Raw genomic sequence first — 69939 nt, 5'->3', positions numbered from 1 at the left:
TAACAATCCCTTTGACAGAATCTCTAACGGATAAACTATTCCGTATGTTTTTTGTTAGTTAATGGAGGAATTTGTATGTTTTTTTTTAATAAATTGGGAAATTTAGAATGTTTTATAGTTCGTGGACTAACTTGAAATGTACCTTATAATTAGTGGATGTAAATTTACTTGAGCCTAGAATGAATACCAACACTGTAGGAAGTAGGTGGGTCTTTATGTAAGTCCTTCACATAAAGTAGTCAAGATCTCGATCACTTTGGCAAATCAAGATACGAAAGAAGGGGTGGGAGATGTGGTGAAGATATGTAAAATTCTGCTCGTGACAGGCTTCGGCATCGGCGACATGGCTAGATCTTAGATCTATGATCTTTCGATCTGTCTGTGTATACCAGATCTAGAGGATGGGGTGAGAGAGAGAGAGAGAGAGAGAGAGAGAGAGAGAGAGAGTTGGGGTGGGAGAGAACAGAAGCTGGGTAGTAGGGAATATAAGCCAAAATGGCAAATTTTTGTCTTTGATATGAGTATTTATATCAAGGGTATATGGTATTTTCAAGTAGAAAAATAGTTATAAAGGTTATAATTTTGAGTGCTGCTATTTACACACACATTTTCCTTTCACTACACACTTTTTTTTTTCTTTCTAATTTCTCAAAACACACCCTCTCAAAATATTTAAAATATCTTCATTTACACAAAAAAAAAAAAAAACTAAACCCAGCCAGTCCACCCACGATGTCGACCCATCCCCGACGCCAACTCTGGAAGTGGCCGACCTCCCTTCCTCTCCTTCCCTCTCTCTCTTCTCTCCCTATCTCTCTCTAGCTTCTCAACCCAACCCAGCCACACCAATCTGATCCCACCTCTGACATCGACTCCACCGTGCACAGTGGCGAGGCAGGGCGGGGCAAGGCTGGGCAGGTACATGAACATCCATTTGATCCCCATCAAAGTCTGCGTTGGGCGGTGGATCGGGGTAAGGAGAGGCTGGGCAATGCTGGCCTCTTTCTTAGTAAGGATAAATAGGGAGATAGAGAGAAGAAGAGAAAAAAAGGTGAGAGAAAGGTAGAGAAGAGACAGAGGGGAGGGAGGGGGAGAGACAAAGGAGAGAAGAGTGAAAAAGGCAGAGAAGAGAGAGAGGGAGAGAAAGAGAGAGAGAGAAAGAGAAAAAAAAAAGGGAGAGAGAAGGGGGAGGCTGACAGTTGGTTTGAACCGTCAGCGATAGGGCGACACTGACGATGGTGGGATCGGGGTGGGTGTGGACTTGGAGGAGGTGATGAGTGGTTTAGAGTGTGTAATGAGGGTATTATGTTCATTTGAGTTTGGGGTTAGAATTGTAATTTAATAAATGAGGGAGATGAGTGTGTGGTGAGAGAAAAATGAGTGTGCAAATAGCATCACTCATAATTTTCCCACGATCCAAGGCTAAACAAGTAAGTCAAGCATCAAAAGAGGCTATTTAGTGTAATTTCCCATATAATTTGTAGGTAATTATATGTAGAAAATTTTTTCACTAAATGGCTTCTTTTGGAGGCTGACTTACTAGCTTGTTTAACCCCAGGTGGCAAAATTCTATCTTTTCTAACCTTTTTGATATGTGAAATATCTACAATGCCATTCATATAAATATTTCATTAACAGTTGAAAATCCAAGCATATTCACCTTAGCCACTCTCTCTCTCTCTCTCTCTCTCTCTCTCTCTCTCTCTCTCTCTCTCTCTCTCTCCCACCCCATATCAGATCTGAATTCCAAATCTAAGTACATGGTAACACACCATATCCTACTTTTATGCTCTTATGATCTTGCTCAACGACATCGTCAGAGACTACAAATCGTTGCACATATGAGGTCCAAGGAGGAAGATAAAGAGATCGGTGCTAAGAAGGATGATGAATAGATCAGCGAGCTGCAGTGAAGATATGAGTTGTTGGGTCTAGTGGAGATGGTGTGTCTTTTGCTATGTTTGATGAGCTCTCTTTGATATATTAGCTCTCTTTGATGGTGTCAATCTTGAAGCGGAGATGATGGTTCATTGCTGTGTTCATAGATTAGTGGTGGTGGGTCTATTGTTGTTGTATCCATGTTCTTGCAGATCTGCCACGTTTTTCTTTGTTTTTTTTTTTTAAACTTATTTGTATTGAAGTGATTTAGATTTGGGTTCGTGTAATTTACACTCATTGAAGTAATAAAAGTTAGATTTGTTAGTGAAACTTGACTATTAACATTAATTTTTTTGGATTTCTACTGGAAAGTTAGATCAATTTCAACGAAAATGATGTGTTGCAGATTTGATTTTCTTATTTTTTGTTAAAGCGAACCTGAGTTTCATATATGAGTTTGTTCATCAAAAGATAAACTGGCTGCAACCTCTTTAAGGCCTTCTACTATAGTGATATCCAAATTTTGGTCACCAAAAAGTGCTGATACCCATTTCTCCCTCCAATGGTGCCGAGATTCATTTTGGGTCTCAGTATTTTATATTTATTTACACTACAAGAAAATAGGGCTTTGGCAATGATTGAAAGTCGTTGTCTAAAGCTAAAAATTCCTTGCCTAAAAAAATAGGCAACAAATTTCTTCCGTTGCTAGGATCGTTGCCCTAGGACCCTTGCCAATAACTATAGGCAACGATTTTGACAATCGTTGCAAAATTGGCAATGACTTTGCAACGAATACTTTGTTGCCTTTTTTGGCCTTGAAATCCAAATTCATGAAGCTATGCCCAACGATTTCCGCGTTGCCAATTATATTGTGCAACACCATTTCCGTTGCCTAATTTTTTTTATAGGCAATGACTTTGTTGTTGCCAAATTTGTTTTATAATAATAAATGTCTTTACCTGTATTAATAAGCAACGAAGACTACGTTGCTTATTATATTATGCAACACCATCATTGTTGCCTATTCAATCTATAGGCAACAACTCTATTGTTGCCTATCATTTTTTGTGACAATCCATATTGTTGCATATGATATAAAGGAACGATTATGTTGTTGCTCAAACTTGTAATATACAAAGACTATGGCATTGGCTAATCTTCTAAATTATTTATTTTAATTAATTTTTTATTTGTATAAATAATGCTATTATTTGAAAATATAGAATTTAGAGAACCATAAAAGCTTCCTAATATAATAAAACAAAAAATTACATGACTGTTACATTCAAACTTGGCTAATTAATCCCAAACATAATTTTCACAAAAAAATAACTCCAATCACATACTTTTCTATTAAAAAAGATGAACATAAATCTACTACACTAAATATAAATCTATTGACTATTCACTAGTGTCGGTGCCCACTCTCTTCCCGCGCCTCGTCATTTTGAGAATACACTCTACATCAAAACCAAAAAAAAAAAATTGAATTAGACAAAATCATCATAAAAAATAGCACCAACCAATTTGAATGACAGTGGTTAGTTCAATATCTAAAAATTCAGGGACTAAAAGGAGACATTGGTTAGTTCAATATCTAGATACTAAAAAAAGAAAATATGTGTGGTACCACAACCAACTAAAACAAACATGAAAGTATTTGCCATATAATATAAATGTTAAAGGCTAAAGGTCTAAATGCTCTCTTTACAAAGGTTAAAGGCTGAAAGCACACACGGTGAAGGCTAAAAGCATACCTCCTTAATTAGAGCTTCCTTTGTGGGTCCCTCAGCATTCATTGTAGGTGTTCTATCTGCTTTCCCTTCAGGTCTAAGCATCCAGTCCAAGCCAGCTTCCTTCCTTGCAATTTCCCCATCTTTTAAAGCACTAGTTCTTCTACCACCATCTATATAGAGCAAAAGAACAAGAATCAATATCATATCATTGAAAAAAAATCTCTTAAAAAAAGTATGGCATGCAACACATACCAAAAAATTCATCATCCTCTTAAAAAAAATAAACAATTTAAAAACAAAAGAAAAGAAAGATAAGCTTTACTTTATCAATCTGGTCTTGAGGTATGAACTTCAGTACTCCTGCAAGCATTATTTTTTCTACGAGTCTATGAAAAGATCAAAGTGTCCTGCAACCCCATAGAAATACCAAACTTCAGTATACTAATATTACAAGATTAGTTACTCTCCAAAGATAAGAATCAATAATGTCATTATATGTTCATGTTCCCAATGGTGTTCATTCTAGAAGAGATGATGAGAAGTAAAAGTTTAAAGCTATCTCCAAAAATTGTCCTTTACTGCAGCAAGACTCTCAAAGCAATACCCACAAGAACTCTCTATTTAATTCTTAACAATATTGATTAAGATTTTAAAGGAAAGATATATGCCCAACATAAAAGAGTTAATTAGTTATAAAACTGTATTCCAAATAATAGCAATCCCAAAACACAAGTCTAAACACACAGTTCATGAAATAAAACTGCATGTATCTCAATTAATTAGTTATATTACTGTATTCCAAATCCTGCGAGAATCAACTAAAAGAGTTCATTGAATAAACCACACAACAATAATTAACATATCCATGATGAAAAGTTGACATTGAATCCCTTTCCCTAATCCCTAATCCAAGTAGATAAATCCAATTTTCCTGTGATCTAAGGTCCAAATTTCTAATCCAATGAAAGCTAAAAAATATACAGCTACATACCTTTTCAAGGATTGCAGATTGATCTTGGCCCAAAAAAAGGGATTGCAGATTGATCATCCAGGGGAAAGTTGTGCAAGTGCTTTATCATTTGCTCCAAGCTCAGCTTCATCACAGGCCATCTCTTCCCTTGCATTCCATAAATGAGTACAAATAGCAACATAAAATTAATATAAGAACCTTTGTTTTTGTTCTTCCCTAGTGTTTTAAGGTAAGATTTTTGTTTTCAACTTCAACCCAATCTAAGGTCTAAGTCTAGCACAAACCCGCCCCCACCCTCAGAACCTAAGCTAAGAGTCTAAGACCATAAGGCTTACTAGCTAGACACTTGAATCTTTACACCAGCTAAAATCTTTACAAATAAAGAAAAAGATACAACTTTCACATTGATAACCAAACTCAAAATTAAGTAAAATTATAACCAAATCAGCAAGCAGCCCAACATTATAATCAAATCCTCAACTCGTCTGCAAAGGCTTAGCCCAAATAGAAATTGCAAAATTAAAACCCTGCACAAATCACAACCTAAAACTGAAACCTAAATATCAAAATAGAAATTTAAAAGCTCAAGTTAGGATTTCGTTTCCTCAACAGAAACAGAAATTCTAATAATCATTTGGAACCAAACCTGGAAAATCACAAACAAATTCTAATAATCATAATTAAAAAAACAAAAATTAAAAAACAAAAACCAGAAATTAGCCAAAAATTAAACACCCAATCGGAAGGGCAATGATGGTGGCTGGGGTTGGGTTTCGGTGGTGGCAGAGAGGAAGAGGAGAGACAGAGAGAGGAGAGAGAGGAGAAGGGCGGGGATGGGGGTAGGTCGTCGGGGCTTTGGGTTTCAGTGGGCAGGGGCAGCGGGGACGCGGGGGAGGGGGGCAGGGGGGAGAAAGGAGGGTCGGGGCCGGGCTACGTAGGGCAGGTCGAGGTAGGGCGAGGTAGGGCCGGCCAGGACTGGGCTGGGCTGAGGCGCGGAGGAGAGAACCAGGGGGAGGAGAGGGAGAGTGTGTTTGATTTACCGGAGAGAGAGAGTGTGGTTTGGAAACGAAGAGTGTTAGAAAAAAAGATTAGAGAGGGAGAAGGAAAAATTAGGTGGGAATTGAAAATTTTCGCTACAGGTCAGGCGGGTAATCCCAAAAAAATACAGGCTTACAAAAAAATAAAGAATGAAAATTAAAATAAAAAACTTGTTAATACAAAAATAAAATTGTTCTTTAATTTTTAAAAAAGTTTATTACGTCAACTTACTTGATCACCATTACCTAATTTCAACGATCGGAGCCGTGCATTTTTTATGTTCATAGTTAAAGATCATCCATGCAAAAAATCAGTCAAATCGGAATTCATCTACCCGTTTGATTATTATTAGAAAAACCACGATCGTTCATAAGTTCAACCACTGTTAACTAAATTCTACATCTCCGATTAGACCGATTTTTTGCATGGATGAGATTTGAGTGAGAAACTAAAATATGAACGGTTTAGATTGTTGGAATCACGATCAAGATTTGAGCTTCTAATATAAATACACTTACAAAGTATTATGCTATTAACTTTTTTATTGAAACAGTGTCGTTTCAATAATTGTGAATACCACAATATGATTCAGAGATCGGAGCCGTTCATTATCTACGGTTATACTCAAAGATCAATCCTGCAAAAAATCGGCCAAATTGAAATTCATCTACCCGTTCGATTATCATTAGAAAAATCACGATCGTTCATAAGTTCGACCACTGTTACCTAACTTCTACATCTCCGATTGGGCCGATTTTTTACAAGAATGATCTTTGAGTGGGGAACTAAAAAATGAATGGTTCAGATCATTGGAAACACGATCGAGATGTGAGCTTCTACATATATAAATACACTTGAAGAGTATTATGCTATTAACTTTTTCGTTGAAACCTTGTCGTTTCAATAATTGTAAAGACCACAACGTAATTTTAATGATCGGAGCTGTTAATTTTCTATATTTATATTCAAAGATCAATCCTGCAAAATATCGACCTAATTGGAATTCATCTACCCGTTCGATTATCATTAGAAAAATCATGATCGTTCATAAGTTCGACCACCGTTACCTAACTTCTACATTTCCGATTGGACCAATTTTTTGTAAGGATGATCTTTGAGTGGGGAACTAGAAAATGAACGGTTCAGATCATTGGAAACAAGATTGAGATGTGACCTTCTACATATAAATACGAATTATTTTTTCTTAGCCTATATTCTTGTAAATAGGCAACGAATTATTTTTTTCCTTGTTGATAACAGTAATGGGCAACAAACGACACTTTGCCTATTATTCTAAAGTTGTTTCCTATGTATCATTCAATATCTAATGTTCAATTGTTGCCCATGACCAACAATTAATTTTGCGGCGTTGCCTATTGTTCTGTTGTCATTCCAAGTTTTCTTGTAAATAGGATTTGTTGCTAATGAGTTTTTCAATACCAAATTCAGATTTGTTGCCTATGTGCAACTATTCCTTGCCTACTCCCAGAATAGGCAATGAATTTTAATTCCTTGCTTATTGTTCTGTTGCCTATTCTATGTTTTCATGTTTGTTGCCTATTACAGAGTAGTCATTTCTAAAATTTATAGAAAACAAATCCACTTTCTTGCCTAAACCCTTGAACATTCATTGCATATACGCATAGGCAACGACAAAAAACGTCGTTGCCTATTTTATATTCAATATGGCACCAAAATTTTCCGCCAAATGAATAGGCAACCACTTGAAAACAATAGGCAACGACCTCATTGTTGTGAAACTTCCCACCTCTTTCCCACCAAATTATAGGCAACCCCCTTTTTATTTCCTTACCTATTCTCATAATCTGCAACCAAAACATCGTTGCTTATGCTATAGAGATCGTTGCCTATTAATTATCCTAGATCAAGTACACGATCGTTGCGCATGTAAAAAACTTCGTTGCCTATTCTTGTAATAGGCAACGAATTTTAAGGCGTTGCCTATTGTTCCGTTGTCTAATCCTGAATTTCTTGTAGTGTTAAGTGATATTTAATTTATAATTTATAACTTAAATATTTATAAAAATTAAATATTGGTTTTATTTTAATGAGATTTTTAAAATAAGGTCAATATTGAATATATTTGAATTTGGTATTAAAGATCGATGTTTGTGAAGAAAACCCATGGAGGTTGCATGATATATATAGAGTTTTTGAGAATATAGCCTTTGGGATTTTTTGGCTATTTTTTTCAAAATTTTATAGATTTTTTAATGATTAAAAAAAATATTGATTGAGCGATTTGGGCCGTTGGTAGCAGCTACATCTCCTTCTCTCTCCTGTTGTGGGTGGGCCAGGGATTTTTGGGTCTCAACCCATTTTGGGTCTCAGTGTAACCGAGAGTTTTAGGTAATTTTGGGTCACATATTTCAACCCATAGTGTGCATAAGTGACCCATTTGGTACCCAAAATGGGCTTTGGCTCCAATTTTCTGGTTGCATAGTGGAAGGCCTAAATGGTGTTGTAGCACTTTTCTGTTGACCCTGAGTTTTTTTTTTTGTCAAACTCTGAGGGGAATATTTGTCCGAAAATGGCTAAAGAGCTATGAAATATAAAACTTTTCCCGCCAAGACTATAAAAGTAAGTCCCTCGTTACACTACAAGAAAAAACGGTTTGGGAGAGGAACAAAATTCGTCGCCCAAAGTAGAGTTTCGTCGCCCAAACGTTTGGGCGACGAAATGAGTTCGTTGAGCATTTCGACGCCCAAAAGGTGACGCCCAAGAGTTTGGGCGACGAACCCGTAAATTTTGTCGCCCAAAGACACCTAGGGCAACAGATTTTTTTCGTCTCCTAAAACATAAAATTCGTCGCCCAAATCTTGTTTAGGCGACGAACAATTTCGTCGCCCAAAGATATCTTGGGCGACGAATAAATATCTCCGTCGCCCAAAGCATGTTTGAGCGACGAAATTATCCGTCGCCTAAACAAGATTTGGGAGAGGAATAACTAATTTCCTCGCCGGACGTGCTTTGGACGACGAATATTCTTGTTCCTTGCCCAAACAAGGTTTAAGCGACGGATAATTTCGTTGCCCAAACAGTTTTTGGGCGAGGAATAAGGGTGTTCGTCGCCTAAACCCTCTTTGGGCGACGGCCAATTTCGTCGCCCAACCATATTTTGGGCGAAAAACAAGGAGATTCGTCGCCCAAACCTTCTTTAGGCGACGAACTTGTTCGTCGCCCAAAGCACTTTTATTTAAAATTTTTTTTTTATTTAAATTATATATATGAATTTAATATTTAAAAAAAAAATCTTTATTCAAAAACTATATAAAACAAAATTAATAAATTTATATATCCAAAATATCCATACAAAGTAGAAACAATTTAATTAATACTGTATACAAATATAATTAATACATACATACAAATAACTAATGGCCCCCTAGGTCAGTAGCATCATCGACACCGGTGGAGGAGTCTGGCATGCACTGGTCAATGTTGGGCGGCAGCACAAACCCAGGTACAATCCTGGCCAACTGGCCAAACATCTGCTGCACCTTACTCGTCTGCTCCGCATATGCCGCTCTCGATTCTTCTAGCTGACCCTTCAACAGCTGCATTTCAGTGGTCAGGTTAACTAATTCTGCATATGGCTGAGATGATGACCCGGCGCTGAGATCACGAACCCGACCCGCTCCCATTCCGCGTATCTCCCTACCACGCCTAACACCCAGTGTTTCCGTCATAATACGAAGACCGGCATCGCGATCGGGGACTGAGATCGACTCCAACGGAGTGTCCAGAGGGTACTGGCTGGCCACCTCCTCCAAATAACTCGCCTTCTTGGCGAGCATCTCAGCCTTCAAAATATTATACACAAGTTAGGAATTAGAAAATCAAATACAAATATTTAAAATTGTGAAATAAAACTAAAATATAAAAAACTAACGTGCTTCGCCTTGCCCTTATCGTTGCTGGGTCGGGCATAAACATCCCCGTAGTTGTCGACCTCTGGAAATTGCGAACCAGCCTGAAAAAGAATGTAATGTTGACAAAAACTCAAACAATACTAAGGAATATATATATATTAAATTAAATAATAGCGCAGCTGACGATACGACTCCACCCGGTATGAGAAGGGCATGGAACCACCATGATGATCAATCCTTGCGGGCGCTTTCCGGTTCTGAAGATTGGCATTCGACTTCCTCTGTTAAATATTAAGCAAATTGTAAATGCACATATTAGTGCATACACAATAAAGGAATAACATAAGAAAAAAATAATTTTGAAGTCCTAAAATGATATAACATACCAAAAATTCCGGACCCTGAAAATGAGTGCACAACCACTGCCACTGATCAAGCCGACCTGCCATCTCCGGAGGAGGGCTGGCCAATGCCTCAGCTGCCGATCCAAACATGTTATATTCTCTGTGCAGCTCGTGCTTCCATTGTGTGTAAACTTTTCTCAATAACTTCTCCATATACCTAGCTACATCCGGATCCTCCATCTGAATGTCATAGTTTACCTGAAAAAAATGCAATTATCAAATTGTTAGGAATGATCAAATTAATCATTTTGTATTAATCGAAATATACTCACAGAAATAGAGCCTATAATGCTCCTCTTGATGGCGTCATCAACCTTTTCCCAACTGGGGAAAAGCATGGGGCATTCACCACGGATAATCGATCCGACAAAGGAAACGAAAGTACTATGGACCTCCTTGCTCGGTCGTAGGTGATCTTGCTCAAGAACGATTCGAATCCTCTCGTTCATCGTGCGAGTGATTTGGGACGCCTTTAACCCTCTACTTATCCCCTTCGTGGTTTTGGTACCTAGAAAAGCAAATATAACATATTAATTTCACAGTAATCTTATAACATCTAAATAAAATTAAACATAAACACAAGTGATGTGAAAACATTTTTCTTACTCTCTAATGATGAGGCAGTACGAGTGGATAATGCAACATTATCATATGCACCATAACGGTGACCACGTCGGGCCCTCCGTGCCGACTGAATCGCAGACCCAGTACTAGATGAGAGATCTGGGGGTATCGCCGGGGTCGATTCGCCTTGGGCTATGAGGTCGGGCTGTACTGCAGGGGCGGGCTGGGCTGGGCTGCAAGGGTGGACATGGATGCTGAACTGGACCTCCGAGATCCACCCCTGTTCGAGATCAAACTCATCTGCACAATTCAATAAATATTTATGTTAGTAAAAAAGAAAACTACAGTAATAACTTACTAATCTGAATCATTATTATCACTTACTAATATGAATAACCATTATCAATTACTAATCTGAATCACCACTATAAATACTCATTTCATCATCATCATCATCGATACCATCAACATCATCATCTTCATATTCATCTTCATCATCATCATCATCGATGAAATCATTAACATCAATTCGGGGAAGTGGCCCAAGATCAATTGATAAGGCATCGATCTCAATTGGAGGAACGTCATGTATCTCGACTTATTGTATGATAACATCATTGTTGTATGGATTGGGTATAGTCGAAGATGAATCCTCTTGATAGGCCACGTCATCCTGATTTTCTTTTTCTAAAATATCCCATATACTTCGATTCTGAATCATCTGAGCTACTTTCCAACCCACACCCGCATTAGGGTCATCCAGATAACATACTGGTTTTGCCATTGTGGCAAGAATAAATGGATCATTCTCATACCATCGAGTGTTTGTGTTCACAGATATTAAGTCGTAATCGAGTTTAATACTGTTGTTCCTATCGGGTCTGTATTAAACCAATGACACTTAAATAACACAACTTGAAAGCGATGCGAGTATAAGACTTGATGTACACTCGTCAGCTTGCCGTAGAAATCAACCGTGCCAGTCTCCAAGTTCTCTACACAAACCCCGCTATTTTGAGTGCTCAAGATGACATCTCGTTCTACAGTTAAAAACTTGACTCCATTCACATTACATCCGGAAAACGTTTCAACCCATTGAATACCACTCGCCAAACTCATTAAATCCTTGTATAACGGCGAATTATCATCAGTCAGCTTTTCCATCTGTTAAAAGACAATGGAATTAATATATTACAAAAAATTTACAAACATATGAACGAACTGATCATTATTGTCAGTAATTACTTACATGTTCCTTAAACCATTTAGGAAACAATTCCCGATGTTTTTTTCTGTACATGTTCCATGTCCCATCTTGGATAGTCGCGCTTCATTAGTTCCTCATGCTCAATGCGTAAAGAGTCAACTTCTTCGCAATTGTTGAGTATGAACCAATGAGCCACCTCCATATCGTGTTTCGAGAATTCAACAGCTGATTTAGGGGCTTCGCAAAATGGTCGTGTAATTTGAGAAAAGACATAAAGTGTCTCATTTTTTTCACCACCGTCGTCGTTGCGTTGGGGGCGATTGAATGACGTCTCAACACTGTTGAGATACATTGCACAGTATGTGATGGATTCATTTGCAATGTATACCTCTGCTATGGAGCCTTCAGGGAGTGCCCGGTTTCGGACGTACCTTTTGTAATTACCCAACATTCTGCAAATGTACGTACATAGTGAGAAAACTTTTATGAGTAACATAGAGCTGAACTTGGAGAATAGTAATGAAAAAGTTTAGGAATTGTTACCTTTCTATTGGGTACATCCACCGATAACTGACCGGCGCAGCAAGAATTGCCTCTTGCGGTAAATGTATCATCAAATGAATCATTATATCAAAAAAGGCCGGTGGAAATATTTGTTCAAATTTGCATAGGATGTACACAATCTCATCTTTCAATTTTGACATGTCCGACACGCGCAACGTCTTAGCGCAGATATGCTGAAAGAACCTCGACAACCCAACAATCGGTTCAACCACATCTTCGGGCAAAAATTTTCGAATACCCACCGGAAGCAGACGTTGCAATAAAACATGACAATCATGACTTTTCAAGCCCAAAATTTTTCCAGAGTCGATTTTCACATTTCGAGAGATATTGGCCGCGTATCCATCTGGAAATTTGACTGATGCAAGAAACTTTAAGAATTCTTTCTTATCCCTAGGCTTCACGGTATAAAATGGATGTTTCTTTATCATTTTATCACCCTTCTTCGTTAACCACAAATGTTTCATGATGCCCATTTTTTGCAAATCTTGTCGAGCCTTAATTGTGTCCTTTGATTTTCCCTCAATGCCCAAAATTGTCCCCACCAAACTTTCGCACACGTTCTTCTCAATATGCATTACATCGAGATTGTGCCTGATTTTCAACTTGGACCAATACTCCAACTCGAAGAATATCGACTTGTTCGTCCAATTTAGATGTGCAGGTGACCTTGGCATATTTCGTTCTTTGTTAGAGGGATGTTTACCAATCCGGCCAAATTCTAAGTTATTCAACTACCTCAAGATGTCATCACCAGATAATTCTTTAGGTTTCACGCTCATCTCCTTTTTTCCGTCAAAGGCCTTCTTATTGTGACGCCATTTATGATCCCCCGGCAACCATCTTCGGTGGCCCATATAACATACTTTACCACTGTGCCAAGCAGAAGTTATTTCTTTATTACAAGTAGGACATGCCATATAACCCTTAGTGCTCCAGCCTGATAGATTCCCATAAGCTGGGAAATCATTTATTGTCCACATGACTGCCGCACGCAAGGAAAACATTGTTTCGGTGGACTTATCATATGTCGGCACACCATTTTGCCACAATTCTTTCAGCTCATCAATCAACGGCCCAAATATACATCGATCTCCTTGCCAGGGGATTGCGGTCCTGGAATTAATAGCGTCATAATTTATAGGAAATTATAAATTCGTCGCCCAAAACCACTTTGGGTGACGAAATGTGAAGTTCCTCGCCCAAACCATTATTACAAAACGATCATTCCTACATTCGAGCTTCGATACAAAATATTTACATCTCTAATTGACCTAATTTTCTGCAAGATTAATATTTGAGTGAGAAACTAATAAATGAACGGTTCGGATCATTGAAAACACGATCGACATATGAGGTTGTACATATACATGAACAGTTTTTGCACTTGAAGAATAAAATTCTATTAACTCTTTCGTTAAAACCTTGTAGCTTCAATAATTGTGAAGACCACAACGTGATTATCACAATCAGAGCCATTCATCATATATGTTCATACTCAAAGATCAACCCTGGAAAAAATCGGCTCAATCGGAGTTCATCTACCCGTTCGATGATTATTATAAGAATCAAGATCGTTCATACATCCTAAATGCCAAACCTAACTTCTACATCTCCAATTGAGATAATTTTTTGCATGGATGATCTTTGAGTGGGGCACTAAGGAATGATCGGTTCGGATCGTTAAAAACACAATACAAAAATGATCTTCTACATACAAATACACTTGAAGAGTATAATTCTATAGTTTTTTCGTTGAAACTTTGTCGATTCAAGAATTGTGAAGACTATAATGTAATTTCAACGATCGGAGTCGTTCATTTTATTCGTTTATACTCAAACATCATTCCTGCAAAAAATCGCCCAAATCGGAATTCATCTACTCCATTGATTAGTATTAGCAATTTCTTGATCGTTCATACATTCGAGTACCGTTACATAACTTTTACATCTCCAATAATCCTAATTTTTTGCAATGCTGATCTTTCAATGAGGAATTAAAAATTGAACGGTTCAGATCGTTGGAAACACGATCGTATTGTATGATTAACATACATATAATTGTACCCAAAAAAAAAAAGGGAATGACCCTTTGGGTGACGAACGAATTCCTCGCCCAAACTATATTTGGGCGACGAACCAGATTTCGTCACCTAAAGTACACATTTCTCGCCCAAAATGAGTTTGGGCGACGAAATAGTTTGTCACCCAAAGTATGTTTGGGCGACACATTTGCGTTTTCCTCGCCCAAAGGAACTTTGGGCGACGAACATATATATCCTTCGCCCAATGTATTTCTCAATTAATTTTTTGTTGCGTGAGTTGAGGTGACGAGATCCGTTCGTCGCCCAAAGTAACTTTAGGCGAGGAACGTGTTATTCGTCGCCCAAACGTCCTCTGGGCGACGGACATGTTCGTCGCCCAAACCTGAATGACATTGAGCGACAAATTCTCTTGTTCGTCACCCCAAGTTACTTTGGGCGACGAATATATGTTCGTCGCCCAAAGTCTCGTCGCCCAAATATGTTTTTCTTGTAGTGTTAAAAAAGGTTATTTTATAAAATTGCCCTTATTCGGCCAAATGCCCATAACAAGGAAGTGAGCCCCGTTCTTGAAAATTTTCTTCATTATTTAAGGAAAAAAAGAACAATGTTAGTGTTACAGCTCAAGTGGGAAAACACAATTTTTACTCAGTTTTTTATTTTTTTTTTGCCCTAATTTTACTCAGTTTTAAATATAAAAAAAGAACTATGTATTGTGACCTTTAGACTAGATATTGTGACATATATGTTACTTCCTCGAAAGGAAAATAAATCACATTTGTATGCATTTATCTAAATAATAATTCGGAACCTATAAGTATAACCTAGCTATTTATGTTTGTGATGCATTCCACGTGTAAAATAGGATAATTAAGGAATGATGATAAAAAATGACAAAGACAACTCATTGAGTTAATTTGACGATAATGTAAATCGAAGGTTATATATATAGTCCTATAGATATCTCAATAGAAACTGATGGCGACTTTGAAAAATTAGGTACATAGTAACATATATAGTCAAAGATGCTAATGAATGATGATGATGGCCTGCCATACAATTTGTGTCAGGTCGATAGGTGCCGATCTAGCAAAACATTATTTGGTGTAACCGATACACCGCTATGTGGTGTAACCAATCCAATGTGTAAGAGTATTATTAGACGGTATATTTATATTATTAGGGTATAGTATTAATAACATTCACCTATATTATGATATGTTGGATTGGTTACGCTATGTGGCGGTGTATCGGTTATACTACGTGACAGTGTATCAATTACACTACATGGCGGTGTATCGGTTATACAGAATAATTTCTCTCAATATAGAGACAGAAGTGAGATGAAATAGAGAGATAGAGAGAAAAAAAAAAAGGAAAGGAGGAAGAGAGGGATGCCGGCCTGTGCCAATGGTGGTGAGAGGAAGGGGAGGGTGGTGGGTGGGTGAGTTTGCGATGGTGGGTTGTCCATGGTGGAGGAGGTTTGAGTGTTTTCCTTTATTTTTTGTAATTTTTATTGAAATTTGAATTTTATTTAATTTTTAAATATATCAAAGTTTTAAAATATTTAATTAATTTTTATACACAAGTGGACACCACATCAGCACTGTAACGATAATTTTGCTTCATCCGAATCATCCCAAATAAACACAAATTGCAAATTAAAGTTTGGAAAGAAAAAAATAAATAAAAGAAAGTCCATAAAAATAGAAAAAGCAGAGGCAGGACCAAGGAGTAAAATTTCGTTTTTTAGGGGTATGGAAATTTTAACATCATACCAAATTAATTTCGAAAAATTTCGCCGAAATTTTTCGAAATCCTCGAAATTTCGGCGAAATTTCGATGTAGAGGCCGGAGAGAAAGAGGGGAGGCGGAGACCGGAGGGAGAGGGGAGGCAGAGCAGCGTCGCCGGAGAGAGAGAAGAGATCGGAGAAGGAGTTGCAGAGCCGCGCCGTCGTCGGTTGGAGGGAGAGAAGAAATCCGAGGAGGGAGAGAAGGAAGAGAAGGAGATCAGGGGAGGGAGTGGAGGAAGAGAAGGAGATCAGGGGGAGGGAGAAGAACTTCTTGGCTGCATGAAGTTTCTGATCTGTGTTGGCTGGGAGTTTGCGGCTCGGAGAAAGATGAATGAAAGAAGGAAGAATAAAGTGAAAGTGGAAGCCAGGAAGGAAAGAAAAGAAAAGTTGAAAGTCAATGACATCATGACATGACATGACTCACGGGAAGGGAAGGGAAGAAGTGGAACACGGGAAGGAAAGAAAAAAAGGATAAAAGGAAAGAAAAAAAAAAGAGAAAATGAAAGAAAAGAAAAAAAAAAGAAAAAAAAAAGAAAAAAAAAAAGAAAAAAAGAGAAAAAAAAAAAGTTTGAGGTCTTTGAGCAATTAGAAAGAAAAAAAAGATTTAGGATTTTGTTTGATTCTTTTGGAATTTCGTGTGGTTATCTTTAAACCCTAAATCATAATACATTTCTATATAAAAAATAATTAAAAATATTCTAAGGGGCATAAATCTTAATATTCTATATCATATCCTAAAGAATGTAGAGTATATAAGGTTTAATGTAATATCATGACATATAAATTATAAAGTATAGAGTTTAGTGTATAGATTATAGATTATAGAGTATAAAAAATATACTAATTTTATTTATTCATTATATTAATTTTATTTAACAGTATTTGTCTCCAGCGCACATTATATTCATCACATATCACATGAAACTTACCATATAATTTGGTTTTTTCAATGTTTTTTATCAATGTAGTACATAATATGTTAAATAAACATATGATAAAGTTTCATTCAAAATTTTCGTATTTTAATAGTAATTTTCGTCATTTCTGTCTAATTTTTGTCAAAATTTAAAAATCTTCAAATTTTCGTCGAAATCCAAAATTTTATAAATTATCAGCTGAAAAAAAGGAAACTATTATATCTGACAACATAAATAAAAGAAAGTCCATAAAAATAGAAAAAGCAGAGGCAGGACAAATTATCACCTGGAAAAAGGAAACTATTACATCTGACAACATAAATAAAAGTGTTACACAGGTAGCTAGGACTAGACACGTGCTCTTCCAAAAGTATGAAACTGTTAAGGTTGTTGTTCGACGTCCACCAGGCATTAGGCAGTACCAGGCAACCCTGAGTGCCCTAAACATTACATGGTACTGATGATAAAATAAAAAAAGTGAAAAATGAAAATAAAAAACCAAAAAGAAAATGAAAAAGAAAAATGTAAATTAATGGATGGATGGTGATACAGTGGAAAACCTGGGCCATAGAGTGAAAGGTGAGGAAAACCCTTGACCCACAGGAATAATACATGTATCTAACAATCTTACTGTACTAGAGAAGATAAAATCAAACACAAATACAAACCCTTTTTCAGGGTTTCCATTTCTTCATATTGCACTCATCTTTTTATCCCTTTTGGTACCCTAAACACACCCACCCTCTTAAAGAAAACTTGTCTACCCCTGATCTTAACCAAGACTAAGGAGAGAGAGAGGAGAGAGACAGAGAGAGAGAGGGAGGAGAGAGGGGGATTGTTTGATTTAGAAAGGGAAAGAGTAGCTAGCTAGTCTGAGAAATGGGAAGAGGGAGAGTTGAGCTGAAGAGGATAGAGAATAAAATCAACAGGCAAGTGACTTTTGCCAAGAGAAGAAATGGGTTGCTCAAGAAAGCTTATGAGCTCTCTGTCCTCTGTGATGCTGAGGTTGCCCTCATTATTTTCTCTAGCCGTGGCAAGCTCTATGAGTTCTGTAGCAGTTTATGGTATATCCCTCTCTCTATCTCTCAGTATATCTATATACATATTATTGTATTTATATATATATATATACATATTTTCAATTTTAAGGAGGCAAAATCTGTGCTTTTTGTACATATAGTTTTTTTGTCATATGCCAGTGGTTTTTATGAGCAAGAAGATGTGTTTCCATTTCCTTTCTTTTTCTTGAATCATTCAGTTTAGATTTTGATTTGCTACAAGTGAAAAAAGGGGTTTCTTTGGTCCTCTCTTGATTAAAGATCTAACATTTGCTTCTTCCTTTTTCAAAATAATGTTTTTAGATCACTCTTTTCTCCTCTTTTATTTTATGTACTTGAGTAAAACATTACCACATACTTAGCTTCAAACTTATTTCAATCAAATTTACTGATTTTTAAGTGATGGGTCACATTCTTTCCATCATGAGTTCAGATATTTGATCTTTGATTTTTATACTTATTCAGTTTTGAGGAAAAAAAGTTCCCTTGTTTAAGGGTTTTGTAAAATTTGGATTTATTAAGTTGTGATTTTGTTTAGCATATTGATTAGATACGTGTAGAATTTCCCAAATCGTTTTCTAATCAATTTAGTATTTTTTTTATCTCTCTAGTAATTTGCTACTTATAAAATATGATTTTAGCTTTATTTAAACAACTATTTTGTATTCTTTTGGAGACATATTTGGTTAATCGATTGTTGTTTTTCTAGCTTCTTTCCATTAATTTTAATATATTTCTTCTTTCCCTTAATTTTGATATATTTCTTATTTCCTTGAGAACTCAACAAGATCATAGAAACTTTGGTTCATGATGCTTTCATAAAAGAAAACAAAATTAACAAGAAATTAGTTAGACTATTTGATCTTTTTTCTACTCCAGTTATTCTAGTGAAATTGTCATTTTTCAAAGTAAGGACTAAGGACAGACCAATAATAATAATAGCGGCTCACTGTTATGATTCGCTGCCAGTTGATTTGATGTTTGATTGAGTGTTTGCTGCATGCAGTACTTTATTGTGCAATTAAAATATTTATTTTCAGTAGGTCAAAGATTAAAGGCTGCCTAGCTCATTACTTCTAAGTTCTGATCAATGATTTTGGTCTCTGATACTAAACAATAGTAACTAAAGTTCATTGATTTAAAATTATTCTGGTTCAGCTATCTTTTAATAATACTTTTTTCCAATGATTACTACTTGTCCTATACAGGAATGTGGTTTTGTATTTTTATCATCCCTTAGAAGCTGTAGGTCCGAGACTGAGGTTTATCTAAGGGAAACAACATTTAAGAATTATCTTAGCACAAAAATCCTAAGGATAAGTCTTACATTTATATATATCCCCACTAATTTTTCTCATGCTACTTACTTAGAGGAAGCTCATTGTGAGTAAACGTATCAAATTGTGATTTATTTATCTCAATTTATAAGGAGAAATGTCAACTCCATATTCATAAGGTGCCAAAGCTCACTGTGAGTGAACATGTCAAATTATGATTTATCTATCTCAATTTATATATGTTGAAACCTTATTCATAACTTATGTGTCAAATTATGAACTAAAAATTGCTCGCTTTAGTTAACTTATGTGTTTATGTTAGTTGTAAAACTCTCGATCTATTGTATCTATGTGTGCTAAAGAAGTATACGTAGATGATATGATGGATTAATGAAAATCATTTCATTCATTGCAACTTCTTTGCTCTCTTTAAATTATACATGATATCTGAACCTTAGTCTCACAGCATTTTGAAGATTTATCGTTAGATTTTCTAGAGTTTTGTCGTATTTTATTTGGAAACAAACTCTAGGCAAATTAATGGCTAGCTTCATAAAATTTGATTTATCGATCTCCTCTCAAACTTGCATGACATTTGTAATCTGACTCCCGTATATTAAGAGTTTAGGTGATAAAGTTAATTTGTTGATTTAGCAATAACCTTTTAAAGCTTAAACTATTAGGATATACGCGTGGATCGATCAATACTTGTTTTATATTCTAATGCTCCTCTTCACATGTAAATGCAAGTATAGGGAATTAGGGATAGGGATCCGAGCTCATGATCTCCTACATGCTTTTGAACCATGATAAAAACTTGTTTGGTTTGCCACTATTCTCAAGAATTGAAGTTGTTGGCTATAAAAAAAGGAAAAAAAGAATTGAAGTTGTTAGGATGTGAGCCAATGATTGTTTTAAATTTCTAACAAAGGCAGAAACCCTAATGTAAAATATAAAATTTCTCTCTATATGTAATTCGATTTGAATAACTTGACCCAAAAGCCTAAATAGTTCGGTATATTATAGCATATGGCCGGTGAGCCAAGTCAGTATGAAATTCAAGATACAACCATTGTTAAATATCCCACATCATTAGGATACAGTTGGGTTGTACAGTACGTGTATAAACCTTAGGCAATTCTCCTTTTTTAAGGGCGAGTTAGGCCTATGAGGCTTTATCACGGTATCAGAGTCCATGATTTTAGAGCATATTATATAGTTAATTAGGTAAATATGTTCCTTTTTCTTTTTTGGAGTCTAGAATGTGATAGATCTTATGGCTTCAATGATCTAGCTAGTATTGGAATTAATACTTGTTAATTAGCATGGTAATGAATATTCTAAAAGAAGTTTAATTTGGATATTCAATTTGTTTGATGATTAAATGTAGTCTTATAATTGTTTTTAGTTCAATTGTTGACCATGACCTTGTTGTATCTTAGCATGGTGAAAACGCTTGAAAAATACCAAAGGTGCAGTTACGGTTCCCTGGAAGACAACCGACCTGCCAACGATACTCAGGTTTTAGCTCAGCTCAACATCCATCATATTATGAAAAAATCCAACATATATTGATACATTCACACACACTTCAACTATAAAAAGTTATGAAATCTAACATAATCAGCTCATTCATTATATATATTGGTTGGTGTACATGTTAAATTTCATGTAAACTTGTATTTTTATTCACTATATATATATAGCCAGTCATGCTGTATTTTACTTTGTTGGGAATTAAGTAGTCTAGAATGAAGAATGGTTGAGCTTATAATGGAGAAATTATATTGCCATTTAATTTGTCCACAAGCAGAACAGCTATCAGGAATATTTGAAGCTGAAAGCAAGAGTGGAGGTCCTCCAACAATCTCAGAGGTAATAATATTGCAATATTGTGTTAGAACTAGAGTTTGAGTTGATTTACATACAGTCAACTATATATATATATATGTTGTAAAACTAATTAGTCGGTTAGCAAGTTAATAAGAAATTAACCATGCTTTTGGACCCACCACATAACTGATCTCATAATCCGAACAGTCTATTTTTTAGGCTCTACTTCAAAAATTATCATTACAAAAAATTAATTAAATTAGAAATCATTGAACCATCCATTTATAATCCTGATGAATATTGTATATGCATGCTGCAGAAACCTTCTTGGTGAAGATTTGGGGCCTCTGAACACAAAGGAGCTTGAGCAGCTTGAGTATCAACTAGAGTCATCCTTGAAGCAAATTAGGTCAACTAAGGTGTGTAATGTATATTTGATAAAGTTTGTTGGTTTACTATTATATATTCTTGAAAATTTAAACTATTAGGATGTGAATCAACAATCATTTTAATTATATTCTAGCACTCCCTTTACAAGTGGATCTCTCTCCATCATTAGAGCCCAACATATGCAAATCTAACATAGGATGTGATTGCAGGATTCAATCCTAAAAAAAAAAAAAAAAAAAAAAAAAAAAAAAAGAAGAATGTAATGACATGTCACATATTTCCCCACAATATATAATAATCAATTTCAGCTAATGTCTTCTTTTAAATATAAGTGGCTGAATGATGAATCAATGCCAATCTAACGTGATCTAACTGATTAAGCACACTTAATTAAATATAAGCCTAGCTGACAGCTAATTAATTAAGCACACTTACACTCTACCATGATCTAACTGATCCTTATAGCTTGACTAGTTTTTGTTGTTGACCTGCACTAGTAATTTATATCTTTTCAATATTAAAGCAATGAAAACATCGATCAAATAAATAAAATTATTTATGTATAAAACTTAACATGCATGCACACACTGTACATATGTAAAAATTAATGTTAGACATGGGTGTATTAGGTTGTCTTCTTCTGATGAACGGAATCACATTTACAATTTTTTCTTTTAATTTTCAATTTTGATAGCTCACTTGTGATGTATAATTTGCTTATATTTGTATTTTCTTTTTGTCCACATGCATGTAATTCAGACTCAGTTTATGCTTGACCAGCTTTCTGATCTTCAAAACAAGGTAAGTAGGCGCTGATCCACAAAGCATGCCTTTGCCTCAATTTAATTTTAACGTATTTAATACATTATAAAATGGCTGGCTGGCTGGCCTTTTATTATATAATGTTGGGCATATATGCAGGAACAAATGCTAGTTGAAACTAACAAAGCCTTGAGAAGGAAGGTACGTAACAAACAAAGCCATTGTACAATGACCATGCATCTTGAATCAGCAGTTATATATATATGTATATGTTTTCCTATGAAACTAACTAACATTTCATATGGAGCTTCAAGTGCAAACGTTCACACGCACGAATCTGAGAGAGCCTTGGAACGGTTGAACGTTCAATGATGAATGTTCACTGATGAGCTAGCGTTCTAATGCTCTCTCAAATCCATGCGGGTGAATTAATGTTGAAAATTTTCGATTAAACACCTATGGTTTTTGTTTATCGATTGGTCCCATGTGTCCAAGTCATGAATTCCCTGTCTACCAATATCTGTATTTAACACGTACATGCATGCATGCAGCTGGAAGAAACTAGTGTGCAGCAGCATGAGCAGCAGCAAGCTCCACTTGGACTGCCATGGGAAGCTGGCCGCCATGGCCACAACATGCAGCATGGTCGCTTTCCTCATCCCCAATCAGAAGGCTTCTTTCAGCCTTTGCATAATCATATTGGGTACGTATATATACCTTAAATTAATTTGAATTCACCATTTGACCCTCTAGCTCATCAAAATGTCTCATTGCACTCACTGGGTATATACAGATACACTCCATTGGGTTCAGATGATCAAATGAATGTTGGACTCCATCCAGGCCAAAACCATGTTAATGGGTTCATTCCTGGGTGGATGCTTTGACTTTGGAATTGCAGAATAATCGATCAATCCATCAAGATGTATGTACGTACGTGGCAAATAAAGTATTGAACATGTAACGATGATCATGTACGTTCAAGTTCAGCTTCCTGCTTTAAATTTTTGTTGTGATATCAACTCACCATCTATTAATTCTATGCAACTTGTAATTAATTGTCACTCAAACAATAAGTATATATATGTTTGTAAGTTGTATTGACATTGATCAAAACCTCTATGCATATTGTGTGAACCCTATTATCATAAAATTGTAATATAGCTTTTGAAATTAGTTTTAATTCTTGCATATTGTAACTTGATTAACATAAAATAAAAAATAAAAAAACACTTTGGGCAGCAAGGCTTGCTGGTTTGTGTTGAGGACATAAAACATTACTTGTGAGCCCAAATCCTGAGAAAATTAAAAGTATTCCCCAATGGTCATATCCAGTATCCACTCATAACTGTAGAATAGTGGGCCAGGAAAATAATATCAGGCCCAACATATGTGAGGGAAAGCTCATATGTTAGTGGAATGTGACCAAGAAAAATAATTATGGAAAGTTTTCAGGCAGGTCCACCAGTCAACCTCATATTATATTCAACACCTTTATTAAGTCCCAAATTCTAATGGTGGGAACCACAATTTGTCACAGAGCAATAATCCAGAACTATTTGGTTGCTTAAAATGGATTGAATCATTGAAGAAACTAGAAACTTAGAGAATTCTAATTAAAAATGTGTGTGCGCGTGCTACCATGCTTAGTTAGGTTTAGGAGACAACTTATTTGGTCTAGTTTCATTGTTAAAAGACATTTGCCTTTTTGGAAATCCCAATATTTTTTTATTCCAAAAACATCAAATCCGACATACAATTAAGTTAATCCCTGAATTAGCAAAATTTTCTCTGTAGTCAAATTAATGTAACAAAAAAGTTGATCCAATGAACATGTGTCTACACCATTACTACGAAAATTGACCCTATGTCTCAGTTGTCCTTTTCTAATAACTTTAATAAGGATACTTACGTGATATCTACTCAAGAAATAAGAATTACATGGACATATTAGCTGATTTTGAATCGTTTATTAAGAAATATTAGCTATATCCTTCTTTCTATATTTTATGGACTTTGGACTGAAAAATCCCTAATACTTATTTAATTCACTCCAAAAAAACCATACAGAGGATTTTCACTCTTAAAAGACAAAAAATAGGCCGATTGCTCAAAGCTTTACGCCCAGCGAGGTGCAATTACACTTATATATTCCTTAAAAAAAACTCAAAATTCTAAAGTTTAACTTCATGAATCCCCTAAAACATACTAAATAATACCTAAAAGCACTCAAATAAGTCCTAACAACCAAAAAAAATTATTAAAAAAAAAATGTAGAAAATAGGGAAAAAAAAAAAGAATTTTTGCAATTGGCAGCCTAATTTACGTGGATGGATCCGCTTTACACGCAAGAATTGTCCTTTAGGTCAAGTTAGTATCTCCATATCCTTGTTATCAAATATATTAATGGTTTGGTAGTAGAACCTAATTTACTATAAGTGTAGTTTCCTTTAGAAAGTTATTAATATTCCTCTTCAAAATAAACCCCATAATATAATAATTCAGCAATCAACGGTTTACAAGGAGCCAATGACATAATTTTTATAATTATTTGAATTTTAAATTATAAATTAAAAATCATTTAATCAATATTAGTCATATTTTAAATAGATATAAAACACTGTGACCCAAAATGGGTCACAGCACCATTATAGTGAGAAATAGATCACAGCACTATTTGTTTTGGATCACAAAAAATGGGTCTTACCTAGTGGAAGGCCTAAGTGTAGTTTAATAAAGAAGAGTAAAGAAAGCACTAAGTTAGTAAGTTGCAGTGTTTTGATTGAAGACAGCAGCATGCATGGAGCTGCCACCAGGTTGGACTTTGAGTAGCTTTCCTTTTCAGTTGGGGTGTGATTCTTTCCAGATTCGGCCAATCAAGAGGGGTCAAGGTTCGAAAAGAAAAAGACTAGACACCTAACTCTTGCTAAGCAACTTGGGCTGGGCCAAGGCCCACGTGAAAAAATAACCTAAATTAATTAATACAGTTTGGCAGAGACCCAGAGCTGGGCCCACATTCAGCAGACAAAGCTAGAAACACACACAAAACTGTGCAACACCATCCCACTCATGTTTTCACTTTTTTTCTTCAGGTTATTTGTGAATTAATGGTGGTATATTATACACATATATAATTATATATATATATATAGATATACTTATATATAGCCTCTCTATGTATATATGTTTTTGCCATGACAGAAATGGATTCACCAAAATGGTACCATCTTTTGTGTGCATGTTTGTCTGTGTGTCTTGTGTGTTACAATGAAAACAGGACTGCATCAGAACAATCAACAGTGTCTATATATATATATATATTGATCGATTCCACTTTGGGAGAGGTTAGTTTACCAAGGACCCCAAAAAGCATACATAAAAAATGCATATCTAGATGAGTGATTGGGGATGGATGCCCAAGAATTTAAATGGATCCAGAACCATTTGTTTTTTTCACTCTATACATGTGCAGTTGTGCATGCATGTCCCTCATGAATTCATGGTCACTAAAATTTATATATATATATATATATATATTGAAACTCTCCAAGGTGAAGGAAAAAAAAAAATTCATGGTATATATGGACCTTATCCGGAGTGCTTGCAACATGGGCCTAGCTTGTCTTTTGTTGTGTTATATATTTTGGGTTGTGACATATTAATTCTTTCGAGCCATACATTGAGTCGTATACGAGTCATATACATTAATATGTTTTACATGGAAAAAATTTCAAACCAACTGAGCGGGACCCATAAATGCCTTATCGTTTTAAGGTATTTTTCTTTAAAAAAAAAAAAAAAACAAAAAGTATGAAAAAAACAAGAATAATCATATATATATATATATATTACAATGTAAAAGATACAATCATTGATCTTATTCTATAGGGTTAATTACAAATAAATTAATAAAATTTTTTAAAATTACAAATTCATCAATGCATTTTTTCATAATTTCATTTTAGTCACTATTGACCAAAATAAAAAGATAAATTACAATACACCAATAAACATATCTTGCTATATAGATTTAAATTTGTATTAGGTTTATTTTTAACTATTATGCAGTAAAACGGCTTAGGGTACTAACCTGAGACTTAAACCCTAAACCATAAGCTCCAGAACCCTAATTTTAAATCTTAAATCTTATTTCTATACCCTAAACTAAATCAAGGACAACGCCTATTCACAAAAATAAAATAAAAAAATTAAAGAAAACGTCATAATTCTACACTTATAAGTAATGAGAAAAATAAATGGGCAAATTGATCTTTTTCAACGCATCAAAATACATGACATAATAGTTAACTAAAGTGGTATAAAATTTCAAAATTTATTGACTTTTATAAGAAAAGAAAATCTACATTAATCATTATGCAATATTTAAATATTTTATTAATTTAAATATAATTTGCTATATTCGATATAAGTTACCTGCAGAAAAAGTCAAATTTATCCCAATCAAATCTTATAGTATATAAAAGGGAATCTCTCATTTTTTGTTTTTGTTTGCTAAGTAAAAGAACCTCGAGCCTCTAAAATGTTGACCATATATGTTAATTAACTTTTTAATTGTTTTTTGTTACATACTTACATGTAATTAAAATATATGGTGGCCGGGCTTTAATCACATGCATGATGATCCTACGTGTAGAGTACTATATATAGAGATGCATCGTTTGCATAAATTCCTACTTATGGATTAGAAAATATAGGAAAACATAAGAAATAAATCATTTTCATGATCCACAAAACAAAGGCATATATTAATCGTGTTAATTAATTATATAAAGTCTTATATCTTTTTGGTCCATATATAGTCTTATATCTATATATAACCGTGGTTGGAAGTAGAAACAAAAATGGATCCTGGAAAAGAAAAGGGCATGTTAAATTAAGTCCACTTCCAAATTTGGGTCTGAGCAACCCAACTAACAAACAACAACATCGTTATCTCTAGCTCTATTTCATTTGGATTTGAAATAATAATTTTAAAGGTAGGGACAAGATTAGTAGATATTCCACAGTCAATGCACGCTGGCTACTGATTATATATATATAGAGAGAGAGAGAGATAGATTTATGACATTTTATTTTGATACAAGTTTTAAATGGTCTTACTTCATATAAAAGTTTAACGATGCAAATCGTTTATTTTGTAGGTCTTCATTCAAATATCATTCTTGTAAAAAATTATATAAATCAAAAATCGTTTATTTACAAAAATATATATATATATATATCAATTTGGTGAAAAAGAAAGAAGATTGATGGTGATCATGAATCATGCATATATGATGGCCTTGTTCACTTTGGGATAGGCAACAAGATAACGTTTTTTAATTAACAAGATCACTAAAGTACATTTTTCTCTCAATTTCTATGATATATAAAATTTATTTGCATACAATTAAAATTGAGCCACACATTATATATTATTGTATACAGATGGGAGGTTACCTACTTGCTGCCTTGCTGGCAAGGTTGCTAACCTTTCTTTCCCTCTGGAAAGGGAAAAGTGCAAAGACAAAAAAGAAAAGTGCAAAAGAGTGGAAGAAAAATAGATAGAAAGAGAGAGAGAGAGAGAGAGTTCAAAAAGGTTGCTAATCTTCCTACAAGTTGTTTTGTTTGTTTTATTGGAAATTTTTAAATTTAAGAAAAATAGTTTAAAAATGTATATTACACAATAATGATGGAAGGTGTATTTAGAAGTTACCTATATATTTCTCCTTAAGCAAAGAGAGAGAGAGAGAGAGAGAGAGAGGAGGTTGTGGGGCAGGTAATAGTAAATCGAGCTTTTCACTTTCTGGTAACTGTAGTAAATGGTAATAATAAATTAATTAATTAACACATTTAAATATGTCCTTAGATTATGATAATTCTGGAGATCGATGGAGGTATAAAGTTAAAAAGAGAAAGTTCCTTCTTCATATATGTATGTATATGTGTATGAGGACCGTACACACTTTCCCTAAATACGTACAGGGCATTATTGTACTATTTGTATGTAAATAAATAAGTTACTATTATTGTCGTTAATAATATTATTTAGTTTTTTTATATATAATATGTGGTATCGAGCCCATTCGGTACAATAAGGGATTGTTCACAGTGGTTGTGGCCAATGGGAAGTCGACAGCGTTTTTGACGAAACCACTCTGGTTTTTCATTCTGCCCATCTCATCTCATAGAGGTTTTCAACTTTCCTATAAATATATATCATATAAATACACACAAACACACCCAGAGAAATAGAGAGAGAGAGTATATATATATATTAGTTTCAGAAGAAAGAGTCTCTCTCTCTCTCTCATTTTTTCCGAATTGGGTTTCTGGGTAGCTAGCTAGAGATTGGAGAGAGTGAGTGAATATAATTAATAATATTAATTATTAATTAAAAAAAAAAGAATAAAGAAAAATGGGAAGGGGAAGGGTGCAGCTGAAGAGGATAGAGAACAAGATCAACAGGCAGGTGACTTTCTCAAAGAGAAGGTCAGGGCTTCTGAAGAAAGCTCATGAAATTTCAGTGCTTTGTGATGCTGAGGTGGCTTTGATTGTCTTCTCCACCAAAGGCAAGCTCTTTGAGTACTCCACCGATTCTTGGTACTTGCTATTCTCACCATACCTTCATGACTTAATTGCCATATCTTCTTTCTTTCTTTCTTTCAACTCTTCTTTGAATTGCTACCTATTCATCGATGCAATATCAATCTAATTATATATATATATATATGCATCTTTCTTTTTCATCATTAATTAACTATTTAACTATTTCATTATTTCACTTTATATTATTTATTTGTTTATTACCCAATTCTTAATTATTTGTTCAAGCTTTACATACATACATACACACACATACATACATGCACTCGTAATTTTGTTGCTTATTTTGTTTATTCCAATTCAATCCTTGTCTTTTGGACACTAAATTAATATTCATTTTCGTTGATCGAGTACGTGTACTAAGCTGAGAGAGAGAAAAGAAAGAAAGGGAAAGAGAGAGAGAGAGTAAATATATATATATTCCTTCATATCTATCGATCTATATATGTGATAGTACGATGAACTGTTCTTCCATTAAAAAAAAAAAAAGACAAAAAAAAAAAGATTTTCTCTCGATAAAAATGAAGCTGGTATACTCTTTTCTCGCTCTGCTCATCACTACCCGGGTGAATTACTATTGTAATTAATTAAGAGATTAATTCATCAGGAACCCCAAATTTGATCACACACTAAGTATTAATTAGATTAGGAGGATCTCCTAAACTTAATTTCATTGTCTCAGCCTCCACTAGTTTAAAAATACGTACCTTTTTTTTTTTGGCCAAGCAAAAGTAAAAGTACGTACTTTGAACTAATGCAGATACATATATATATGTATTGAAATTTCATGCCTGTTTGGTTTAATTAATTAATTAGATTATATTATATATATATGATGGAGTAGTTACTGGTAGATCATACTACTAATTACTATAGTTTATATAATATGTATATTGAACAAGTACAGCATGGAAAAGATCCTCGAAAGGTACGAGAGATACTCATATGCGGAGAGGCAGCTTCTCCCAAATGATCATCAAAATCAATCAAATGTACGTACATATCTTTTGCTAATTTAATTAAGGTTTAATTATCGATTTATCACCCAAAACTGTAACTCATTCCCTCATTCTCACATTACCACCTGAAAGTTTTTTTGTCTCAGATTACCACCTGTAACTTACATCCGTGTCTCATTTTACCTTGTTCAGTCAACAATTCCGTTAAAAATGCTGATCTAGCCGTTAATGCTGACGTGGCGCGCTAGATGTGCGCCACGTGTCACATCTTTTCTTATATTTTTTTATTTTTTGATTTTCCTATTTTTATAAACTTTAAAAATTAATTAAAAATAGCTCCGAACTCATAAAAATACACAGAAAATTCCTACGGACTCGTCTTAACTAGGAATAATTTACTATGGAGTCAAAATACCAATTTTCTTTCTAAAAATTTCCAGAAAATTTGGGAAGTCCAAATTTATTTCTAGAAAATTAAAATACTCTAGACTCTTTGGAACTCCAAAAAATATGAGGTATGCACCGTTAGTCTTCTAAAAACTAACAATACCTTTCTCGTGAACACTTGCTACCCAAAAGACCTCTCGGTCTTAGAGGAAAATAAATTTCCCTCTATAAAATAAATTCTAGAAAAATTCTAGAAAAATTCTAGAATTTCTGTAAAGTCTCGAAATAATTCTCTAAAACAGGCTTTTGGTAATTTCCAAAATATTTTCGAGAGTTCGTCCAAGAGTTTATGAAAATTATAGAATTTATTTAATAGAGGAAAATTTATTTTAATTTTTTAGAAATAAATTTTGACTTTCTAATTTTTTTGGAAATTTTTAGAGGGAAAATTGGTAATTTAACCCTATAGTAAATTAGTGCTAGTCAAGACGAGTCCGTAGGAATTTTCCGTGTATTTTTCTGAGTTCGGAGTTATTTTTAATTAATTTTCAAAAGTTATAAAAATAGGAAAATAAAAAAAAAATCCAAAAATCAAAGCAAAGATGTGACACGTGGCGCACATCTAGCGCTCCACATCAGCATTAACGGCCAAGTCAGCATTTTTAACAGAATTGTTGACGGAACAAGGTAAAATGGGACACGGATGTAAGTTACAGGTGGTAATGTGGGACAAAAAATATTTCAGGTGACAATATGAAAATGAGTTATAATTTTGGGTAGTAAATCGATAATTAAGTTTTTAATTAATTAATTCCCTTTTACTTCAAATCCAAAAGGATCACCACTTACTATAATTAGTTTGTTTGTCCTTTTTATTAATTTTTGCAATATATGTTTTAATTAGTTTGATGCCATTAATTAATTAATTATTCTTAATTGAAAATCTAGGGAAGCTGGACTCTGGAACATGCAAAGCTCAAGGCTAGGGTGGAGGTCTTACAAAGAAATCAAAAGTATATATTAATTGATATACATATATATACATGTGTACGTAGTTTAATTAATTAACTAGGTATATATGTTGTAAACAGCTAGATGGATCGAGCACTAGCTACCGAGTTAAGTATACTAATTTATGTTGTAATTAATGAATGAATTAATTTGCATGCAGTCATTTTATGGGAGAAGATATCCAATCCTTAAGTATGAAAGAGCTTCAAAATTTGGAGCAACAGCTTGATTCTGCACTCAAGCACATCAGGTCAAGAAAGGTACGCACGCATAATCAATGAACACCATGCATGCACGTACATTGCACATAGAGAATTACGGTTCTTGGTATATATATATGCTTTTTTTTTTTTTTTCTCTAAAGAAAAAGTTAATTGGATTATATATGAAACTTAATTTGTTTCATCATGATCACATACAGAATCAACTTATGCACGAATCGATTTCAGAGCTCCAGAAGAAGGTAAGCCAACCGAAAAGACATTCATTTAATTAATTTATACATGGAACGTGCATAAGTGGCCAAAAAAAAAAAATACATGGAACGTGCATGCATGTAATAGTGATCAGTAGTGATTCTATTGAACATTATATATATATAATTCTATATTTGTTCATTATTGTTTAAATATATGGTGGGGGGTTGCATGTGTTCCATGACAGGACAAGGCATTGCAGGAGCAAAACAACTTGCTGACAAAGAAGGTGTGAAAAATTAATTAATTAATTTTTTTAGTTTAATTAAAATTGTTAATTTGCTTAATTATTAATTCATTCGATTAATCTAAATATTGCATGTGTATTGATTGAGGCATGCATGTGCATGCTTTTAAACTATATGTATGTAGGTAAAGGATAAGGAGAAAGAAGCAGTAGGAGGCCAGACACAACAACAGGCACAAACGCAATGGGATGATCAGCGTATGCAGAGGCAGAGCTTGGACTCCTCCTCCACCCACCTTCTTCCCCAGGCTTTGCAGACCTTGAATTTCGGGTTCGAATTTCAGGCTCTGCAACTATATGTTTATATATGCATATATTAGGTTACGTTGTTAAATCAATTAATTAAAGATGTGAAACTGGTTAATGCAGCGGGTCTAATTACCAAGCTGAAGCTGGAAAATCATGTGATGAAGGAGATGAGGATGAAGAAGCCAACCCGCTGCCTGCTGCTGCAAATACGCTTCTGCCCCCATGGATGCTCCGCCACCTTAATCAATAGAAATTCAATCCAATCCGATCCAACAAAGATCGATCATCAATCCAAATCAAATCATGCATACATATAACAACTACACAGGTTTAATTAATTAATGTCTATATTTATATATATATGTATCATCTATATCATATATGCATGCATATATATGCACGTATATATAGCAATTAATTGGCCATGATCATATATATGCATGGATCGATGAAGAGACCCTTTACCTTGTTAATTGATCAGTAGAACAGCCCTAGAACGGTGTTCGACGGGCTGCCTCAAACTACCATCTTTTGTACCTATTTAATTACTATATTCATATAATTTTACATGGAAGATATTGACTAGCTACCACTACTGTTTTTAATTTTTTTGTTTTTGGTTATAGTATACTATTTTCAATTTAACTTTGCATGCATGGGAATTGAACAGTTGCATGCATATATAGCAGTGTTCCTATATATTGTATATATATAGTATGTACTCCTCCGGATCCCCTAGTCCCCTTAAAGTTTGTCCTACATTGTCGACTGAGATATATATGTATATATGTGCCTATTGCCTAGTTCCCTCATATCTGTATCTGTTCCCACTGTGTATCATATATGCTTGGCCAGGAATGAGGATATATGTTTATGGGGTTGCTTTGCTAGCCAGGCCCCTTGGCATATATAGTAAGATAAGCATATATAATATTGTTAACTTGTTCAATTATTTCTAAGGCTGCCCATCGGTTGGTTCGGATTAGTAAATAGGCTTATCAATTCGAAAACCAAAAATTTTAGTATTCGATCAACATTTATTGCCAATTACCGAACTGAATTTTTCAGATTTTGGTAAATTTCAGATATTCGGTATCTTTGGTACTTAGGTTTTGTTGTCAATTTCGGTTTCGATAGTTGGAAATCATGAACTATGATCAATAATCAACAATAATTTTAATCCTAAATTTGCAATTCTCAAATGAAGGTAGGTTACTCCAACTGCAATTCCCAAATCGATCTGCATATATGTATAAAACATATTTATATTAAAAGTTGTAATATAAAAGTAATGATTTGAGAATATTTTGACAAAAAACAATCAACCACTCAAACAACGAATTTGAAAAAAAAAAAAAAAAAATATTTAGACAAAAGTGATACTTCTAAAGGGTTTCAGATTGGGGCTTTTCCTTGTAGGCACGTACAATTGGACCCATGCATCTATATCAATGGAAAAAGCATGGAATGAACAGAAAAATCCAACCAAAATTGCTACCATCCTCCGCCAGATTTGTCGAAATCTGGCGAAGGAAACCCTCGGTTTCTAGGGTTCGAACAACCATCTGGGGTGGTCGTCGGGCGATCAAAGGATACCATGAGACTCAGCTCATCAAGACGGACCTTTTAAAATTTGGTGGTGGTCCGACACTCGGTTACTGTTGGAATTAACGGATCGGCGAAGAAGACCCATCGGACTGTTAGGCTTTGATTCGTTGTTTGAGTGAGTGTTTGGACAATCAAAGAGTACAAAGAGGGAGAGAAGATGAAGATGAGAATTTCAATCAGTGGTGGTCTCGCCGACGAAACTCGCCGTACAACGGAGCACTGGAGAGAGATAGAGAGAGAGGCAAATTTGGGTAACATGAATGAAAGGTCTAAAATGTCAAACTATTGAAACCCTAAGTTCTGAATTTACTACAATGTCCTTCTAAATCAATTTTACAAAAATCTAAACATTTTAAATAATGAAACATTTTCAAAAATGAAATTTTAATTTGATAAAAGAGATAATTAAGAACAATATAGTAGATTAGTAATTTAGTATTGATTGTATGATTACTATGATAGTATTATATAAGAAGAAGAGTGCTCTAAAACTAACTAGTTAGCAAGTTAATACGAAGCTAACCATATTTTTGGGACCACCACATAACTAATCTCATAATTCGAACCGTCAATTATTTTGGTCATACTTCAAATATCATCATTGCAAAAAATCAACTAAATCAGAAATCATTTAGTCATATAATTGAGATCAAATAAATAGACGATCAGTGTTTTCGATAAAATCATATAAATAGTTGTTGTTATAATCAAATGACTAAATGACTTCCGATTTTGGAGATTTTTTACAGGGATAATCTTTGAAGTAGGCTCTAAAAAATAGACGGTTCAGATTTTAAGATTACATTATGCGGTGGGCCCAACAGAGTAATTAGTTTTGTATTAACTTACTAACTAATTAGTTTTAGAGCATTTTTATATATAAGAATATATAAACATATATAAATTAATTAAAAAAATATATAAATAATTAACTATATAAAATTTAACTATACCCTATACACTATTGACTATACTCTAAAATTATACAAAAATTATTATAGTTATAGGTATAATGTATAGAGTATTTAATAGAATTTAGGGTTTAGGGTATAGGGTTTAATTAAGGCCTATACACTACTATACCCCATAACTATAATAATTTTAATATATAGGTCATAGTGTAAAGAGTATATATAGAGTATAAGAATTTTAGTATATAAGGTAACTAAAATTATTATAGTTATAGGTATAGTGTATAGAGTATTTAATAGAGTTTAGGGTTTAGGGCCGGTTTAGGGTTTAGGGTATAAGGCCTATACCATATACACTATACGCTATAACTATAATAATTTTAGTATATATAGGGTATAAGTATATTAATTTTAGTATATAAGGTATAAGTAAAATTATATACTAAAATTAATATAGTTATAGGTATAGTGTATATAGTATTTAATAGAGTTTAGGGTATTGGCCGGGTATAGGGTTTAAGGCCTATCCCTATAACTATAATAATTTTAGTATATATATACCCTAAAATAGTATTATATAAGCTACTAAGCATATTAATGTAGTTATATTACATATAAATATATATAATTAAATTTCGGTAATTGTTTCGTATTTTTTGGTATATATTTCAGTGTTTTCCAGTAATAATCGATTCAGTTTCTTTCGGTAATCAGTCGGTTTGCAAACTTTTTTCAGTTTTTACCAAAATCAAACTACTTTTTTTAAAAAAATTTCGGTTTCAAATTTTTGATTTTCAACTTCTGAAAATTAATTTACCAAACCAAAAATTTTCGATCGATAATCGATTGATTCGTTAAATACCAAACCAATGGGCAACCCTAATCATTCCAACTAAAATTGAAGCTACTTTTGTAATGAGGCTGATTAATTAGAGTACAAAATGCATATATACATATAGTAGCTGCATGGAAACAAAAACTAATACAAATTTCTCTACATGCCTAAAAAAAAACAAGTTCATGCAAATTTCTCTTAAATTAATTTTTCATTTTTTACCATATACATATATTAATTAGTTGCGTTAACTAACTTCCTAACTACCTTGGCCAAAAAAAAAAAAAAAAACTAACTTCCTAACTACAAATGAAATCTACATTTCTATTGGGCCAAGTTCATTAGGGCTCCACTTGGCCTTTATGATCACTTTGATAGATGCATGCAATTAATGGGTGTTCATACACATTAATTTGACCTTAAAGATCGAGTCTAGACTCTCTAGTCATGAAGTTACCCAATGTAAACCAACCAAGGAAGTCCCTATCATCCTTATAGTACATGTGTCAGATAAATGTCCAATCGATTGGAAATCTAAGCAGTTGTGATTGCCAGAATTGTGGCACATATATTTGTGCCATGAGGCGTGAACATAAAGTTTGAAATTGTATCCTATATAATTGGCAATGCCCAAGAAAATTTTAACCACATCATTACTAATAACATTAAGACATGATTAATTGTACTTTTTAAGCCAAAAGACACAATTTTTTTTTTAAGATTTCTCTTGTAGTCTTGTTTTCACATTATCAAGTGCCTCTCCTGACCTCATCTCGTTTTGATTTCATGATTTGGGTTTGGGTACTGCCGTTCTCATCTCATGATTGGGTTTAGGATCGATATAGGACGAGGGTGGGGGTTTTGGGGTTATGGTAACATCTCGTCCTGTACCAAATTGGTTTGGTATCATCTCGATCCAAAAAAAAAAAAAATTCAATTTTTATTCAACATAATGTGTTGGAGTTTATTTTAGATGTTATTATCTCTACTATGCTGTATATTTGTACCCTTCAAAACTACATGATATTTAGATTGATGAGTTTTATGCCCTTATCTACATATATGTTGAATTGCTCTCATCCTTCTTATCTTAATTAGAAATGGAGCAAGTGGAGCAAGATCCAAAATTTATAACATTGTCTCGCTAGTTTAAAGCAACTACTACGGAGCTAATTTCTGTTCTTGAGCAGGTAATACCTGATATTAGCACATTTCTGCACTTATTTGAAAACCTTCTAGAGAATAAAGTCATAGACACCATCAGTCTTGCTTTATTTCTTTTTATTTTGTTTTCTGGTGTTATCTAAATATTTAGTTAACAACTTGGATCAAGGGTATTAGACTGGATTTCTTCAAAATTATAGGTCAATCGTCTAGTAAGAGGCATCAACAGTGAAATATAAACGCTATAGAGACACAAATATGTATGTATGTATGTATTCTCTATGTACTCTTAACATATATGCATGTAAGCTTCTTTTGAAGTTGTGAGGCTGGTTCGATGCGACGACGATGACGAGAGAGATGCTACTGGGGTCCTCGTCTGCGACTGCGACTTGTGACTTGCTAGACTCAAGGAGACTGGGAGAGGGATGGGTTAGGGTTTGAAAAATTGGAACTTTGGTGACTTTGGGAGCCTAGGACCTCTGCGTCTTTTGGGAAATTGGGATTTGGAAGTCACGAGTGTGGGACTGTGGATTGGGTTTTTTGGGTGAAAAGTTAAAAAATGGATTGGGCTTAGTGTTATTTGGGCATATTAAAATGAAATAAATAATTTTTTAATTAAATTTTAATTAATTGGTACGGTACGAGATCATTCCGGTATTGAACCTTCAGGAATGATCTCATCCCGTTTGAGACAAATATGAGTTTTGAAAACAAAAAGATAAAATAAGACCAAACGATAAGGAATGACACAAAACAGTATAATTTCGATATTTTGGTTCTTAATGCACACCCCTAATTTAAATCCTTCTTTCATTTTCAATCCCAAATATATCCATAGAAATTAAACCTGGCCACACTTGGAATAATGTCAAATCATTCCACAAAACTTGCCAAACTAATATAATGAGAATGATGAGGGGGACAGTTCACAGTTGAAAATGTGCCAATATAACTTTCCCTATACAAACAAATATAATAATGCAGTCTGCCACATCTGGCTTGCACTTTGCACTGTTGCTTCTAGAATATTAATAAATCATGAAGTACTGAAGTTGACCTTTATATCCTAATTCCTAATGATTTGTGCAATTGTGCTTGGATCATCTGTTAGCCAGTTTTGCTTGCTGATCCATATATTAATGATTCCACACAAGAATGCTTGTCAATAAATTAATTTCGCTGGGTGGTTGGTGGACTAATAAATGACATTCCAATAATCCAGTACCAAACTTTTGCAGGAATAAAGACTTTATATATATAGAGAGGCCTTTCCAATGTGAGGTTTTATGAATAATTTTATTTGTGAGATCTCTCGTAGGTCTCACTGTATATAGTATTTTAATAATTCAAATTATTTATTTTTTAGATTTCTATTCATAGATCATTTTTGTAAAAATTAACAAAATCGAAAATTATTTACCTATCTAACTTTGATCAAACAAATAGACGAACCAAATATTTTCGATAAAACCGTCTATTTATTTGATAAAATCAAAGTTAGATAGGCAAATGATTTCTTTTTGACTAATTTTTTACAAGGATAATCTATGAATAAAGGCCTAAAAAATAAACAGAGATAATTCTTGAGAAAGAACCTAAAAATTGAACGGTTCTGATTATCGAATTGCATTGCCAAGTGTTACACAGAGAAGATGTTCTTACTTTTCTTAAAGTAAGGACATCCTTACTTGAATGAGCCTAATCTTTTAGATGTCAAACTAAATAGTGGGCATCTCTAGTTCTGTGTATAAGATGAACTCTTGGCTTCAATTTTTGACAAATCAGAACAAACTAAAAAGAAAAATGTGGTACCACCGTACCATTCTTTCTGGGTAGGGCATATATATTAGTCAAACAATCGATATGTATAAAGAATTAATACTTGTGACTTGTGAGGTGTCAAACTCAACCACTATTCTACTAGTCTACTAGTGTGGGATGTATGGGAATGAATCATGAAGCCTACAAATTCATGGCAAGCACGTTCAAGACGTGGCCTACCACATAGAAAACAAAACAAATAAACGAAGTACGGAACTGATGACCTTTGAAACAAAAAACAAAAAAAGAGTTCCAAACTTCCAAGTCGCACCAGACCATGTACAATGGCCACAACCATGATATATATATATATAGAACTTGGCCTTTATCCTTGCATCTTATATAACAGCAGGCAGTTTCCCACCAAAATATTAAGCCTGAATTGTAAACAAAATGAGTAGGAAATATGCAAGATTGTGTGGTGGCCGTGCCACTGTTTGTTTCCCAATCCATTCGGTGTCTTTTCGATCAAAACCCACCTCTAGATCACGTTCTGTCAAAGCTGATGATCATCATCAAAAAACAGAGTTTTTGAGCAGTGGCAGAGATGGTGGCTTCAGTGCAGATAGCAGAGGAGAAAATGGGCATGAAATTGGGAACAAGATAATGGTGGTTGTGGACTCAAGCTTTGAAGCTAAGGGAGCTCTTGAATGGGCACTGTCCCACACTGTACAGAGCCAGGACACCATTGTACTTGTTCATGTTGCTCAGCCCTCTAAACAAGGTGTGAGGCTGACATTCTTCTTGGTCATAATAATAATTATGTTTGTTATTGCAGAAATATGTGAGGCTAATATAGTAAAAGTACGATTGGTTTAGGTGCAGACTCAAATGGGCAGCTTCATTCAAGGGCTTTTGAACTTCTTCACTCTATGAAAAATGTGTGTCAAAGAAGAAGGCCTGGGGTAAGTGTATCAAATTGTTTGCTTTTCCCCAATTTATTTCTGTATCAGAGAAAAACTAGTTATATATGAATCTTGCTTACTTTATATTTTCAAAATTAAATTTTCAGTAAATATACATCACTCATTGAGATGGTAACTATATGCATACAAGTAGATGTTATTATTAAACAAATGTGAAAGGGTTCCAATATTGAATGCTTTGTATTGACTATTGAATCTTTGTATTGACTATTGAATAGGTGCAAGTGGAGGTGGCATTGCTTGAAGGGAAAGAAAGGGGACCAAAAATAGTGGAAGAAGCAAAGAGGCAAAGGGTGTCTCTACTTGTTCTTGGGCAGAAAAGAAAGAGGTCGATATGGTGGAAGCTAGTGAATAGGTGGACAAGGAGCAGAGCTTCCGGCGAGGTTGTGGACTACTGCATACAATATGCGGCATGCATGACGATTGCAGTGAGGAGAAAGAGCAAGAAACTGGGAGGGTACTTGATCACCACCAAACTTCACAAGAATTTCTGGCTTCTGGCTTAGTTGAAAATGACTCTTTTATTGGGTTTTCTTAGAAAATGGCAATGTTAGTTGTATCAATGTCTTTCGTATAGTGGTGACTACAATGCTTGTAAAGAATGAATATCAATGAAAGCTTGCGACTTTAAAACTTCATCCAGTGCATGATTAAAGCAAGCCATGGTTTGAGGTTTGAAGAATTTTTAAAGATAAAGACATCTTCATTAGATTAATGGAAGGAAGTTTAGGGGACCTAATTGACTTTGCATTATATGTGGGGCGTCAACTCTTGGTGGTTGACACCAACTACATAGCAGCGTGAATCTCTTAAATTCTAAGGAACATCATATATAAGTTAATCGCCTTCCCACTTATAATTAGTTATAGTAATAAGTTTTTTTTTGGAGAAGCTTTAATTATTGTTGAAGTGAGTCAATTGTGCAGATATTATAGAGATTTGTAAGAGAGAGATTTGTGGGATTATGTAGCTTAATTTGTGTAGTTGACTTACCATACTTGTATATCTGTAATCCTATATAATTCCTCTAAATGAGAAGAATAAAATCATCAGAAAAATTATTCTCCTAAAGCATTTTTACATGGTATCAGAGCTACCTCTGATTTCCTCTCGTTTATCATAGGAATCGGAGTTTGTTATTAGGCTTTAGGTGTGTTTTTTGATCAAATTGGTTAGTGATTTATCCATAAAATCTAAAGTTCTATACTGATCTTGTTCTGGGTGTGTAAGCATAGTTCTACCCAGACCAAGGTATTCTACCCAGCACTTTCAGCCACCGCTGCCTGACTCAGCCTACTGCGACCTCTGTCGGCCCGACTCCTCAAGACCCCAATTCTTTGGTCTGCTTCACCGTCAATCGCTTCACCATTCGAAGGCGATCCCGCGCCCAGGCCGCTGTCCGCTGCAATCCACCACGGCCTGCCACCACTGCGCGCCTACGACTCTGCTCGACCTCAGCCCGTTGCGACCCAACTCTGCCTTGCTGCGCACCTATCCCTTTGTGCCGCTGCTGCTCTCTGTGCGAGCCTTCGCCCAGCCTTGCCGAACCCATCCTCGTCAAGCCCAGCCACGCTCCTAAAGCCCAGCCCGTCCGCCTGCCTGTGCGCGCCGGCCGACTTCCAGAGACGCCGACCACCCGAGCGTCGTTCACTCACTGTGACGCCGAGTACTTCGCTGCCAGATCGAACGACCTATTGGACTTTGGTTGTTATACAAAGCCAACAAGCCACAAAGTGAACGGCCTCTGACTCTAAGGTGGAGACGTCGGTTTCTAGTCAAAATTCTGTCTCTACTTCCGGCTTTGTTGCCACGTCAGGTACACCTAATTCTGCTTTGAGTACTCCTCAATTTACATGTGATAATGCTTGGATAATTGATTCTGGTGCTTCTGACCATATGACTAATAATCAGTATGTGATTCAGTCTTTGTCAAAACCTATTTCTCCACATTTTATTACTAATGCCAATGGTGTGTCCTCTCCCGTTGTAGGAGTCGGTACTGTGTCCTTGTCTCCATCTTTGTCTTTATCTAATACGCTCTTTGTTCCGTCGCTAAATTGCAATCTTATTTCTGTTAGTCAACTAACCAAGTCCCTCAATTGTGTTGCAACTTTTTTTCCCACTCATTGTATTTTTCAGGACATCCGCACACAGGAGAGAATTGGTAGTGGTACTAGAAGAGGGGGCTTGTATTATCTAGACAGTGATAGAAATTTAGGCCGCTTTGGACATGCTCATTTAGTTGATGACAAGGTCTTGGGGAATAAGAAGCTGGTTTGGTTATGGCATCGCCGATTAGGCCATCCTTCGTTTTCTTATCTTCGACGGTTATTTCCCTCCTTGTTCATTGGTTGTCGTGCTTCAGACTTTCGGTGTGCAACTTGTGTGATGGCTAAAAGTCACCGTACTTCGTTTACTCCAAGTGATCATCGGGCTACTGCTCCTTTCCAACTCGTTCATTCTGATGTTTGGGGGCCCGCTCCACTGACTACTACTCACGGTATGCGCTGGTTTATTACTTTCATTGATGATTGTACCAGAATGGTGTGGATTCAGTTTCTCCGATATAAATCTGATGCTTGTGCTGCAATTAAGTCTTTTTATCACATGGTTCACACTCAATTTCAGTCTCGTATTCAAATTCTTCGTTCTGATAATGGAGGTGAATTTGTCAATCACGAGTTACGTGATTTCTTTGATTCTCATGGCGTCCTTCATCAGACTTCATGCCCTCACACTCCCCAACAAAATGGGGTTGCTGAGAGGAAAAATCGACATTTGTTGGAAGTTGCTCGAGCATTGTTGATTGGTGGACGTGTACCTACTTATCTGTGGGGTGCTGCCCTTAGTTCTGCTGTTTATCTCATTAATCGAACTCCGTCCAGTGTTTTGGAGTTTCGTCGGCCTTTGGATGTTTTGTCTGATCACTTTGCTCTTCCCTCTATTTTACATTTGGAGCCTCGGGTATTTGGTTGTGTGGTTTTCGTCCACATACATCCTCATCAACGTGACAAGCTTCACCCTCGTGCTCTCAAATGTATCTTTGTGGGTTATGGCTCTAACCAAAAAGGTTATCGATGTTATGATCCTTCAACTCAGAGATTCTATGTGACTATGGACGTTACCTTCCATGAACATGAGTTATTTTATCCTATGACAAGTACTGATTCTTCCCTTCCGGGGGAGACGAATGGTGAAGTGACGACTCAGACTGAATGGGTTTTAGACTTGAGGTTTTATGATACATTCAAAATGAAAGAGCCTTTAGAGAAGACAAAGGCAACTGAATCTGAGCATTCTACTTCGTCTAGTGATCACGGTCATCCCGAACACTCAATTCCAGAAGGGGATGATGAACAACATGCTCCTGAACATATTATTTCTGGTGATGTCCATGATAATACAACTCCCTCTACTGAACCACTAGTACAATCACCTCCAGATGTGCTTCTTGAGGTACCTCCTTCTTCTTCTGATTTGTTTGATTCTGTGTCTAATTCTCCAAAATATCAACTTCCACCTCGTAGTACTCGAGGTATTCCTCCTGTTATGTATGAACCTGATCCCAAAGCCAAAGTCAAATATCCAATTAATAATCACGTTTCATCCCATAGGTTATCCAAGTCATATGCATCTTATGTACATCAATTATCTTCTGCATCTATCCCTAGTAAATTGCAGGATGCTCTAGCAGATTCTAGGTGGACCAAAGCGATGACAGAGGAAATGGAAGCATTGAAGAAAAATGGGACTTGGGAACTTGTTCCCCTACCAAAGGGAAAGAGAACCGTAGGATGTAGATGGGTATTTGCAGTGAAACATAGAGCAGATGGATCCATTGAAAGGTTCAAAGCTCGGTTGGTTGCAAAAGGGTACACTCAGTCTTATGGTGTTGACTATCAAGAGACTTTTGCACCAGTTGCCAAGCTGAATACAGTCAGAGTGTTGTTATCATTAGCTGCCAATCAGAATTGGCCACTTCTCCAGTTTGATGTCAAAAATGCTTTCTTGCATGGAGACCTTACTGAAGAAGTATATATGGATCCTCCTCCAGGTATATCAGAGTATTCAGATACAGGAATGGTGTGTAGACTGAAGAAGGCTCTGTATGGATTAAAGCAGTCACCAAGGGCCTGGTTTGGTAGGTTCACCAAAGCTATGAGGAATTTTGGCTACAAACAAAGTAATTCAGATCATACTTTGTTCTTGAAGCAAAGAAGAGGTAAAATCACTGCCTTGATTATCTATGTTGATGATATGGTGGTCACAGGAGATGATCATGAGGAAATGTCTAGTTTACAGCAGTATTTAGCTTCTGAGTTTGAGATGAAGCAGCTTGGAGACTTGAAATATTTTCTTGGGATTGAAGTGGCTCGATCGAAGCATGGTATTTTTTTATCCCAACGAAAATATGTCCTGGATTTGTTATCTGAAACAGGGATGCTTGGGTGTAAACCAGCTGATACTCCTATTGAACAGAACCACAAGCTATTTGAGTGTTTGAGTGCATCATCTACTGACAAAGGGAGATACCAGAGGCTTGTAGGAAAGTTGATTTATTTATCTCATACCAGACCTGATATTGCATATGCAGTAAGTGTGGTGAGTCAGTTCATGCATGACCCACGTAAACCCCATATGGATGCTGTAGAGCGCTTACTGAGATATTTGAAATCTGCTCCAAGCAAAGGTCTATTATTCTCTAATCATGGTCACCTGAAGGTTGAAGGCTACACTGATGCTGATTGGGCAGGTTCGGCTGACGATAGAAGGTCTACCTCTGGGTACTTCACCTTTGTCGGTGGTAATCTTGTAACTTGGAGAAGTAAGAAGCAACCAGTAGTAGCAAGGTCAAGTGCTGAAGCTGAGTATAGAGGTATGGCACTTGGAGTATGTGAGTTACTCTGGCTACGGAACTTACTCAGAGACTTGGGTTTAAAACCAAGAACTGCTATGAATTTACATTGTGATAATAAGTCAGCCATAAACATTGCACATAACCCGATTCAGCATGATCGGACTAAACACGTGGAGATTGACAGACATTTTATCAAAGAGAAGCTTGAAGCTGGAATTGTTAACTTTCCATTTGTGAAGTCCGAAGATCAATTAGCAGATGTACTTACTAAAGCAGTGGCCAACAGGGTATTTAATGACTCACTGGTCAAGTTGGGTATGTGTGATATCCACTCACCTACTTGAGGGGGAGTGTTGAAGTGAGTCAATTGTGCAGATATTATAGAGATTTGTAAGAGAGAGATTTGTGGGATTGTGTAGCTTAATTTGTGTAGTTGACTTACCATACTTGTATATCTGTAATCCTATATAATTCCTCTAAATGAGAAGAATAAAATCATCAGAAAAATTATTCTCCTAAAGCATTTTTACAATTATAAGTTGAGGTTAAGCATAAATTGTAAAATAAACAGCTTCTCTGTATCTCTATCTGTACTCAGTACTAGGTCTTAACAGTGAATATAATTTAGAGAAATGATTGTTTGAGGACCAACCTTGTCCTCATAGCCAATCAAATGAGCCCATAATGGGGTCCACTATCATATTCAACTGTACAAAGAGTATACACGGAAGCCTTTGATTTTCTTTAGGCATCCCAGAAAGAAGCAGTGTTAATAGATCAACAACTCCTTGATCACCTTGCCTGACCTTTTTTCTATTTGTCACTTTCTTCCCAAATTCTGAAATCTTTGTAAGTATGAATCAATGAAGAGGTAACACTAGTATACAAATGTCATGTTCAGACTTTCACTTCAAAACTCTTTGATGTGATTCAAAAGAATAACCATGTCTATTTGCAATCCGGTGCAGCTGATCATATCCTGCAAGTACCCCAGCCCCAGCAACACCTAGAAGCATATTTGCAGTAACTCCTCGGAACAATGCTGTGAAACCCTCAAGTCGAACGATCTCACGAAATGCATGCAAAGCATGGTGATACTTTGAGGGTTGTCCTGAGGTTAGCATCATTCTCCGCCGAACAGTATCAAATGGATAGGCACAGACCCCAGAGACTGTTGTGACACTCCAACCAAGCAAGAAACTAGCCAAAAAATTCCCCTGGAGAAATTCAAATGATTTAACTTTGAGGATTGGGATAAAGGATTATCAAGAATGATGAGACAAATTTCAATCTAAAAGTAATCACAAACATATTTTACATCTCTCTCAAAGACTTGCACTTAGATGTTCAAAATCTTTTGGCCAACATTAAAAATCATTATAGATATTAAAAATCATTATAGATCATTATTCTAGAGGGAGCCACCACAGTATGTTTCCTACATATCCATGCAACTGCTATGAATGCACTACAGTCAAGAATGCATGCTTTTGTCATAGGTTGATATGCAAATACACTCCCCATTGAATTATACAGATAACATCGAGCATGTTTTTCCAGAAACGGAAATGCTTACCTCCAAAGGCCCAACCAAAACAACAGGCTTCATGGTGTCGTAAATTCCAAAGTACATGCCTCGGTACATCGTAATTCCGATAATTGAAGCCCCAAAACCTCGATAGAGACCCACTATTCCATCACTCGACAAGGTTTTAGTGTAAACGTCTAGAAGCCCTTTGAACTGGCGTCTACCACTCTCCCTTCCATCAGTGCCTAGCCGTGTACGTGCATAATCTAAATGATAAAGAAATATTGAAGTAGTTGCTCCAGCAGCACTTCCTGAAGCCACATTTCCAGCAAACCGCTTTATGTATCCATCTTTCTCTTTTGAGCAGCCAAAAATGCTTTTGAAGTAACCTTTAAAAGCAAAGTTGAAAGCCTACATATATTACAGCCTACGAATATTACAAATAGGTTTGCTGATAACATTTGGTAGGACTGTAAAGTGCAAATCAAAAAATGACATACGTTTGATTTAACATAGTATAATAAATATTCCCAAGTTCCAAGTGACAAAGCAGAATGATCAAAACCTCCATTATCTTCTGTGATGCCAAGAAGTGATGTAATTCAGAAGATGGCTGGAATTCTCTATAATTAAAATGCTAAGACAATTGGTAATAAATTAGCGGACTTCCTTTCCATCCAAAAACACGAATTGCTAAGATAAATATGTTCAATGTCCTGTTTTGTTAACCTCTAAGTGAAGAAAAATCCACAATATATATTTACGAGACAAATCTCAGGTCTATGGAGAACCAAAAAGGTAGAATACATTCCAAAATTAAGTTGTTACATCTTCTCCTAAACGAACCTGATATCTGAATCCACCATTTTAGTGGAAGAAACAACAAATTGACAAGGGAAGAAAAGTCCTGGAAAGTTGAGATACCTTGTGAAAATTCTCGTCTTGAGAGAAAAATAAACAGGGCAAATGCCAGAAGAGTGTTTAAGATAGTAAGTCATTTCCAGCTCAAATTTTGCAAGAGAAACAAGATTTCAATGGGGGAACAGAAAGTCACAAAAGTACCTGTGTAGGAAAATATCGAATTACATTGGCCTGGTGGCCTCTCCAAAAGGACAAGACGCCTTCCTCTCTAAAGACCCTTCTAAAGCAATCACCAACACCCTTATAAGGTCTCTTAAGTTGTCCTCTTTTTATCATTTCTCCCTGATTCTGCAACAGAAGCTTCACTCTCTCAATGGGTGCCGCTGCACTCTTTGACGCCAATGCTGCTACTCCTCCCATTACAAAATCTACAGAAAACTTCTCAGATTGTGTTGCCATTGCCAACCGCTCTCTCTCTCTCTCTCTTGGTCTCTTTAGCCCTAAAGAGCCAATCAAAAACAGAAATGAAATTGTTATCCAAATGGGTAAAATTGGTGATTGCATGCATTACTTGCTAAACCAAAAATTGTGGACGCAGTTTGTGGTTGTGCGTGAGTTTGTTTGAGTTTAATATGCATGACTTCATCACTTGCGACATGTTATTTCAATCAAATGGGTGCAAAATATACCCCTTCAGAATTACAATATAAAATGATGTAAACTGAGAATTGAGTAACTCAATGTGAAGAAGCTGGACAAAGGGTGCTTCCTGAACACAACCAAAGCTTATCGCACACCCAGTTTGTGGAACAAAACAGATATAAGGCTGAAACTGGAACAAAACATCACAACCAAACACAAAAAAAAACCAACAACATCCAATCACATTTTATTTGGGTCAACAAAAAAACAAGTAAATTGATTTTTCAAAGTGGTTGTGGGAGATGGGTTTCCAAAGAGAGGATTACATACCTTGAAATTTACAGAGAGATGGAAGTATTTTCAAGTATTATGGACTAAAATAAGAAAGAGAGATGGGAGTGGGTGGTGGGTTTTGTGCGGCGGATAATGGTGGGTACTCTCCCACCACCCAAAGACAAAGACAGAGACTTTAGATTCTGAACGAACAAATAAGGATTAAATGGGTTCAGAGGAATCGCAAATGGGAAGTACCAGTACAAATATTGTACAATAAATACAATTATACAACATTTGATTCCCAGGTTTCATTTCAGTTCCTTTCAAGACCATCTTATCGGAAAAAGATTCTTAGACGACGACAACACGTTTCGGTCTCTGTTTATCAAATAAAACGACAGTCGTTTTTTTTCATTAACAATGGTGCTGTCTTTTTCCTACGTGGTTTTGACAAAGGTATAGCCAAGGAGTAAAATTTCGGTTTCGAGGAAATTTTCGATGGAAATTTCTACGGAAATTTTCGCGGAAATTTCGATTAAAATTTCGATTTCGACAAAATTAGATAAAAATGACGAAAATTACTATTAAAATACGGAAATTTTGAATAAAACTTGACTGTATGCTTATTTAACATATTATCTACTATATTGATAAAAAACATTGAAGAAATCAAATTATATAGTAAGTTTCATGTGATATGAGATGAATATAATGCACGCTGGAAGTAAATATTGTTAAAAAAATAAGTCACTAATTAATAATTATATAAATAACATCTCAGATGGGCCATAATAGCAGTACCACTCAGTCTCCAAAGTTTTATATGCAAAAAAAAGCCAGTACTAAAATATTATAATTTATAACATGGATACACTCATACACTTAATTTTGATTCATATACTCACTGCATGTATGATGTATATGAGTATATCATGTATCATTGGTAATTGTTAGTTTGTTACACACTTACACATATATTATATATAGCCATATATAACTGAGTACTGAGTTACTACATCAGAATAGAATATAAAGAGGTATATAATTAATAAATATAATTGTATAAACAATTCTTGACCAAAAAAAAAAGTTGAAATAATCAAATAATTAAAAGTGTGTTCTTAGATTGAATGATCACTTGTTGTATAAAGTGACACTCAAGACCTCATTAAGTGGTGCTTTGTATTTTCGGTGGAGTTAAAAGCAGTAACTACTAACTAAAGTTACTAACTAATAAGTATATTATTATTAATAGAATATACTAATATATTAATATATATATAATACATTTGGATGGTGGTGGTGGCCGGTGGGTGACTTATTACTGACTGGCAAGTGGAGGTTATTTTGTTATTTATTACCCAAAAACCTACCAACTTAAATCTACAAATCAAAAGCCATAGTGCCATACAGTATTTCTGTCAATTTGACAAATTAATGTTTTATACAAAATAATTGTAACCCAGTAAATAGATGGGAAAATTATATATATCAAACATTAACAAAAAGATACACTCATACACGTGATTAACATATCTATATATATACATATAGAGGGCCTTTCCAATAAGGGATCCCTCATTTAGTGTTAAATGAGGGATCACTTTGTGTGGCTCACACGAGTCGTTTTGTGTTAATCCGAACCGTCCATTTTTTACATCTTCATTGATAGATCATCCCTGCAAAAAATCAGCCAAATCGAAAATCGTTTACTCGTTCTTTTAAGTGGTCAAAGTTTAAAATAAATGGACGAACAACAAATTCCTCTATAAACACCTAAACTTTGACCGCTTAATCGAACGGGTAAACGATTTCCGATTTGGCTGATTTTTTGCAGAAATGATCTATCAATGGAGATGTAAAAAATGGACGGTTCGGATTAACACAAAACGACCCGTGTGGGCCCCACAAGGTGATCCCTCATTTAACACTAAATGAGGGATCCCTTATTGGAAGGGCCCTCTATACATATATATACAGCTAGCGTAGGCTGCGTAGCTTGTTAAACATAAATTATAATGAATATACACAGCTACAGTTACAAATTCTTAAGGCAGCAGCCGCAGCAGTGGGTTATCTGTATTTGATTATTTGGTTGCAGACTTGCAGCCTAGCTTGCAGGGCAAGAGGGTCACGATGGGCGAGGAGGCAGGGGGTCACGCCGGAGGCCACGATGGGGGAGGAGGCAGGGGATCACGCCGGAGGCCGGAGGCAGCTGGGTGCGCGCAGTTTCTGCTGCAGGGGAGAAGACAGAGAGAGAGAGATGACAGAGAACTAGAAAAGAGAGAAAGAAAGGTGTTGCGCAGGAGGAGAAGAGAGAGAAGAGAGAGAGAGATCTGAGAGATGAAAATGGAAGGAAATGGGGCTGGGCAGATTCAGATCTGAGTGTATAGTCGCCAAATTTCGACGAAATTTCGCCAAATTTCGACGAAATTTCGGCGAAATTTCGCTGACAGTTTACAAAATTGAACGGAGGCTGCGTCGAAATTTCGACCGAAATTTTACCGAAATTTCGCCGAAAAATTAACGAAAATTAACGGATATGGTATAAAATTTCGGAACCCCCAAAAAACGAAAATTTCGGCGAAATTTCGCCGAAATTTTCGAAATTTCACTCCTTGGGTATAGCCAAAATCTAACCCTCCTCTACGTTAAAAAATTAGCCATTTCTAGGAAAAGTTTTAACCAAAATTAGGATTGGATGGAAAGAAACACCCACTTCTTCAAGTCTCTCTCCAACCACTTTCTAGTGCGTTCCAACTACATTGATGACCCTTATTTGAAGAGGTCGTTTTTGGTTGTCATGTTGTGTCACTTGAAATTGATATCCATTATTATAAGTCCTAATTGATCTCCAATTGAAATTTTAATGAATTTTAAAGAAATTTGCAGATTTCATAAATTCTATAAATTTGTATTGATTTTCATAGAATTCATCAAAATCTAAAGAGAAATAGCAAGAATTCTCATGACTTTTGTTATGTGAACAAAATCCATCCAAATCCACAAAAACCCACTACTTAATAAAATTCATGAGTTTTTGAGGACATTTGGATTTTTAAGGAATCTATTTAAATTCTAGTTGGGGACATCTATGTTTCTATGAAATCCATAAAAATCTTAATTGAGAACACCCAAATTTTGTTGGAATTTTAAAATTCTAATTGGAGACACCTCATATATGAATGATGTCATGTTAAAGTACACTTGTATGTTTTACCAACTACAAATTTAAAGCTAAAATGTCTATTTTTAAACTAAAATATATTTCACATACACATTTATTCAAACAAATCCACTCACTAATTTGATCGATATGCTTGTTATTTATGTTAATCTGTTATATCATTTATGATTCCGCATCAAGTAATAATCAATTTTATCAATCATATTAATTATGTCACATTGAAAATTGTCACCCAAAATTGGTTCTCTAACACCATCTTCCCAAACTACAAACAAGTAAGCTCTCAAGAAGGATGTTTTGAATCTAATTTATTGATGTTGCTAGTGATACTTGGTGGCTTAACAGTGAGGTTACAATTCATGTGTCCAATACTTTGCAGGGGTTCATAAGCAAGAGGAAGTCAAGTAAGGATGAGGTTTATGTGTTTGTAGGCAATGGAATAAAGGTGGATGTTGAGATTGGAGCTAGAGTCAAGATTCCTTTTGGATTTAGTTGATGTAAAACCCGTGAGTTGTCTATGTACCTTCTATGAGAAGGAATTTGGGTTTTAAAAATTTTGCCATTTCACACCCATGAGTTTTAAAACCCAAAGTCAGATTTATAATTTCATTAAATCATATATATATGTATATATATATTTATCTCTATCTCTCTCTCTCTCTCTCTCTCTCTCTCTCTCTCTCTCTCCCATTTCTCTCTTCTCGACACCCTTTTCTTCTCTGCATTCTCTCCTCCACGTGCCTGCACCGGCGCATGTGGCTCCGTCCGGCGGCCAACGTCATAGGTTCTTGGTGGGTTTAATTCGCCTCCTCCCCCCTTCTCTCTCTCCCTCTAGTCTTCGCTGGCTTATTCCATCACCGCTAACGCAAAACAAAGCCGAGCTTCTCCGTTGACGATCTGCATTTTCCAGCCACATATGAGAAAGAAGGATAATAATAACAACACTATTGCAAATGTTGGATATATATATATTTCTTTTCTTTTTTTGCAAAGTGAAAGTGGTTTTTTAACCAAACAAGTAATTTTAAAACACTTTCAGCATCATATCCATTTTAGTCATTATATACAGTCAAAACACTTTTAATACTAATATATACAAAACACATAAGAATCGTTTTTTGTACTTAGAACACTTTTATAATACAGTTTACCAAACACGTTTAACTGTTTTATTTCACAGCTGATTATAATCACATCACATGTGATAGTGATTATTTTCACAAAACATCAATATCAAACTAGCCCTATGACTTGTTTCTGTACCAAATGGATGTTAAGACTGCATTCTTGAATGAAGATCTCTATGAAGAAATTTATATGAAGCAATCAGAGGATTTCATTCAAGAAGGGAGAGAGAGTTTAGTTTGCAAACTGAAGATCATCCATTTATGGTTTGATATAAGCATCAAGGCAATGGTATCTTAAATTTGATGAAGTAATTCAGTCTTTTGGTTTCTTTGAGAATCCAGTAGATGAGTGTATATATATCAAGGTTAATTAGTGGGAGACATTTTGTGATTTTAGTGTTGTATGTTGATGACATCTTGCTAGCTTACACAAATTTGACAATGTTGAATCATACTAAGACTTTTCTATTTATGAGTTTTGACATGAAAGACATGGGACATGCTTCATATGTGCTAGTCATAGAGATTACTTGAGATAGAGAAAGGGATTCTAGGTTTGTCTCATAAAGGTTACATAGAAAGGATACTTAAGAGGTTCAACATGAGTAATCGTATTGGCAATGATGTACCTATGAGAAAAGGTGATAAGTGAGCACGAAGAAATGTCCATTGACTGATCAAGAGCAGAATGAGATGCAGTCAAGACCCTATGCCTCTATGGTGGGAAGTTTAATGTATGCTCAAGTTTGCACTAGGCCAAATATAGCTTTTGCAATTTCAGTGCTAGGCAGGTTTCAATCAAATGTAGGATTAGCTCATTGGGTTGTAGCAAAGAGAGTGATGAGATATTTGCAAAGAACAAAAGAATATAGGTTATGTTACAAGAGAGAAAGTTGCTTGAATTGGTTGGATTTACAGATTCATATTTTGCTGGTTGTCCAGATTCTAAGAAGCTTCCCTTGCAGGCAATTTAATGTATGCAATGGTATGTACCAGACCAGACTTAGGCTATGCAGTGGGGATTTTAGGCAGATATCAAACCAATCCAGGTTTGACACATTACACTGCAGATAATAAGGTGCTTAGATATCTGCAGAAAACAAAAGATTATATGCTTGTGTACAAGAAAATTGATGAACTTGAGAATATTGGATATTCTGATTCTGATTTTAGCAAGGAGCAAAGAAGATGGGAAGTCAACTTCAGGTTTTCTATTTATGTTAGCTGGAGGTGCAGTGGCATGAAGAAATGGCAAGAAGACCTTAACTACTACCTCAACTATGTAAGCTGAATTTGTGGCACTTTATGAAGCTGGGACACAAGCAGTATGGTTGAGGAACTTTGTTCAAGCAACTCAAGTTGTGGATTCTGCAACAAACCCGATGACTCTCTATTGTGACAATGAGGCTGTAGTATTCTTTGCAAAGAACAACAGAAGATCTACAAAGTCTAGACATATAGATCAAGTTTGCTGACTCATTCACCAAGGCTATGCCTATAGGAGTTTTCAAGGAACATGTTACAAGAATGAAAGTTTTAGAGTCTTTTGATGTTATAGACTAGTGGGAGTTTTGTGGTTATTCTTTTATCAAACCTTTGATTAATTTTAAGTTCTTGATTGTATACTGACATTTCCAAAGATGTTGTTAAAGTGCACTTCCAAATTAAACACTTTTGTCGGTTTATCATCTTGATTTCAATTACATCTCAAGAACCTTATTATATTTTTGTTGCAGTTTTTACAGAAATATAATTTTGATTTTAATTGCTATTGAATGTTCATGGATGGTGTTGTTCAGTTTAGATTCTGGAATGCAGTTTCATTTTGAAACTTATCGGCTTTCTTGAAGCATTTAAGGCAGATTTTGTTTGATTAGAATCTTAAGGTGGACTGATGTGCATCAGGTTTTGAATCACTTAAGAATTAGCACATTGATTTCATGTTTATATAGGTGACTTGTGAAATTACTTGTTTTACATTGGTGTTTATAAGATGCTTGCTTTTTTAGTACTACAAGATCTTTTCTATGGTTCCATGTTAAACCAGTAATTGATTAAATCATATTTAGGTGTTTTCTTTTGCAGCTAAGGATTTTTGGTCCGTTCTTTATGGTGTACTTGTTGAGCATTGTGAATTAGTCCAAGTCGGAGAATGTAAAAATTCTTTATAGACTAATCACTTTGCATAAGGATACAACAACTCATCATAATTTATAGTCTAAGAAGGAGTTGTAATAAGACTAATCCGGATGTTACTTGACACTTAGTGGTTCTGTTTTGTCAAGCATATAGGGCCTAATAAGTAGGACTATTGAAGTCCTAATTGAACATGAATAAGGAGTTTTTATTGCAGTGTGTGTTTTATTAGAGATAGAAGTAAGACCTTTATGGGATGACTCTAATCTTAGTACGACTATATTAGGACAAGTCTCTGCTCTCACAATATTATTATATGAAAACTATTCTCAGCCTCATATTGAGTTGCACTAAGGATTGTAGAGATGAGAAGACTTGTTCACTATGACATCATGTAAGTGTTATTGGTCTTTATTTAGTTATTCAATTAATCATCTTGATTGTGTTTCTTGATGCACACCACTAATTAAAGGATCATATATAATAGAAACTGTTTTTCTTTTTCTAAATGGAATAAACAAATTGTATGTAGTACAACTAGCTTATTAATTTGATAATTTGTCAGATGCTGTAATATTTAAGTATCTAGTAAGTTATGCTTGGTAGCTAGTCGGTGAGAACCCCATTGGCCCATAAAAGGTAGAGTGTGCTTTATGTATGCTCTTTACACACATTACATTTACATTAGCTTAATGATTTCCGATTTATCTAACCTTTTATAAGGTTGATCTTTTAATGGAGATCTAAAAAATAGACAATTCAGATCGTTGAAATCATATATGGAATGAGCCTCATTTAAATATTGTGTCAAAAATAAGATGTCACCGATTTTTCTCCATATATATATATATAGAGGAGTGCTCTAAAACTAACTGGTTAGCAAGTTAATATGAAACTAACCATGCTTTTGAGATCACCACATAACTAATCTAATAATCCAAATCGTCTATTATCTAGGTCATACTTCAAAGATCATCATTGCAAAAATCAACTAAATCAGAAATCATTTAGTCATCTAATTGAGATCAAATAAATAGATGATTAGTATTTTCAATAAAAGTGTATAAATAGTTGTTGTTATAATCAAATGACTAAATGACTTTCGATTTTGAAGATTTTTAACAACGATGATCTTTAAAATAAGGTCTAAAACATAAACGGTTCAGATTTTGAGATTATATTATACGGTAGACCCAATAAGGTGGTTAGCTTTGTATTAACTTACTAACCAATTAGTTTTAGAGCATTCTTGCATATATATATATATATACATGAATAGTTGTATGTATAGGTGTAGTTGAGATGCAATAACTAGTTGTTTGTTGTTAACTTGTTACAGTCTTATAAACACCCCACCCTAACCTACTAGGCTACTACTATATATGCCAATTATATACCAATATTATGCAAATAGCAAACAAACTCCACCTTAGAATTTAGATCCATGCAGCAGAGCAACCCAAGGATATGATGCAACAAACAGCTGGCTTGGGTACTCATTTAATATGCCGCATCACCATTTCTCCAAAAGCCATAGACATACTAATCAACCTCTTCTATATACATATTTCAATGTTTTATTTCTATCTTTTAATTAATTGATGGAAATATGGAATGTACTGGGGTTCAGTCCATTTAAAAAGAAGTATATGATGGTTAATTTGCAAACTCAGTCTTACTGGTTGTCATAACACACCCACAAACAAAAAAAAAAAACTTGAAACCTTTATTAAGAACAAAATTCATTTGATTCATCCTTTCAATTTTTTTAAGAAGAAAATTGTTTATTCGACAATAAAAAAGAGAATTTTTTTATTCATAAATAAACATAGTAAATACAATTATTGAGTAGCCAAGTTAGAAATATAAACTTACCTATAATGCACCCAAATTCAATTCCCCCCATTTTTTTTTTTTAAAAGTAAACATAGTAAATTCAAAAAACAGAATTTTCATGGGAAAATATTTGGTAACTGATATTTGGTTAATATGGAAACTATATAAATTGAGTAAATTACATTACAACCATCACATGGTCTCATGACTCTCATGTGATGGGCCTTGCTTTGTAATTGTGATTGTATTTTCCCTCCCCCCAAGCAGACCACACCATCTGCAAGTAATAGTAATATTGCTATTCACATTCGAAAAAACAAAAGGTCTTTCTTTGGTTAATATCACTCACACATTACACTCAGTGACACAGATCAGAATCACATCATTCTTTGCACATCTTTCTCCATATAACAGCTAAACACTCTGATTCTTGTCCTTCTCTTCCATTCTTCGATTGATTCAGAGCTGCCCGCCACAGAGTGAGAGACATAGAGAGAGAAGAGAAAGGAAGATCATGATTCAAAGTTGTGTCCTTTTGTGAGTTTTTGCATAGACCATATATCCTAAAAGCTGTGTGTTCATCGCTTTTTCAATATAGAAGAAGACCAACATTGGCGTGTGCCCAACTAAGCCAAACTGTTTTGATGGGTTCCTGATCGAATCTGGGACATGGGTCGGTGCCAATTCCTGATTTGGTGGTGAATTGTGGAGGAAATTACTCAAAGATGCGGCGGCGGGCGGCCGAGTATCGGCGCCCGGTTCGAAGGAGGTTTTCGTATTGGATCTGGGCTCTCTTTGGACTCTTCTCTATTGCAGGCCTGGTTTTGTTTGCCTTTCACCATAATCAGAATGAAGATCGGGTCGAACAGCCCCTACTGGTATGATCATGGACCTCCCATATGCTGCTTTTATCTGTTTCTTGATTCAGTTTCTCATTGATTCGATCAACTGTGTCTGTGTGCTTATTCAACATTGTAATTTCATATTGGTGGATAGGATTTTGATATGTTTGAACTCTGTGCTTTGGATTTGTTTGAGGCTTTTGATGCTGTATTTCTGATCAAGTGTGGGAATACAGAATTGGGTTTTTGCTTGTTTTGTTTAGACATTCTGTTGTGTATTAAAGTTTTGATTTTAGATTTTTATTTTCTAGAATTTGATGTTCTACACTAAGCTGCAGGATATTTTGAATGGATCTCTAGTTGGTTGGCTAATTGAATTATTCGTTATGATATGATCTTATTGGGTTCTAGACTTCTAGCGGCCAATCATAATACTATGTTTTTATTACCAAGTCTGCGATATATATATTTATAATTAGCAGTTTATGAAGCTAGGGACCATATTTGGCTGGAAGAAAACAAACTTGTAAGCTTGGAGTTGTATGGAGCTTCCATTCTCACTAGTTCAATGTGTAGAACTGTGCTTTTTTTCGATGATAATCAGGATTTAAACTACTATTTCTGTTTTTGGGTAATAGATTTATCTATTTAATATGTCAAGAGAATTTCTTGTTTGCCTCACCCCTATAATACATTGCAGAATTTGAGTTATATTAAGGTGGATAAAGCAGATGGGTAGCACGTACTTTGTTCCCGCCATTGAAAAAACATTAACCCATACGTATATTTTCCTTTCTAGCCTTGGTGTCATTTAGAAAACATCTTTTTGTACACGGAATTGTTATTCGTGTATTTTTTTTCTTATCATTGCTTTTGTAAGATCCTTTGAGTCTTGTTGTCAAATGAGAAGTGAGTGTCATTTATTCATGATTCTAGAAGACCACCTTGTCAACAAATAACAATCACACGTGAAACTTAAAATTTCTCCTGAATATGGTTCTGTGTCTTGTACTAGGGAATCCTTTTGACAAGGCCATCTGATTGTAGATTGGCCTTATCAGAATTATGCAATGTGGTGGTGGTCTTAAAATACTGTACCTTTCAGTTACAACAAATGCCTTTGAGCCTCTGTGGTTTTAGAGAATTAGAAGCATTCCATGCTATCTACCTTTGCAATAACAGAATTTCATTGATCAGTTAATGATACTTCATTTCATCCATACTTTTTCATGTCTTAAAGAGAAAATTTCAGTGCTAAGCTAGCTTGGATTATCATTATGGAATTGTGGAGTTATCCCATCAGAGCCACGAGTCTCGTTAACTTGACCTCGAAAAACCAGTCACCCTGTACTTATAGAAGTAATTTGACAACTAATGCCAAAACTTAGATGGCCTATGGAGGCAATATCTCTACATTTGTAGTTTAATCCATAACAGATGATGAATAATCTATTAATCATTTTTTACACCAAATCACTTGGTTTAGAAAATGTTTCTTATATATATAAACCATTTGGTTTAGAAACATCTTGAGGAAGCTGATGCATGTCAAGAAACAGCACCCTGTGTTCTTATGCCAATAGCATTTTCTGATTGATGTTTGTTATATAAAATGGTTTCAATATCTTTGGTTTCATTTAGTAGTGTGGGAATTGAAAGTGAGGCTCTGAATTGTTATCATGGTCATGGAGGATCTTTCTAACATTACATACTCATGGAGGATCTTTTGTCAGTTTAATTTACCTGTGGACTGGACCTTTTTGCCCTGATCACATCTCTCTTTCTCTTTAGTATAATGCTTTACAAAAAGTATAATTCCTCCTAGGATGTTTTAAATTATTAATTGACTGTTATTACTTCATGTTATGGCTTGTCATATTTCAAATTAATTGTTTGATGTCTTACTTGGATGTGGCTCTCTTTTCCAGGTGAGAAATGCAGGACTTGAGGAGGTTGCTCGTGAGAGTTTAAATCTTACTGAAGAAATATTGAGTGCTAGATCGTTTTCCCAGCAGCTAGCTGAGCAAATGACACTCGCCAAAGCTTATGTTATTATTGCCAAAGAGCACAATAACCTTCATCTTGCTTGGGAGCTCAGCACAAAGATCAGAAGTTGTCAGCTTTTGCTATCAAAAGCTGCCATGAGGGGGGAGCCCATCACATTAGAGGAAGCAGAGCCAATAATTAAAAGCTTATCTTCTCTTATATTCAAGGCACAAGATGCACATTATGACATTGCAACCACAATAATGACAATGAAATCTCATATTCAAGCCCTTGAAGAGCGTGCAAATGCAGCAACAGTTCAAAGCACTGTATTTGGGCAACTAGCTGCTGAAGCATTACCCAAAAGCCTCCATTGCCTAAATGTCAAGCTTATAGCTGATTGGCTAAAAAAGCCATCTCTGCAAGAACTTGCAGATGAGAAGAGGAACTCTCCCAGACTCATGGACAACAATCTCTACCATTTCTGCATATTTTCAGATAATGTGTTAGCTACCTCTGCGGTTGTCAACTCTACTGCCTCCAGTGCTGACCATCCAAAACAGCTGGTCTTCCACATTGTCACAAACGGAATCAACTATGGCACAATGCAGGCTTGGTTCCTCAGTAATGATTTCAAAGGTTCCACCATAGAAGTTCAGAATGTTGAGGAATTTTCTTGGTTTAATGCCTCTTATGCTCCTATTGTGAAGCAGCTCCTTGATGCAGATTCACGGGCTTACTACTTTGGGGGATATCAAGATTCGGATGTTGATCCAAAGTTGCGGAACCCTAAGTATCCATATTTGCTCAATCATCTTCGATTTTACATCCCAGAGATCTATCCGCAGCTGGAGAAGGTAGTTTTTCTTGATGATGATGTTGTTGTCCAGAAGGATCTGACCCCACTTTTTTCATTGGATTTGCATGGAAATGTGAATGGAGCAGTGGAAACTTGTCTTGAAGCATTTCATCGTTATTATAAGTATCTCAATTTCTCAAACACAATCATCAACTCAAAGTTTGACCCACAGGCATGTGGATGGGCATTTGGTATGAATGTTTTTGATTTAATTGCCTGGAGGAAAGCGAATGTAACGGCACGGTATCATTACTGGCAGGAGCAGAATGCCGATGGGACACTTTGGAAGCTGGGCACTCTTCCGCCTGGGCTTCTAACTTTTTATGGTCTGACAGAGCCGCTTGATAGGAGATGGCATGTGTTAGGATTGGGTTATGATCTGCATATTGACAACCGGCTGATTGAGAGTGCGGCAGTTATTCACTTTAACGGGTACATGAAGCCATGGCTGAAGTTGGCCATTGGTAGGTATAGACCTCTTTGGGAGCGGTATGTAAATCAGAGCCACCCATATCTCCAACATTGTATCACAAGTTAAAATGTGCTACTTCTTGATTGCTGGAAATTCATGCGATCTTCAATACTCTTAAACTCAACCTGTGCGTGTATGAATGTGATCGCATTTATGTAGACTCAGAAGTAGAAAATTTTGACTTTTATTAGGCAGTTTTCTTTTTTCTTTTGCATCATAGTGTTCTGAAAGAAAAAGAATTGTTTTTATACATTAGAAAGTTTAAATGTACTAGGTGAAGAGTTGTGAGAGCTAGATTCATTTTTGCCTGATGGGGTTTTCTTTTTTCCCCCTCTGCAAGCTGTAGAATTATTTGTTCTTTATCAAGTATTGTAATAATTTGTCAGCCTCATTTAAATTATTATGCATACGAACCATTATTTTCAATTATCCTAAACATAAACCAGAGGATCTGGTTTTCATTATGAGATTGTTTTTAGGATGCTTACTACTGCATTTCCTTCTTTCAAGAATGCAAAATTCTACCAGAATGAAAAGTCATCCTACCAAATTGATCGATCGAACGCATACTGGATAACTACTTTTCATTTGCTCATTTTCCTCAGACCAGAACCAGTTGAAAGAAAGCTTCAACTTCTCTAACTCCTTTCTCTGATTTTTTTTCATCACCACCACGTTTGGTAGATGAGTCCCATTTGGCAGTTTCTTTTTGTAAATAACAATTATGTTTTTTTTATTTGTAAGGTTTATTTGAAGTTGCATGTGCTGGGATTCGGGGTTTAAATTCTCTGGATTTGTATGATCACTCATTCATGTAAGGAGACACTGACTTAAGAAACAAGAAATTGAAAATGTCAAAGTTAATCGATCATATGCAGTCCTTCCCGATCGAAACGGATAACAGACAAGGCTTTAATAATACGAGAAGCCGTATGAAATCAATCAAGTTAAACACCAATATTACATTGTATTATTAAACATACAATACAAGCATGCAGAACTTTCCAACTGCACCATATTATATGAACATGGCCACCCTGCCACCCTTTATGTTTATTTGCATTCTTATTAATTGTATGAACTTTGACCAAAATTGCAGATTAAGAGTACTATTCCATTAGCTCATTAAATATTCAGGAGATCTTTAAAATCCACCCTAAGTAATTTAGCTGGCAATGAATGAGGAATCATATCCCAGATATTGGTTTGAGTCAGATAGTGTACCAAAATAAAAATAAAATAAAATAAAATAAAAATACTACATATATAAGGTTTGCTAGACCTCTGTATATTCAAACACTTTGATCAGTCCACAGCATTTATAGACCATATTAGTCCCACCATGTCTGCAGCCTCCTTACCTTCTAAGCCATGCCACATTCCTGAAACCAATAATGAGAAAGACTACGAAGGCTACTCAAAAACCTGTGCAAAATTTAGAGAATTAGTGCCAAACCTTCCCAAAGGGAAAGGCTGGATGACTGAATATCTGCTTCAATACCAAGGCTTCTGGCTAAAGCCTAACTCTGCCTTGAAAGGTGCCATGCTGGTCCAAGACCACTTCAATGCTCGACCAACCGATATATTCTTGGCCACATTTCCAAAATCAGGCACAACATGGCTCAGAGCAATCATTTTTGCTACTATGAGCAGAACCCTCAATGATGTTTCCTCTGATCATCACCCATTGCTCACCACTGGTCCCCATGACTGTTTCCCTTTCTTGGATGCATACATACACCAAAATGACTCAGTCCCAAAACTTAACAACCTTCCATCACATTCACCTAGACTGCTTTCAACCCACATGGCTTACACTTTATTACCCAAATCAGTGACTGCAGCAAATTCTGGCTGCAAATTTGTGTACATTTGCCGCAACCCAAAAGATGTTCTTATTTCCAAATGGATCTTCATGACCAAGTTGAGGCCTAAAGAGCTTGTACCCCTCTCACTACAAGAAGCATATGAGCTGTTCTGTCAAGGAGTTTCACACTATGGACCCTTCTGGGATCATGTGTTGGGCTATTGGAAAGCAAGCTTAGAATTTCCTGACAAAATATTGTTCTTAAAATATGAGGATCTAAAGAAGGAGCCTGTTGTTCATGTAAAGAGATTGGCTGAATTCATGGGCCAACCTTTTTCATTGGAGGAAGAGAGCAAAGGGGTGGTCCAGGAAATCATAAAGCTCTGTAGTTTTGAGAATTTGAGCAATTTGGAGGTTAACAAAACCAGAGTGCAATGGTTTAGTGCCCAGCTTGTTATTAACAACTGTGACTTCTTTAGGAAAGGTCAAGCTGGGGACTGGAAAAATTATTTCACAGCTGAGATGGTAGAACGTCTGGATCAGATCACAGATGAGAAGTTAAATGGTTCTGGATTGACATTTGGTGCCTAGTTATGGTCTTCAAAGTTGCTAGGTACTGTCATCACATTAATGTTGTCCACATTATGTTTTGTGCTTCTTGAGATTTTTGGTTTACCGCTATTCTCATGTAATGGTAAAGATTTGAACTTAGAATCTTTGCTTTCATACCATAAAAAACTTGTTCTTTCATCAGTATTCCCAAAAACTCAAACTTATTAAGATATGAACCAGCAATTATTTTATATCTAACACTAGAAAATAAATATTAATTTCAAAAGAATTGTAAGCCTCACACATCACAGAAAAGGGTCTGATATTGATGGAGCTCAACGTGCATATACCATGCAATTCATGCATACATGCATGCAATTCCAATATTAGGCATCTAAAATTTCAAACCAGAAGTGGCCAACTTCTGCTCTGTGATTTGGTCAAGACGCTTGAGCATCTCGGGAGTCAGATGGTTCTTTGAGTCTCCAACCTTGCCTTGTCTGAAGAACGAATCGTTACAGAGTGTTGCACGGCTCCCAACATGGAAAGTCCCACTTTTGTTCACCTCCAAATTGCTCATACTCTCAAAACTGCAAAACTTTATTACTTCTTGCACCACACCACCTCTCTCTTCCTCTAATGAAAAAGGATGGCCTATGAACTCTGCCAACCTCTTTACATAGCATTCTGTGTGCCTCTTCATGTCTTCATATTTCAAAAACAGCACCTTATTTGGGTTTTCCAAGCTTGCTTCCCAATAGCCAAGAACATGATCCCAAAATGGGCCTGTAAGTGTAACCCCTTTACAAAACAACTCAAATGCCTCTTCTATAGGAAGTGGTGGTAGCTTACTTACATTTGTTCTTATTTTTTGGGAAAACAACCAATAAGAAATAAGAGCATCTTTTGGGTTCCTAGCAATGCACACAATTCGGGTACCCGAATCCACAATCGACTTTGGCAATGATGTGAGTGGAATGTGGGTTGCAAGCAATCGAGGTGAGGGTAGAGAGTCTAGGTTTTCGATTGGATTATCTTCGTGAACTTGAAACTCAATGTAGGGTACACAATTATGAGGATTATTTGTGAGCAATGGATGGGATGAATAATCGTAACGTTTTCGATTTGTGATGGTAAACATGAGAGCCTTCACCCATGTTGTACCACACTTTGGAAAGGAGGCCAACAAAATGTCAGTGTCTCTTGCCCTGAAATTTTGCTCTGCCCAAATGATTCCTTCAACAAAAATCTGGGGATACCAAAAGCCTTGGTATTGGTAGTAATACTCAGCTCCCCAGCCTGCGTCTTTAGAGAGGTTTGAGATAATTTCTTTGCAATTTTGAGGGACATTCTTGTTTTCCTCTTCTTCTTGATCAGCGTAAACAGAGACAGAAGCCATAATCTAATAGAAAGTAATGAATCATGTAATATTAGTTACTTTCTTTCACAACATTTTATAGTGTGTATCACTTGCCCTCATGCCATGGAGGGTTCCTCTTCAACTTGTGGGTGCAATGGTTTAGTGCTGTTCCCTTCATTCATGGACTTGACCAAGTCCCCATCCTGTCCCCTCCCCATCCTGTCCCCTGTATTATTGTCCCCATTTGTATGGACGTTTTGTAGGGACGTGTATGGTTCGAAAAACCAAACCACAAAGCAATAATCGTAACCAAACCAACATTTTTGAAATGGCCAATTTGATAACCAAAACCAAACCAAGCCTAACTCAAACTGACTGGTTTGGTTAACCGTAAAATTGGTTCGGTATGGTTTGGTTTTTCGAAAACCAGATATCAACTGGGCTAATATATTAAGCCCAACTTTGTGAGTTTTTTGGATAATGGCCCATTTTGCAAGCTTAATTTAGCTAGCTAAAGACTCATTTTGCACACTTCATATGTCTATATAAAGGCCCATTTTGACAATCTAAGCATTTTTCAGAAATTCAAACACAAGTTCTAACCAGTTACACAACATAAAAAACATGATAAACAGTCATACAAGTGACAAATTCTTACCCTTCTCTAGTCCTATTAAACTATATAGTATATACTAAAAGGAAAATTATAGCAAAAAAACCTGACATTTACACCATTTTGCAGTTGAGGATGCCACTTTCAATTTGTTCCAATTAAGGACTTCACTTTGTTTTAATGTGCAATCAAAGATTTTCCGTCACTTCCGTGAGTTAAATGTGTCATGTGATTGCACATGCTTAATCTAGAGGGGCATTTTCGACTTTTCCTTTGCCATGTGGATTAATTAATAAAATCTTTTAAAAATAAAAATAAAATAGAAATAAATTATTAAAAGAAAAACAAAAAATGAACCAAAAAAAAAAAAGCAAAACTAGTTAGCTGCATATCGAAACCAACCCTTCTTCCCCGAGTTCTCTCATCTCTCTCTCTCTCTCTCTCTCCCCCCTGCAAGGTTTCGATCTGCAGCTAGCTAGTTTTGTTTTTTTTTTTTTTGGTTCATTTTTTGTTTTTTTTTTTTTAACTTATTTCTATTTTATTATTTGCTTATTATTAATTAATCCAAGTGGCAAAGGAAAAGTCAAAAATGCCCCTCCAAATCAAGCATGTGCAAGTCACATGACACATTTAACTGACAGAAGTGACGGAAAATCTTTGATTGCACCTTAAAACAAAGTGAAGTCCTTAATTGGAACAAATTGAAAGTGGCATCCTCAACTGCAAAATGGTGTAAATGTCAGGTCCTTTTGCTCTAATTTTCCCTATACTAAATAAACTATAAACTATATAAACTATAATAAACATATATAAAATTTTTAAAAATATATAAACTATAATAGAGAATTTGGTTTACTCTATAATTAATTTGTATGAAAACCATATATAAAAATTAATATATATTATAAGTAGTGGTTCGGTTCGGTTAAAACCGAAAATTTCCATATTGAGAACCAAAACCAAACCACAAGGTTCGGATTGGTTTGGTTTGATATCCGAAAAAAAAAGACCAGACCAAACCGATCCGAGTGGTTTGGTTTGGTTCGAAACACGGTTTTTCGGTTTTTTTGCACACCCCTACCCATTTGGCATTTCAACTAAATCTCATACTCTTGTAAAAATGTAAAAATCATGGGTTGAAATTTTCATCTTAGAAAACCAGATTAAAACAAAAAACAAAAAAAATTGCAATACAAATGCAAATCATGATGATATTACAAAGTGCTTTAAATTCATTTTTCTTGCCAATTAATGTTAATCTTGATATAAATCACCCATGTGCAGATTGTGCAATTCCTCACATGAGAATGTTAATTCCATAAAGAGATTTAAATAGGGTTCATGCAACCAAATAAAATTGAGTATTTGAGACAATATAGCACAAAATATTGCTAATCATTTTCCATACATCAAGCATGTGAATTGTCTTGAGAAATTTCCTGGATTCAAACAATGGAAGCTCACCCAAGCAACTCAGTTTTGCACAGAAGGCCATATTCCAATTTCTGTATACCCATCCTCAGTAGCGCAGGCTCGAAACATGCCTGTTGTATTGAAAGGCATTGTGACTTCTCCTGTGGCAGATACAGCAACCAACCCTACATTGCCTTTTGGAGTGCCCTCCTCCACAACATAAGCTGCAGCCTCTTTGAGAGAAACACCTTTGAACTCCATAAGAGCCGCCACATCCCTTGCAACTGTACCACGAATTATCTCTTCACCTCTGCCCGTAGCAGAAACTGCACAGAGACTGTTGGCATATGTCCCTGCACCAATGATGGGCGTGTCCCCAATCCGACCAACCATTTTGTTGACCAATCCGCCGGTAGAAGTTGCCGAAGCTAGATTCCCAAAAGTATCAACAGCCACGCATCCTACAGTCCCAATTTGGCTATCACCATCAGCTTCTAGTGTTTCTTTCTTCACATCTTTGGGAAGGGGTTGTGTATAATCAATCTACATACATTTGTGACAAAAGTTACCAGTCAAGACAACTCTAATGTGTGAGGTAATTCATTTTCACAAGCTATGATTTATAAACACATGAATTTAGCATGCTCTATTGGGCAAGGTAACTCAGTAACATTACTCTCCTACCTGCACTCTATTGGCTTCTTTTGCCTGCTTGAGCCTATCAATATTCTCTGGGGTAATGAAATGACTGGAATCTACAGTCTCAACACCCTGGCAAATTGAGAAAGCATAGATAGTTATACAAGAAATTCAATAACAAGAAAACCCATTTGAAATTGAAGCATAGTGATATGAAGAATGGTAAAATTGTGACTACTAACTTGTTCCCTTGCAAAAGCCTCAGCTCCATCAAATGCAAGATATATATGAGGAGTTTTCTCCATGATTAGTCGAGCTAAAGATATGGGATTGACGACAGTGGTGAGCCCAGAAACAGCTCCACATCTCTTGGTGTTGTCCATGATGCAAGCTTCCATTTCAACTGTGCCATGGGTGGTCAGCACAGAACCGTTACCAGCATTAAACTGTGGAATGTTCTCTAGCTCACGAACCTGTTCACACAAGCAAAAGAAATACACAAAGTGGACATATGCATCAAGAACAAACCAAGTTTTTTTTTTTTTTTTTTTTTTTTTTATTTACAATCAGAAAATTGAAAACATTTTGTAGAGAGAGTTTGTAACTTACCACAAGCTCAACGACATCCAAAGCAGGCTTGTTGGCTTTGAGAGCTTCGACGCCGATCTCAAGGCAGTGGCGGAGGGCGGCCTCGCGAGGCTGGAGGCGCTCCGGTGGCAGAGAGCGCGGAATGTCGCCTCCGCCGCCATGTAGTGCGATCGCCCACCCCATCTCTCTCTCTCTCTCTCTCTCTCTCTCTCTCTCTCTCGTCTTCCTTGGAGCTTGTCACTCTCTTTTATCTCTTGTGACTCCCTTGTGGAGGACATTATGGTAAACTGAAAGTGACCTCCAACTCCATGATTCAGTGGGTGGGTGGGTGATTTTGTTTCATAGCAGAAACATCCAAAATTACATTAATAAACAAATAAAATAAAAAACCTCTTTCTCAATTTCTGCTTCCAAATGCCAATGAAATATTTTTAATTCAAAAGCCGCAATAAACAAATAAATTGGCCTATTAGCTCAGTTGGTTAGAGCGTCGTGCTAATAACGCGAAGGTCGCAGGTTCGAGACCTGCATAGGCCAATTTCTTTTGTTACTTTGTAAACCATTTCGATTTTGATCATTTACTTTTACTTTACATACCCTTACACGTTAATGATTTAATAATTAATTTAACGAATTAATAGTTTAAAATCCTAATGTGTCATTGAATTGCAATAATTTATAAATATAGGACCATATTCAGAACAATTGAAACTACATAAACGAAAGTAAAACCTAACTCAAGCTACAAGGGCTAAAAGTGAACTTTGGCCTTGTTTTAATATTGGGGCAATGCTTAAAAAATCATCAATGTTTATATAGTTCTCCCATAGGTTAGCTTTAACTGCTTTTAATAGAAAACAAAATGACACACTCAAAAGCCTATGATTAGAATCAACACATTCCATTTTTGAATGGTTTTGAATCAATATCACTTACTATACAGAAGAAAAATTATAAAGGATGTAAATCCCAAAAAAAAAAAAAAAACAGAAGAAGAAAGAAGTAACATATCATAAGTTTCCATCTAAGTATCCCTGCCTTCACTCAATATTTGGAATTGTTAGGAAATTCCCGTTTTTGTAATTCTTCTGCATCCAGAACACCCTGAATGGACAAGAAAACCAGTCAAGGCAATGATGGAAAACAAACTAACATAAATTGATTTGGGTCCATAACTTTAGTTTAGAGTCCCAACCTCAATGATCATAATTGCTGCATCCTTGTTTAGAACCTCATTATACCCCCTGCAAGCAAAAATCTGCAACATGGAAATATTATAAAAGTTACTTCATGATGATAGATGAGCGAGAGAGATAAAGGTAAATATGAAGAATGTGAGACAGACTTGAACGCAATTAGGGCAACCACCAACTCCTGAGCAGTGACAAGATGTTAGAAGTTCCATAGCAGCAGTTAAGAGCTCCATAAAAATCGGTTGAACCTATTACACATTCAAGTATATTCATTTCAACAACAGAGTGAAAATGCTTATTGCTGTCCTGAGGTCAGAATCCTTTCAGGAAGCCAGACCAGAGCATCAAAATGAAACCAATTTCAAATATATTAAAGGATCATCCATGCAGGTGTGGAACTTCTCACCTGCGTGCAACAACTTAACCTATTAAATTAATTTTTTGGTTTCAAAGGTTTCATCTCATTCACCTGTACAGAGACACCAGTCCCTCCAGGATGCTGATCATATAGCAGAATCCTTTCCGGAAAATAGCGGGTGTCATCGGGGTGTGCACATTCTGGAGCTAAGTCAGATAAGTTGCATATTATTCGTCTGCATGCCAAGGCATCATAATGCAGTCAGACAACAACCACTAGAATTGTAAGGAACATGGTTCAAATTGAATCTCAATAGCAAATGTGTAAGGCATAACGTAAACCATGCATGCAATAAATTTAAGGAAAAGTATAAAGCTGATGGAAGTGGTTATGTGAAAATCACAAATATCAGGGACCCACAAAGGTACGGCATGTAGAACAGCATGTGATGCAGCATGCAGCCCTGCACGAAAATCAAGATTTTTCATCTCCACTGCTTCTTTTATTGATTGCGGAACTGGAACCCAAACTGCCTGTTTCGATGAAAAGATGAAATAGATTATATAGAGAAAAGAACAGACAAACAACAATGCAAGGTTGGAATAGCTAAATCATAGAGCCATCGACAATGTTATAGCCTATAGGTTCTCAGGTCTACCTGTGAATCATAAGAATATTTGGGAAGTACAAGGTCAACTGTTTCAAATATCTCATTGCTTCCTCTCCACAGACGATGGAATCCAAACCATGTAGTTGTTACTTTGCAAGGATCTGCTTGGGCAGTTGTTCTTGAGAACTGGATATTGGAAAGCTTGGCTGGAAAAGCCTACAACAGAATATGTAGCAGGTTGGAATTTTAAAATCATCGTAAGCATGATGAATCTAAGCTAACAAGAGAACAAATGTTTAGAGCCTGACATACAATATTACCACCAATGACATGAATATCTCTGCAATCACGGGGTTTCGTGTAATACTTCAAATCAGCTACTGTGCACCAAGCAATCTTACTTGATAAATCTAAGCTTGTGACCAGGTATGTCTTTCCTTGGTTCATATAAACAGCGCCTTCATATACCTGAATCAATATATGATTATAATGATAAAGGGATAAATGGGGAAAGAAACTCAGAATAGTGTACAAAGTATTTTACAGGTTTCCAACAAGGAGGCGAATATATTATAAATGTGCATTAAATTTTACCTGAAAGAAAGCCTTGCTTTCCTCAATCTCTTCAAGGATTTCTTTCTTTTTCTGGTCTATAACTTTGTATCTC

General features: G+C 35.5%; 8 protein-coding genes, 1 long non-coding RNA gene, 1 other non-coding gene and 1 pseudogene across 18 annotated transcripts in view; 6 read left to right on the top strand and 5 right to left on the bottom strand.

Moving 5' to 3' along the window:
• Positions 1-3109: 3109 nt before the first annotated feature.
• Positions 3110-5666, bottom strand: LOC147273291 (uncharacterized). Its single transcript, XR_015119657.1, has 4 exons — positions 4606-5666; positions 3937-4021; positions 3636-3784; positions 3110-3338 (listed from the first exon to the last, which is right to left on the bottom strand). It is a non-coding gene; the product is annotated as an uncharacterized LOC147273291 (long non-coding RNA).
• A 12219-nt stretch (positions 5667-17885) lies between these two features.
• Positions 17886-23415, top strand: LOC147273290 (agamous-like MADS-box protein MADS2). Of its 2 annotated transcripts, none has more exons than XM_086257023.1 (8): positions 17886-18070; positions 20784-20862; positions 21155-21216; positions 21494-21593; positions 22324-22365; positions 22486-22527; positions 22902-23029; positions 23120-23415. In XM_086257023.1, the coding sequence occupies exons 1-8, from the start codon at positions 17886-17888 to the stop codon at positions 23211-23213; spliced, it is 732 nt and encodes a 243-aa protein (XP_086113149.1). In that variant the 3' UTR covers positions 23214-23415. The 2 variants fall into 2 exon arrangements, with proteins under 2 accessions (XP_086113149.1, XP_086113148.1); XM_086257022.1 differs by having other exon boundaries at positions 22878-23029.
• A 5175-nt stretch (positions 23416-28590) lies between these two features.
• Positions 28591-32850, top strand: AGL8 (AGAMOUS-like 8). The gene is made up of 8 exons (XM_086257203.1): positions 28591-28929; positions 29840-29924; positions 31227-31291; positions 31450-31549; positions 31711-31752; positions 31953-31994; positions 32138-32283; positions 32382-32850. Exons 1-8 carry the CDS (start codon positions 28745-28747, stop codon positions 32509-32511), a joined length of 795 nt encoding a protein of 264 aa, XP_086113329.1. The 5' UTR covers positions 28591-28744; the 3' UTR covers positions 32512-32850.
• Positions 32851-38948: 6098 nt separating this feature from the next.
• Positions 38949-40141, top strand: LOC147273288 (uncharacterized). 2 transcript variants are annotated; one of them, XM_086257205.1, is made up of 3 exons: positions 38949-39327; positions 39429-39508; positions 39748-40141. In XM_086257205.1, the coding sequence occupies exons 1-3, from the start codon at positions 38997-38999 to the stop codon at positions 40033-40035; spliced, it is 699 nt and encodes a 232-aa protein (XP_086113331.1). In that variant the 5' UTR covers positions 38949-38996; the 3' UTR covers positions 40036-40141. The 2 variants fall into 2 exon arrangements, with proteins under 2 accessions (XP_086113331.1, XP_086113330.1); XM_086257204.1 differs by having other exon boundaries at positions 39423-39508.
• Positions 40142-44917: 4776 nt separating this feature from the next.
• Positions 44918-47978, bottom strand: ER-ANT1 (endoplasmic reticulum-adenine nucleotide transporter 1). 5 transcript variants are annotated; one of them, XM_086227341.1, is made up of 6 exons: positions 47749-47978; positions 47514-47608; positions 46978-47276; positions 46762-46822; positions 45964-46304; positions 44918-45604 (listed from the first exon to the last, which is right to left on the bottom strand). In XM_086227341.1, exons 3-6 carry the CDS (start codon positions 47233-47235, stop codon positions 45293-45295), a joined length of 972 nt encoding a protein of 323 aa, XP_086083467.1. In that variant the 5' UTR covers positions 47236-47276; positions 47514-47608; positions 47749-47978; the 3' UTR covers positions 44918-45292. The 5 variants fall into 5 exon arrangements, with proteins under 5 accessions (XP_086083467.1, XP_086083463.1, XP_086083466.1 ...); XM_086227337.1 differs by having other exon boundaries at positions 46978-47608; positions 47749-47977; XM_086227340.1 differs by lacking the exon at positions 47749-47978 and having other exon boundaries at positions 47466-47742.
• An 8373-nt stretch (positions 47979-56351) lies between these two features.
• GAUT11 (galacturonosyltransferase 11) lies at positions 56352-60556 on the top strand. The gene is made up of 2 exons (XM_086256914.1): positions 56352-56858; positions 58751-60556. The coding sequence occupies exons 1-2, from the start codon at positions 56706-56708 to the stop codon at positions 60203-60205; spliced, it is 1608 nt and encodes a 535-aa protein (XP_086113040.1). The 5' UTR covers positions 56352-56705; the 3' UTR covers positions 60206-60556.
• A 925-nt stretch (positions 60557-61481) lies between these two features.
• On the top strand, positions 61482-62537 carry LOC147273285 (flavonol sulfotransferase-like). Its single transcript, XM_086228195.1, has one exon. It carries the CDS (start codon positions 61482-61484, stop codon positions 62535-62537), a length of 1056 nt encoding a protein of 351 aa, XP_086084321.1.
• A 355-nt stretch (positions 62538-62892) lies between these two features.
• On the bottom strand, positions 62893-63897 carry LOC147273284 (cytosolic sulfotransferase 13 pseudogene; annotated as a pseudogene).
• Positions 63898-65720: 1823 nt separating this feature from the next.
• On the bottom strand, positions 65721-67442 carry ASPGA1 (N-terminal nucleophile aminohydrolases (Ntn hydrolases) superfamily protein). The gene is made up of 4 exons (XM_086257102.1): positions 67133-67442; positions 66766-66996; positions 66569-66655; positions 65721-66427 (listed from the first exon to the last, which is right to left on the bottom strand). The coding sequence occupies exons 1-4, from the start codon at positions 67292-67294 to the stop codon at positions 65945-65947; spliced, it is 963 nt and encodes a 320-aa protein (XP_086113228.1). The 5' UTR covers positions 67295-67442; the 3' UTR covers positions 65721-65944.
• A 132-nt stretch (positions 67443-67574) lies between these two features.
• On the top strand, positions 67575-67648 carry TRNAI-AAU (transfer RNA isoleucine (anticodon AAU)). The gene has a single exon. It is a non-coding gene; the product is annotated as a tRNA-Ile (tRNA).
• Positions 67649-67947: 299 nt separating this feature from the next.
• The window catches only part of LOC147273281 (UBQ, helicase-c and DEAD-like helicase domain-containing protein), an 8639-nt gene continuing 6647 nt past the window's right edge, over positions 67948-69939 (bottom strand). For 2 of the 3 annotated variants that reach the window (XM_086257362.1, XM_086257363.1), the window contains exons 20-27: positions 69867-69939; positions 69585-69740; positions 69321-69488; positions 69083-69195; positions 68774-68897; positions 68457-68552; positions 68307-68369; positions 67948-68215 (exon numbers count right to left, since the gene is read on the bottom strand). The exon at positions 69867-69939 is cut by the window's right edge and continues 44 nt beyond it. In XM_086257362.1, coding sequence (XP_086113488.1) covers positions 68156-68215; positions 68307-68369; positions 68457-68552; positions 68774-68897; positions 69083-69195; positions 69321-69488; positions 69585-69740; positions 69867-69939 — 853 coding nt within the window. In that variant the 3' untranslated portion in view covers positions 67948-68155. Of the gene's footprint in view, positions 68216-68306; positions 68370-68456; positions 68553-68773; positions 68898-69082; positions 69196-69320; positions 69489-69584; positions 69741-69866 lie in introns of those variants that run through there. The other variant, XR_015124267.1, reaches the window with a different exon arrangement.

Source organism: Dryas octopetala, chromosome 9 (assembly GCF_963921425.1).
Source record: "Dryas octopetala chromosome 9, drDryOcto1.1, whole genome shotgun sequence".
Lineage (NCBI taxonomy): Eukaryota > Viridiplantae > Streptophyta > Magnoliopsida > Rosales > Rosaceae > Dryas > Dryas octopetala.
Note: the sequence above shows the minus strand (reverse complement) of the source record. Positions and strands in the feature narration are given on the sequence as shown.

Bases quoted from the DNA above. Each gene is read 5' to 3' on its own strand.
- LOC147273290 (XM_086257022.1), top strand. From the start codon at position 17,886: ATGGGAAGAGGGAGAGTTGAGCTGAAGAGGATAGAGAATAAAATCAAC. The intron at 20,863-21,154 runs GTTTTAGCTCAG...GTCCACAAGCAG, and splicing joins GACCTGCCAACGATACTCAG to AACAGCTATCAGGAATATTT. The intron at 23,030-23,119 runs GTACGTATATAT...GGGTATATACAG, and splicing joins CCTTTGCATAATCATATTGG to ATACACTCCATTGGGTTCAG.
- ASPGA1 (XM_086257102.1), bottom strand. From the start codon at position 67,294: ATGGGGTGGGCGATCGCACTACATGGCGGCGGAGGCGACATTCCGCGC. The intron at 66,997-67,132 runs GTAAGTTACAAA...TTGTGTGAACAG, and splicing joins TGGATGTCGTTGAGCTTGTG to GTTCGTGAGCTAGAGAACAT. The intron at 66,428-66,568 runs GTAGGAGAGTAA...AAATGTATGTAG, and splicing joins AAGAAGCCAATAGAGTGCAG to ATTGATTATACACAACCCCT.
- AGL8 (XM_086257203.1), top strand. From the start codon at position 28,745: ATGGGAAGGGGAAGGGTGCAGCTGAAGAGGATAGAGAACAAGATCAAC. The intron at 31,550-31,710 runs GTACGCACGCAT...GATCACATACAG, and splicing joins AGCACATCAGGTCAAGAAAG to AATCAACTTATGCACGAATC. The intron at 31,753-31,952 runs GTAAGCCAACCG...GTTCCATGACAG, and splicing joins TTTCAGAGCTCCAGAAGAAG to GACAAGGCATTGCAGGAGCA.
- ER-ANT1 (XM_086227337.1), bottom strand. From the start codon at position 47,340: ATGCAATCACCAATTTTACCCATTTGGATAACAATTTCATTTCTGTTT. The intron at 46,823-46,977 runs GTACTTTTGTGA...TCAACTTTCCAG, and splicing joins TTCGATATTTTCCTACACAG to GACTTTTCTTCCCTTGTCAA. The intron at 45,605-45,963 runs GTAAGCATTTCC...GAATTTCTCCAG, and splicing joins TTTTGGTTGGGCCTTTGGAG to GGGAATTTTTTGGCTAGTTT.
- LOC147273285 (XM_086228195.1), top strand. From the start codon at position 61,482: ATGTCTGCAGCCTCCTTACCTTCTAAGCCATGCCACATTCCTGAAACC.
- LOC147273288 (XM_086257204.1), top strand. From the start codon at position 38,997: ATGAGTAGGAAATATGCAAGATTGTGTGGTGGCCGTGCCACTGTTTGT. The intron at 39,328-39,422 runs GTGTGAGGCTGA...CGATTGGTTTAG, and splicing joins TGCTCAGCCCTCTAAACAAG to GTGCAGACTCAAATGGGCAG. The intron at 39,509-39,747 runs GTAAGTGTATCA...ACTATTGAATAG, and splicing joins GTCAAAGAAGAAGGCCTGGG to GTGCAAGTGGAGGTGGCATT.
- GAUT11 (XM_086256914.1), top strand. From the start codon at position 56,706: ATGCGGCGGCGGGCGGCCGAGTATCGGCGCCCGGTTCGAAGGAGGTTT. The intron at 56,859-58,750 runs GTATGATCATGG...TCTCTTTTCCAG, and splicing joins GGGTCGAACAGCCCCTACTG to GTGAGAAATGCAGGACTTGA.